This window comes from Schistocerca piceifrons, chromosome 1 (assembly GCF_021461385.2).
Source record: "Schistocerca piceifrons isolate TAMUIC-IGC-003096 chromosome 1, iqSchPice1.1, whole genome shotgun sequence".
In the NCBI taxonomy this organism is placed as follows: Eukaryota; Metazoa; Arthropoda; class Insecta; order Orthoptera; family Acrididae; genus Schistocerca; species Schistocerca piceifrons.
The window spans coordinates 417,328,463-417,400,551 of record NC_060138.1 but is presented as its reverse complement, the minus strand read 5'-3'; the positions used below and the strand labels follow the sequence as shown (position 1 = coordinate 417,400,551).

The 72,089-nt window shown below is 41.7% G+C and overlaps 1 protein-coding gene across 2 annotated transcripts; it reads left to right on the top strand.

Annotated features, from left to right (window-relative positions):
- The first annotated feature begins 15,820 nt into the window (after positions 1 to 15,820).
- LOC124794670 (glycine-rich cell wall structural protein 1.0-like) lies at positions 15,821 to 30,539 on the top strand. Of its 2 annotated transcripts, none has more exons than XM_047258215.1 (2): positions 15,821 to 15,972; positions 29,542 to 30,539. In XM_047258215.1, exons 1-2 carry the CDS (start codon positions 15,855 to 15,857, stop codon positions 30,465 to 30,467), a joined length of 1,044 nt encoding a protein of 347 aa, XP_047114171.1. In that variant the 5' UTR covers positions 15,821 to 15,854; the 3' UTR covers positions 30,468 to 30,539. The 2 variants fall into 2 exon arrangements, with proteins under 2 accessions (XP_047114171.1, XP_047114163.1); XM_047258207.1 differs by having other exon boundaries at positions 29,539 to 30,539.
- Positions 30,540 to 72,089: the final 41,550 nt, after the last annotated feature.

The window sequence follows — 72,089 nt, the reverse complement described above, 5'->3', positions numbered from 1 at the left end:
AACAAGGATTGGCAACAAGGACTGTGTTTTCAGCTGTGGTGGCTGTGAGCACTAAGGGACTTCTGAGGTCATCAGTCCCCTAGAACTTAAAACTGCTCAAACCTAACTAACCTAAGGACATCACACACATCCATGCTCGAGGCAGGATTCGAACCTGCGACCGTAGCGGACGCGCGGTTCCAGACTGTAGCGCCTAGAACCTCTCGGCCATCAGCTGTGGTCGCTCACAAAAGTTATAAAACTGCTTGAGACATGCTCACCACCTCACTGACTCGGCTCACTAGAGCATCTTACTCTCTCGTTTCGTCTCTTTCACTGAATTCATTTCTCGTCAGTGAGTATACTGGCGCCGCAATCTGCCACTACGCTACATAACAGCGTGCTCTGATTTCCCATACCTTGGAGTCAGACATTCAGAGTCCAGGCTCGCTATAAATTCTATCGGTTGGTTTGCTGGTTGATTCGGGGAAGGGGACCAGACAGCAAGGTCATCGGTCCCATCGGATTAGGGAAGAATGGGGAAAGAAATGGGGAAGGAAGTCAGTCGTGCTCTTTCACAGGAATCATCCTAGCATTTACCTGAAGCGATGCAGGGAAACCACGGGAAACCTAAATCAGGATGGCCGAACGTGATTTCTAACCGTCATCCTCCCGAAAGCGAATCCAGTATGCTAACCACTGTTCCACCTCAGGGACTGCGCACGCCTAGGGACAACGCTAGGGTCTACCGCCCATTTACGTGCGGTTAATACATTGCTAAGTGCTACGGACTATGCAGCTATTTTCAACGAATCCCTAAAAATCCCACAGCTATTTAACAAGTCCCATTATCTCCCAGCACGGCTTTCTGCAGAGTGTGTCTGGCGTTTGACATTCAAAGATTGTCCTTCTTCTTTTTTTAACACAAGTTTGGTATTACTTGGTTTTCTGCCACCTTGTCGTTCTGTTTCAAACATGTTATGAGTTGAGCGTGGCAGGGGTAAAATACAGGGAGCGAAAGGCTATTTACAATTTGGACAGAAACCAGATGGCAGTTATAAGACCGAGGGACATGAAAGGGAAGCAGTGGTTGGGAAGGCAGTGAGGGTTGTAGCCTATCCCCGATGTTATTCATTCTGTATATTGAGCAAGCAGTAAAGGAAACAAAAGAAAAATTCGGAGTAGGAATTAAAATCCATGGAAAAGAAATAAAAACTGTGAAGTTCACCGACGACATTGTAATTCTGTCAGCGACAGCAAAGGACCTGGAAGAGCAGTTGAATGGAATGGACAGTGGCTTGAAAGGAGGATAGAAGATGAACATCAACAAAAGCAAAACGAGGATAATGGAATAAATCGGGTAATGCTGCCGGAATTAGATTAGGAAATGAGACACTTAAAGTAGTAAAGGAGTTTTGCTATTTGGGGAGCAAAATAACTGATGATGGTCGAAGTAGAGACGATATAAAATGTAGACTGGCAATGGCAAGGAAAGCGTTTCTGAAGAAGAGAAAGTTGTTAACATTGAGTACAGTTTTATGTGTCAGGATGTCATTTCTGAAAGTATTTGTATGGAGCGTAGCCATATATGGAAGTGAAACATGGACGATGAATAGTTTAGACAAGAAGAGAATAGAAGCTTTCAAAATATAGTGCTACAGAAGAATGCTGAAGATTATATGGGTAGATCACATAACTAATGAGGAAGTATTGAATAGAATTGGAGAGAAGAGAAATTTGTGGCACAACTTGACTAGAAGATGGGATCGGTTGGTAGGACATGTTCTGAGGCATCAAGGGATCACCAATTTAGTATTGGAGGGCAGCGTGGAGGGTAAAAATCGTAGAGGGAGACCAAGAGATGAATACACTAAACAGATTCAGAAGGATGTAGGTTGCAGTAGGTACTGGGAAATGAAGAAGCTTGTACTGGATAGAGTAGCATGGAGAGCTGCATCAAACCAGTCTCTGCACTGAAGACCACAACAACAACATGAGCTGGAATAAGCGAACTTTTCTATCTTGTTAATCCTTTTTCTGTTTTAGCAGTTTGCCATTTGTGACCGGGATATTTACGTAAAAAATCTGATATTATGGATTAGTGTATCCCAAAAAGGGAAACCTATCTCAACTTTAATTCGTAATCAAGCATACAGCGAAATCAAGCTACAATTATGTGTAACTGTCACACCTGTCACAATACTTAAATATGGCAAGTTTCGGCAGAAACACCTGTAAAAGAAGGAGTGAGACACTGCCACAGTCATGGTACAGGAAAAAAACTCTGCAGGTAAGACATTACTTATCTGCGAGAATGGAGAGAAGTGACAGGTAGAGAAAGATTACAGGTAAGATTTACAGGCTTTCACATCTTTTCAATGGACAACATCACGCACATCCAACACAGTTCCGATATTAGTAATAGCAGCTATCGCCTGCTTATAAAATGCTCTCTGGAAGACGAATGAATGCTCTTTTATTTTTATTTTGGCTCACATCCACTGGAAAACTGGTATTTAGGCCGGGTGCTGCTAGAGGACGAGAAGCCATGAATATCCTTCTGCTAAGAAAGTATCCCAACTCTAGAATGAACTACAGTCACTTGAACTGTATGGCAAAAAGAAAAAATTTGTCAGAAGTGGAATCACTGTTAATATTACCAGTTTCTTCCTCAAGCAATATTTGTCGAAGCTCTTATTGCTTAGTATTTAGAAATCAGAGAAGGCCAATGATGTAAGATTCTTACGGAAGTCTCCATGTCCTACAAATAGTGACTGTTTGTAGCGGGTAGCTGTTCTTCAACACGATTTTCAAATTCTTTTTAAACAAAATATACATTTATCTTTCTTTCTTGTTCTTTGCTACTCAAATGAGAGACTGAACACCAGTCAAACAACACCCACCATCGTTAAAAATTTCAGAAAATTAGAAACAGAACTTGACGAGGAAAGAGTCATTTAGGTAGAAAAGGTTGTATTTGTACATATACTCAATTTTTTGTTGGTGATTTCAAGGGTTAAATCCATTACGTTTTATTTACATAGATTGTGAGTGCTTGCAATGACCAGGAGAATGTGCAAAAAAGCACTAAATTAAAAATAAAACAAAAACTGTTAATTTTTTAATCAAAATCTTATTTATTCCCAACCTGAACAAATGTCCATGTGTTTGTGATCACTGAGTTGACAAACACTATTAGCAGTTTTTTCTGCCCCCCCCCCTCCCCGATCTGCACACTCTTCTGACCTAAGTATTTCTGTCTTATTTGTCATGGATCATCGCACGTAGGCGACAGCTCTGGTGACGTCACCCACCACGAGGCGACAGTGGCTGAGTAACCACTCGACAAGCAGCTAAAATCTAGAAAGGACATTTCTGTGTACTTTCCACGTGCTTCAAGGCCTTGACTTTTTTTTTCAGTGTATAAGAACATTAGTAAGCAACATGCCTGAACTCTTTCTGAGCCCACTTTTACCAACAAATTACTAAAAAGTAGAGATATATGTGATCATAGGTGAAATCAACGCACAATAGGCAAAGAAAAGTCCTTTGGACAAAACTTTAGAGGGATATCTGCAACACAAAAAATAATAAAACCAGCATGAATTTAATTAACATAGTACCTTTCCATTAAATTTAATGTGACTTCCTTCAAAAATCTTCCAATAAAAAGTCATAGCATGACAGTCACCCAATCCAGTCATAGACGAATTTCACCTGGAGCATGTGGTTATAAAATGTCAAAGATCAAGAAAGAATTTCGAACTTAAAAAGTAATTGGCACTGCCTTGAAAAATTCAATTAAAATTACTTCATTCATAAACCTAGGAAGAAGGGAAAATACAATAAAATACACCACACACAAACACGAAAAAGACAACAGAAAAACTTCATGGTGGATTTAAAATATCTCAACGTGTTAACTGTAAGAATTGTTTGAAGTAAACAGCATTGCAATAAAAGAAATTTAGGCCAGACTAAAACCAAAAAAAGGTGTGTCTGAATCGAACATGTAAGGAAGAAACTGTGAAAACAACAAATACACAGAGAACGGATACGTCGAGGTAAAATTGAATGTTATAAACATAAAACAGTAACAACAAGAATATTGAGAATAATTAAAAATATTACAGACAATCTCAAGTTGCAGAAAACAAGATAACTTCAAAATAAGTAGCTCCTAAAACTACTACATATCCTCAAGAGTAAAGTAAACGGTTGTCAAACATCAAGAATTTATTCTGGAGCTGACAGAGAAATCGGCTTAAATAGTACTGAGAAATGCTTTCAGAATATTTAAACCAGCCACTAAGCTGTACTTCTTGAATCAGTACCTTATAATCCTAAAAGATTCGTGAAAAACTAGATAATGTGCTACCACTGTCGATGACATTAAGTATTCGCAACACAAAAAGTAGAAAAGCAAGTGGAAAAGATTATGTAAGTGCTGAACATCTGAGATTATCTAAACCAGATATGAAAGATCTAAAATTAATGAATAGATATGGTAAACACCTTTGCCGAACAAACTGGATTCAAGAAGTCAAGAAAATTTTCAGTATATCAGATTTTTTTTTTTTTTTTACTGGCATCGCATCTGAATTTATAGTTCTTCTTTTTTCTTTAACTAAAGTTGGCTTTCACTGTTATTCGATGTGACGATATACGTAACTCAGTCCCCAGCTTGGAAAGTGTTCCTTCTAGAGTTGTTGACTACAGGACTATGGTGTTAAATGAATCACCTTTGAGAATATCTGGTAAAGCGTCTGCCGCTAATAGCTTTTATAAGCTATTGCTTATTGGGGACCAATGGAAGTGTAACTTGAATCTTGTTGACTACTTAGTTATTTTCTTAACTGTCGTTCTAATGTTAGAAACTGTCTTTTTAGTGGAGATTTAACTGTATACAGTAGTGCTACATAACTAGGTAACAGCAAGAAAATCCTTACTCTTGAGGACTTGTTTATCCGCTATTGGAGTACCACAGGACCGGTCGAAATCATTCAGAGAAGGAATGTAACTGAATTTAATGACTTCTTAAAAATTTTGAAACTATAGTTGAGCTATTGAAATATATGACATTGCAGATGAGTAGGCACACCTGGTGTTTCACTGTGGCTGAAAGAAGCGATTGATAGAAGAGTGCAATTAATCAACGACATACAGAGAGGAAAAAGTGGAAACTATTCCAGGACGAGAATATGATGGACTCTGGGCAGTCCAGGAGCAGAAAGAATTCCGAAAGCGACATTATTGTAAATCATGGAAGATGTTGGGGAAAAGATTCCCAGTGGTAGATACTTAGAAATATTTACATAACAGAGATTACCGTCATTTTTTTCTTCTGTTTACCGTCTTTCTCTTAGTTGCTCTAAACTGGTAGACGTATGTACCGTCTATGCAACTAAATGAACGCAGTTTGTTTATTGCCATAAGCGAAACGCGTATATGGAAACATTTTTTTATCTCTATGTTTACTTTCTAGTTTTTAATGTTTATTTGTGTAACTGAATCTGAAAGGAATGTGCTTTGAAGACCATATTTTTTTGCGCTTGGACGGCTGAAATGATGCCGGGAGGCAGTGTACGACTAGGTGATGCAATAAACCTCCCAAACCCACCCACAAATTGGCCACTCTAGGACTGAACCAAAGTAGTCCTCTTCAGTCCGTCACATAATTGTGCAGCCATGCCATCTGGATTGAAGAACTTGTAACTCTTTGAGAGCATTTCCCGTGAAGATCATTATTACTAAAAAAAACTTAGATTTATTGTGATGCTAAAATCGCAGTACTTCCCGTCGTTCCTGTCAACGTTAAAAATCCAGTTTAGTAGAGTCGCAGCAGTCAGAGCTGGAACTCTGTAATAAATACAAAGCCAGTTCCGAGATTTCACGAGGGCGCAGCTGCCCCTCTCTTGATCCCCCATTTTCGGACTCCTATGTAGTCAAAGAATAATTATGAAAATTCCCGATAGGATGCGCATAGTGCCTCTGAACTTCTAACGCTTGTAATTACAAGCTTTGAGATACCTAATGTCGTACAAATCTTTTCCCTCAACTGTCACAATTTTTTTTTATAAGGTTCTATGGGACCAAACTGCTGAGGTCATATGTCCCTACACTTACACACTGCTTAATATAAGTTAAACTAACTTACGCTAAGGACAACACATAAATCCATGCCCGAGGGAGGACTCGAAACTCCGACGAGGGAAGCCGCGCGTACCGTGGCAAGGTGCCCTTGACCAAGCGGCGTCATAAGTTCCTATCAGTTGTAATAACGTCGCAGAAACATATTGTCTGGCCTCTTGCATCATCTTTCTTTATTTAATCCACACTTTAAATCGCCTGGTTAAGCTTTTGCAGCTTCTTTGCAGTCTATTCGTCTCTCAGAAGACACAATTCAACTATCCCATTTTTGCAGATTCATACGTCTCGAGGCTTCATTACATTCATAGTTAACATCCAAGTACCGTCACAGAGCCTCTGCTCTTTCCCTCTCTGGTTAGCCTCTTTCTTTTACACAAGTCCACCTAATGGATATCAGTATTCCTACTCAATGTCCTAGATCGCTAACGCGTGGAAGGGCTTGGCCTAAAAGGGAATAAGATCTGGTAATGGAATAAACGATGATCTGCTACATAGATACTATCACTGTATTTATCATGCACTCGTTACATTTTTTAGCGTTGAAGAGTTATACGAGGACTGATGACCGTAGATGTTAAGTCCCATAGTGCTCGGAGCCATTTGAAGTTATACGAGAAAACACGACAACAACCATGATTCGCGAAGGTCAAGAACCGTGGCGAGTGAATAAATTAATTCTTTTGTTATATATATTGGCAGAGATAATCCTTTTCGGAATTTAATTATTTACGTTTTCTTCCCATTCTCTACACATGTTTCAACGTAGCTGCAGTCTGTTCGGTGCGTGTTTCTTATTTAATGGTCTTTCATTAGAAGTACAATGTTTGTCGGGCAAAGTCTGGTGACTGTTCTTATACATTTTTAATTTACAGCGTGTCAGCTGCAAAAGTTCTTCTGTGGCTGTTTAAGTGGAGAATGAGTTGTTTAAAGTCTCCAATTTCTTCCTTTCGTATTTGACTTTAGTTTTGTGCGCATATTAGTTCTGACAGCACTATCGCTGAGTCGGTGATCTCCTAAATTATAAATACTGTCCAGCAATGACAGGATTCGTACAAGGGTATGGTTATCGTAGTGACATAAAGTTCGCATTCATCAAATTAGACAAAAAATACAGTAGCACAGCTTTAGAATCAGCATCGAAAGAATGTCTTCAAAACCGACCATTATTCTGCTCTTGGAAGCGGCGAAAACGCCTCTCCATATTCGCCGTCAATTTCTGACGAATAACATTACATCTCGGAGAATTTAAACCTTGAAGTCTCCAATTGTTGCAGAATGAGCTGATCTACAGAAGCTTCTTCAGAAGAGCTGCCGTTTCTCTCCTGAAATAAAAAATTAAACACCCTACACTCACAACATATTCACGACAATCTTGGGAACGCAATGATCAAAATGTGACAGAAATGTTCAGTGACGGGTCAAAAGCAACCTTTCAGCAATATGCCTTCTTCTGTCATCTTCTTCAAGAGTAACGGTCATATCCCGTCCTTCACAACACTTCATTTTTTACCGTCTAGGCAGTGGCCAACACACAAGCTGTCCACTTCGTCAAGACATTTACACTGAAGAAGATCCTGATCGTACTTGACCCTTTGCGAATGCTATAGCGTCTCAAGACCCCAGAAATATGGACAGTAACTTTCATCCTATGAACATAATGCACAAGGTGGTTGAGTTACAGCGGCATTGAACTGCGGTAACTGGACACTATCGCACCAAAACCCCTAACAGAACGAGAACGTGAATATCCGAGTGAAAGACGTAGTGCACTGCCTGACACTTCACCCCGATTCCAGGGGGTCCCTACAGTTAAAGTGAGGATTTAAAAAGAGCTGAAATAAAATTAAGAGGAAGAGAGAGGCCGCTAGTACTACAGCATGCAATATGCTCTCCCCTAAATCGTTGTCTGGTGATCGCACGTGGAGTACACGGTGCCTAACGTCCACAATAAGGATGAACATTCAACGACGAAACTTTCCTTGTCATCTCCAAAAGATAATGACTTTCCAACTCGTTCTTACATAAAGAGACGGTTTTAATCACTAAATACTTTCGTATGAGTAACATCGTAAGTGAGAAGTCGCTATGTGTAAGCCACGGCACCATTGAATTAGTGGACTGTTCTGTCTGGCGCCACTGGGTCGGGTGTAGTGTCGACTATCCCTCATGCGGCCCCATTGCCAATATCGATGAGGAATAGTTGGTATCTGTGGGTTGTGGCCTTAGAAGGTCTTTGCTTGCCGATATATATACGGGGTTCGCTGTTCCGAGAGCGAGGCACGAAGCTTGGGGACTGGCGGTAGCGTCGCGATGAAATGTGGTCACGAGGTCCGACCGGCCGAAGCCACGAGCTGCGCAAGGAGGGCCTGCGCAGAGCGAAGATACCGGAGGACTTCACCGGGGTCAGCATCGGCTCAAAGCAGCAGGCCGACATCCCGTCAGTTGGTTGACAACATTCGTCTCGCACGACTGCTCGTGGCCTGGCTGCTCTCTTCTACCTGTCTTTCTTCGGCACCACTCAGTAACCGCTGCGACGCACCGTGGATCCATGGAACTGATTTCTGATAAAAAGGAGTAACGTTCTGCAATCCTCGTGGTCATTTGTTTCATTGTCTACCTGCCCTCCTTATTATTTTCGGGTTTGTACCCGATCCTCAGAGTTTTACTCGGCCGGCTCTTTGGTCGTAAATATAGGCAGCAGTACTGTACTAAGACACTAGTTGTCGTACGAAAATTTGTTCTGATATTATATTGCCTTTCCTTACTGGTTTGTACCCGATCATTAATGTTCTAATTAGTCAGCTCTTTGTCGTAAACACAGCCGGAACAATTGTACTAAGGCACAGGTTGCCGTTAAATAAAAGAGGGACCTCGTGGTTAGATTTAGCTGTTGACCGGTTCAGTTCTTTGATTGTAATTGCACTTCCCAGTCATTAGTTATAATCTGAAGAACCTGTTGTACTAAGCTGTTAGTTTCTGTGTCTGAAAGACCGGACCATTATTGGTGTATTTTAGCTAGATCTTGTGGTTCCGCCAAGTGAGTTCTGTTGTAATAAGAGTTCACAAATAATGTTTTAAGACGTTCCTTCAGAGCAGTCTTAATAACTGACAATCAATTTAACTTTAGTAAAAATAAAACTGTCAGAAGGGACGACGAATTGGTTGCCGATTGAAATTAAGAGGTTCATCACCCGTGGAATCATTGTCATATTGTTTGTTGTTTTGCAATACAGCGCTTCAGATCTTTTGCAAAGATTCAAAGCTGTTTCAACTTAAGATTTAAGGTCAAAAGAATTTTGCATATTTGTTCATTTTGTTAAAGAAAATTTTATGGTTAAATGTTTCGATTATCTGTAAAACACAGTTTATATATTGTTAAATAAACAGGTTGTGTGAAAAAAAAGTTATATTTGTGGGTCCTCCCTTCCACGTTTTCCTTAATTCCAATAAGTACCACGTATAAATGTGTAACTGACTACAGAAGTTAAAATTTCACATTCCTACTAGCATCACCACTATCTCCGCATCATAAAATACAAGTTCACTGGTTGTAACCTGAACATATAAGTGAGTGTGTTTCTACAAAGGGCTTATGTAGAAGATGACCTGTAATACTTTCACTTTTTTTTTAATCCTCAGACGCAACTTTGTATTCTCTAGATACCAACACAAATTGTTCTTTAAGCGGTCAGTAGTCGAATTCCGGGCCATCCAAAGTTCAAGCTGGTGTGAAACACATTCACAAATGGTATTAGCCGGTTGATAGCCGATTCGCGACTTCAGCCTGCAAATCCTATAAACGTTGCCACGTCCATTGTAAGCAATATGCAGGAGGTCCCAGTTGTATCCAAACCGAAACCAAAGTCCACAGCGATATAACAAACACAGCGCTATAACGGCATAAAGTAGGGTGCTTCATGTAAGTATGGGAACTGCCTTCCGGACGCGGTGATCATGTATTTAAAATGGCCGAGAACCAAATGCTATGCCCTCCTGAGCAGCGCCTTCAGCAGTTCCTGCTGTCACGGGCCTCAGTGACTGATCGATTCCACCTCCATATGTACACCAGATTCCAAAGATGAGGAACTAATTATCTGCACAATGGTTACGCTTTCCGAATAAGGCGGATAAACAATTCCAGGTGCTCCCCAACCGCTAATCTCACTCTATTTCAGCAGCAAGTGAGTGCGGTCATGCGTGTGTGAGGTTTGCGTGAGTGTTTGTGTGAGTATGTTGTCTATTTCCGACGAAAATCTTCTTGGCCGAAAGCTCACTTTCTGACAGTCTTTTTGTTGTTTGTATCTGCGACTTAGCATCTCCACGATACGGTAAGTAGCAACTACCATTTTTATAATATTGTTAATACTTTATTCCTGTTTATTTTAAAATCCTGTAAAACATCCAAGTGATTTGAACTATATAATGGTTAAATATTTGCAGATTAGATCGCTCGTAAAATTAAACAATAAATAATCACTGGGATAAGAACCGCCCCAATCCATTGGTGTTCTTTCTTTGACATATAAGTCAATGAGGAAATTGTACGTTATAAGTAGGAAGGAAAAGTGACTCAATAAAAGCAGCAGAAACAGTGAAGAATCAAAATCAGTGTAACTAAACGCCGCATTGAGAAATTCACAATAAGTGAGAGAAAGACGTTTAGGATTTCTCCATAACTCAGAGAATGACCTCAAACTATGGTCAAGAATGAATTGTTGGATGGCTCTTTTGCAATTCGATCTTCCATTCAGCCGGCGCCATTATTTGAAAAACAGCCAGATGATTATCTGCCGATGTCCCGAGATTCATTACTAATAAATCTCTGAGCATACTGGAAGCGCACTGATAAACAGACTTACAATAAAGCTTCGATATACTCGTAGTGATTAAACTGAAAATCCAGCATAAAAATATTATATAGTGAGAGGATCACGTAGTATATTTTATTATTTATTTAACCTGATCTTATTAGGGCTCTCAGGCGCCATGAGATTTCCTGAGAAAGGCCTTGCAGGATAATATCGTTGTAATTAATAATTTCAAGGATAAATGTTTGTACAAGTTTCTTTTTCAGCTCAAGAGGGAATAACTTTTTACATTTTTGTAGAGCACGGAGAGATGCTGATGCCTTCTCGCACATTACAGTTACGTGCTAAGTCCAGTTTATGTTTACCTGTTTCATTGCTCCTAGACTCTTCTCTGAAGGAAAGAAGTTGGTATTTCTCCTATTTAGCGTTAAAGAGCATAGAGAATCTGGATAATTCGTGATAATGAGCCTAGAATGAGCAAACTGTACCGCTTGGTTTTTGGATTGGTTGAACATTCACCATATATCTTCAGCCATGTTGACAGTATAAACAGGTCAGTATTCATATTTCCGATAGCTGTCTGTAGGTTTGTTGGTTTTGCAGTTACACACAGCTGGAGGTCATCAGTGTATATGTGGTATTTGCCGTAGGACAAAATTGAAGACACCATTGTTCGATGAACCCTCTGCCAGGCACTTAAATGTGATTTGCATAGTATCAATGTAGATGTTATGTATATAAAGTATATTCATGAGAAAGGGGCATTCAAGGCTTTGTTAGCAACTTGGTATCTATTATATTTAACCTGTATTATACCTAGCCTTTTAAGAAGAGTTCTTATTTGATTTTTGACAGATTCTCACTAATCAGCCAAGCCTGACATATTGCATTTCATTTTCTACAGCCTTCTTTTATTTCGAATCATTCTTAAGACAACAAGCCATCATTTAAAAATTTTGCTGTACCTTTCATATTACTGTCGTTTCAGTTCTTAATTTAGTTTTCTTTTAGTCATCAGACTTCTGACTGCAGCCACGAATTCCTATCCTGTGCTAACCTCTTCATCTCAGAGTAGGACTTGCAACATACGTCCTCAGTTATTTTCTGGATGTATTCCAATCTCTCTCTGTCTTCCTCTACAGTTTTTGCCCTCTACAGCTTCCTCTAGTACCATGGAAGCCATTCCCTCATGTCTTAACAGATGTCCTATCATCCTGTCCCTTTTCCTTATCAGTGTTTTTGGCGTGTTTCTTTCCCCTCAGATTCTGCGTAGAACCTCATCATTTCTTGTCTTATGAGACCACATAATTTTCAACAATCGTCTGTAGCACCACATCTCAAATGCTTCGATTATCTTCTGTTCCAGTTCTCCTACAGTCCATGTTTCACTACCACACAATGCTGTATTCCAGACGTATATCCTCAGAAATTTCTTCCTCAAATTAAGGCCAATATTTGATATTAGTAGACTCCTCTTGGCCAAGAATGAGCTTTTTGCCACTGCTAGTCTGCTTTTGATATCCTCCTTGCTCCGTCCGTCATTAGTTATTTTACTGCCTAGGTAGCAGAATTCCTTAACTTCACCTACTTCGTGACCATGAATCCTAATGTTAAGTTTCTCGCTGTCCTCATTTCTACTACTTCTCATTACCTTCGTCTACTGTCGATTTACTTTCAGTCCATACTCTAATGAGTATTAGACTGTTCATTCCGTTCAGCAGATCCTGTAACTCTTCTTCATTTTCACTCAAGATAGCAATGTCATCAGCGAATCGTATCACTGACATTCTTTCACCTTGAATTTTAATTCCACTCCAGCACGGTTCTTTCATTTTCATCATTGCTTCCTCAATGTACAGATTGAACAGGAGGGCCGAAAGGCTACATCCTTGTCTTACACCCTTTTTAATACGAGCACTTCCTTCTTGGTCGTCCACTCTTATTATTCCCTGTTGGCTGTTGTACATATTGCATACAACCTGTGTCTCCTTACAGCTTACCCATACTTTTTTTCAGAATTTCGAACACCTTGCAACATTTTACATTGTCGAACGCTTTTTCCAGGTCGACAAATCCTATGAACGTGTCTTGGTTTTTCTTTAGTCTTGCTTCCATTATTAACCGCAACGTCAGAGCTGCCTCTCGCGTGCCTTTACCTTTCCTCAAGCCAAACTGATCGTCATCAAGTGCATCCTCAATTTTCTTTTCCGTTCTTCTGTATATTATTATTGTAAGCAACTTGGATGCATGAGCTGTTTTCTGATTGTGCGTTAATTCTCGCACTTGTCAGCTCTTTCCGTCTTCGGAATTGTGTGGATGATGCTTTTCCGAAAGTCAGACAATATGTCACCAGAGTCATACATTATCCACACCAACGTGAAGAGTCGTTTTGTTGCCACGTCTCCCAATGATTTTAGAAATTCTGATGGAATGTTAACTATCCCTTCTGCCTTATTTAATCTTAAGCCCTCCAAAGCTCTCTCAAATTCTAATACTGGATCCCCTATCTCTTTTAAATCGAGTCTTGTTTCTTCTTCTACCACATCAAACAAATCTTCCCCCATCTTGGAGGCTTTCAGTGTATTCTTTCCACCTATCCTCTCTCTCCTCTGCATTTATCAGTGGCATTCCCATTGCACTCTTAATATTATCACCCTCGCTTTTAATGACACCGAAGAATGTTTTGACTTTCTTGTTTGCTCACTCTGTCCTTCCGACAATCATTTCTTTTTCGATTTCTTCGTATTTTTCCGGCAGCCATTTCGTCTTAGCTTCCATGCACTTCTTATTTATTTCATTCGTCAGCTGAGTTTCCCGGATCAATTTTGTACTTCCTCCTTTCATCGATTAGTTGAAGTATTTCTTCTGTTATCCATGATTTCTTCGCAGTTACCTTCTTTTTACCTATGTTTTCTTTACCAACTTCTGTGATGGCCCTTTTTAGAGATGTCCATTCCTCTTCAACTGTACTGCCTAGTTCGCTATTCCTTGTTGCTGTATCTACAGCCCGTATCACCCTGCCTTTTCCTAGTATACCTCCTTCTCTTGTGATTCTTGAACAGAGTATTCGCTATTACAAGCTGAAACGTGCTACAGAACTCATTTAGTCTTTGCCCTCTCTCATTCATTGTCCCAAGCCCATATTCTCCTGTAACCTTTTCTTGTACTCCTTCCACTACAACTGCATTCCAGTCCCCATGACTATTACATTTTCATGCTATATTACCCTTTCAATATCCTCATACACTTTCTCTATCTCTTCATCGTCAGCTTGCGTCGTCGGCATTATACCTGAACTATCGTTGTCGGTGTTGGTTTGCTGTCGATTCTGATAAGAACAGTAACACACTCTGTGCCCTTCCTTCCTATTCATGACGAATCCTACTCCCTTTATACCATTTTCTGCTGCTGTTGATATTACCCTATACTCATCTGACCAGAAATCCTTGTCATCTTTCCACTTCACTTCACTGTCAACTACTACATCTAGATTGAGCTTTTGCATTTCCCTTTTAAGATTTTCTAGCTTCCCTACCACGTTCATGGTTCTGTCCTTCCACGAACGTTATCCTTTCGTTGATTATTCAATCTTTTTCTCATCCTGGAGATCCACAATCTTTTGCCAATGGAGAGATCATCATGACAGGCCCCATGTCCGGTGGATGCAAGTTACCTGTCTTTAACGCAGTGGTTTCCATTTCCTTCTGCATCCTCATGCCGTTGATCACCGCTGATTCTTCCGCCTTTGCGGGTAGTTTCCCACCCCAGGGATACGAGAGTGCCCTGAACCTCTGTCCGCTCCTCCGCCCTCGTTGACAACACGGTTGGCAGAGTGAGGGGTGACTTCTTATGCAGAAAGTCTTCGGCCGTCAACGCTGATTATCAATCAAAATTTAAGCAGGGGCGGGGTTCGAACCCGGGACTGAAGACGTTTTGATTATGAATCAAAGACGCTATCAATTTAACAATTCTTCTTTTTAAGTACTCGTTCTGAAGGTAAATAATCGTAATGGCATATGCTAAAAATACAAAGAACATCACCAAGTTTAGAAACTGCCACATGTGTCATTGGAGTGCGTTTTGTCACAGTGAACTGCCCTTACCTCATACAGTAGTAAGTAATTTATTTTTTACTCATCACGTCAAGACGAAGCAAATGTGTACTGACCAACGGATTGTAGACGGAGAGTATTTATGCAAGTATACATGACAAAGTATTGTGGAACATACAAATAAGATAAATCATCCCATCCAACTGCATAACAAAAACTAAATTTACTAAATGAAATAGAAATATTACGATTTTTCAAGCTGTTAAACAGACGATAGGTCAAGAATCGAAACAGATATGTCAGTTCTAGATTAGTTACTCTGTTGCTGTTAACTATATCACTTTCTTTCCAGAGAACCAATAATGTAAATCCATATATCAGTTTTTTCTATCTTCGTAGGTAGGTACACGTTCAGATTCATTTGCTACAGAGAGCATTATGTGACATGTACGAGAATTGCAGGTGAAATAAATATTTTAATATGCTCCATTTATAATCACAATTTTATAACAAAAGTTAATTGCAAACTGCGGATGGTGGGATTGATTGTACAGACTTAAAAAGACGGAGGACTCTACTTTTTGGGCCTGCAGCGTAGTGAAACTTGCGTAGAGGTGAAGGAAGATAAGCGATCATCTTGTAGAAATGCCAGTCGTGACCGGCTCACCACAACAATATGAGTGCCACCCGGCATTGGCAAAGAGACTTTTGTCGTCCGCTATTTTGCGCAGGCGAGGCACGTCATTTCTGGGAGCCCTGTGACGTCACAGGATGGTTCCTCGTGTGTGGCATATATAGCCGGGCGGCCGCTGGAGATGGGCGACAGTCGCATCGGCTGACCCACGGCCCAGCGCGTGGACGCGCCATGGCGAGCGCGTGGTTCTCCCTAATGCTGCTGCTGGCGGTCGGCGGGCGAGATTCCGTCGTGGCACACGAAGTGCAGGCCCACGTGCTTGCAGAAAAATTACACGCACAGCCCGTCGGTGAGTATACTTTTTAATGCTTCACTTATAGTTAACAAATACAGCGGAATTCCGAAGTATCTCTGGAGTCGTTTCACAAAAACTACGCTATAGAAATTACGTCTTAAATACTTATTTCACCCTCTGTATGTTTTCTTCCATATACACAGCGTTACCATCTGCAGTTGCTGCGTATGATATTTAGTTTAGGTTGTCAAATCCCTTGATACCGAAGCCGCCTCTTCCTTCACACTATATATTTCCTCTTTTTATTTGTTTCTAGCCGCTATTACTATCGTTACAATGCAGATATTTCTTGAGCGCTGAATTACATTTTACTTGAACTGATACTTTTGAAGTGGCTATGCCACTTTGCGTACGGTCGTGAACCCACGGTCACCCTCATCTTGTTACAGAGATCTTTGCTCGATTAGTTTTATGTTTGCAGCGCACTGAAAATAAGGTAAAACAGTGGAACTGTCTACGGCAAGCGCTGTGAATGTTGTTTCTTTTCGCTCATGATACGTGCTGTTGACAACAGTAGTACCCAGTTTACTCTCCGTCTTCAAGCTTGCGTTGAGTACTGCTCGGGTCTATCTCGGATTTCTGGCAGTGTTAGTGGCGCGTTATACGGGAAGATTTACTAATGAAGCGTTGGTTAATATGCACCTCATGTTTGGGTTCACTGAATTCAATGGAAGACCGGAAGGAAGGAGGAAAGGAAGACTAGAATTTAACGTCTCGTAGACACCGAGGATGTTAGAAACGGCCTTGGAAGACAGGCACAACGGCACAATGTTGAGCTGCTCCAGCACAGACAGCAACCACATTGCTTACAATGTTTCGTCTGAGCATTTTACCGTTACTATGTGTTGAGTGATATACTTTCTGGTTATTGTTTCTTACAGGCTTTTTCGCTGTTGTGGAGGTATTTTCACAGAAGCAATGGTGACTGCAGTAACATACCGAATGAATCATAACTGCATTATTACTTTGTAAAGAGGTGTCGGATATCGTGGGTTCCTTATAACAAAATACTCAGTCAAAGAAACACTAGCACACTGAGATGACAAAAGTCATGTTCTACCTCCTTGTATTGTGTTGAGCCTCCTTTTACAGGGTGTAGTGTAGCAACTTGTCGTGGCATGGGCTCAATAAGTCGTTGAAAGTTCCCTGCAGAAATACTGAACCACGCTGCCCCTATAGCCATTGCGTCTTAGCTTCCTTGCACTTTCTATTTATTTCATTCCTCGGCGACTACTATTTCTGTATTCCTGAATTACTCCGAACATTTTAGTACTTCCTTCTGTAATCGATCAAATTCTCTGTTACCCATGGTTTCTTCGCAGTTACATTCTTTGTACGATGTTTTTCTTTCCAACTTCTATGACGGCCCATTTTAGAGATTGAGGCGTAGCGCCGTATAACGATCCTGCCTTGGAGGCGGTTAAGTGGGAGATGTGTCTCAGAGCTGGATAGCGACATATGGTGACGCGAGACTGGACGCGCACGTAGTTTATGTATCAGCCGATAGAGGACAATATTAAATAGGTGGACTGTGATTTTAGTTTCAATTGTGCCCACTAGTGTGCACTAAAGTAATAGAATGTTTCTCATAAACTGTTTCTAGTATTTTCGTAAAGTGTTATTATGTCTTTTTGTGTATGTAAAGTGTTATAAAGGTGTTTTAGCAGTATGAATGTTGCGTGAGTGTGGTTTAAGGTTAATATGAAGATAATTGATTAACGAGTTACGTAGCAAGAGTTAGTGTGGGAACATTTCGAAGGAGTGTGGATATGAACAAAGAGGATTTTTGTAGAATAGATTTGTAAAGTAAGTTTATGGTAAAGAGAAAGTTAATTCATGTATAAATAACAATAGTAAATAACTTCATGCATAAACTTCAGCATATTAGATAATTACGTCGGTAAAAAGTGCAGTCGTTAGGTTTACTATTTTGCGATTGGTTATTGATGAAAAGCGCGGATTGACGCGGGAGATTGTTGTTTTGCTATTGGCTGTTGAGTAAACTGACCAATGGTAAAGCAATATTCTTCGTGCGCCTTTCTCTGCTGGTACAGAAGACTTAGAGTATTCTAGAGAAGGGTGGGAACCTAGCCATGAAACAGTTCGGACGTGTGTAGTAGTAGTTCCGATGGAAATGATAAGTTGCCGGATCTAGCATTGTTTCTTACATCAAAAGTGTTGTAAAGTGACGGCATAATTATTCCGATGGGTGTGTAGAAATTTCGGAATTTTTTGTGATGAGAAAAGACATATATTCCCCGTGGCGTATTGAGCAGGTCGGTGGCTAAAAACTGTGACTGCATTTGGTACCGACAGACTTAATATTTGGCGAGCATTCTAAATAAAAAACAATCAGTATTTTTGTAGCTATTACGTTTTCGGGAAATGCAACTCCATAAACTTGCTAACGTGAGTGAAAGGGATTGTGAGTGACTGTGTTAAGACTAGCACAGGCTTGGCAGTGATACTTGTTCACCTAAGTTTCAGAATATATTAATTGAGGACAAAATTTCCAACCTTTCTTTTGTGTGAAAACTTTCTCCCGAAACGTAGATTAGTGACTTAAATTGCAGCTTGGTTCACGTCGAAGTACGTAGGTTTCACTCGGCATTCCTGCTGATGATCTGCTGAGACAATGTTCACAGGTAGGTGCAGGTCCGTCGTAAAGGGACGGAAAGAACCGCGCCGCCGCAAGATGTCCAGTCCTTTTCAACTGTACTGCCTACTGAGCTCTTCCATATTCCTATATCAATAGCCTTACAGAACTTCAAGCGTATCTCATAATTCCTTAGTACTTCCACATCCCATTTCTTTGGGTATTGATTCTTCTGACTAACCTCCTACACTTTAGCCTACTCTTCATGACTACTACATTGTGATCTGAGTCGACATGTGCTCATGGGTACGCCTTACAATTCAGTGTCTGATTTCGGAATCTCAGTATAACGATGATGTAAACTGAAGACTTGCCTTATCACCCGACCTTTTCCAAGTACATCTCCTCCTCTTGTGATTCTTGAACAGAGTATTCGCTATTACTAGCTGAAATTTATTACAGAACTCCATTAGTTTCTCATTCATTGTCCCAAGCCCATATTCTCCTATAACCTTTTCTTCTACCCCTTCCCCTAGAACTGCATTCCAGTCCCCCATGACTATTATATTTACATCTCCCTTTGCGTACGGTATTACTCTTTCAGTATCCTCATATACATTCTCTATCACTTCATCTTCAGCTTTCAACGTCAGCATGTATACCTGGACTATCGTTGTCGGTGTTGTTTTGCTGTCGATTGTGATAAGAACAAAAATGGCTCTGAGCACTATGGGACTTAACTTCTGAGGTCATCAGTCCCCAAGAACTTAGAACTACTTAAACCTAACTAACTTAAGGACATCACACACATCCATGCCCGAGGCAGGATTCGAACCTGCGACCGTAGCGGTCTCGCGGTTCCACACTGCAGCGCCTAGAACCGCACGGTCACTCCGGACGGCCTGATAAGAACAACCCTATGACTTAACTATTCGCAGTAACCCACTCGCTATCCTACCTCCCTATTCATAACGAACCCTTCTCCCGTTATACCATTTTCTGCTGCTGTTGATATTACCCTACAGTCATCTGACCGGAAATCCTTGTCTTCTTTCCATTTCACTTCATTGACTCCTATGTCTAGACTGAAGCTTTGCATTTCCCTTTTCAGATTTTATGGCTTCCCTACCATGTTCTAGCTTCTGACGTTCCACGGCCCGACTCATAGAACTCCTTTCTTGGCTATCAGTCTTTTTCTCATGGTCGCCTCCCCCTTGGCAATCCCCTCCCGGAGATCCGAATGGGGAATTATTCCGAAATCTTTAGCTAATAGAGAGATCGACATGACACTTTTTCAGTTACAGCCCCCAAGTTCTGCCTATGCACGTTATGTTTCTTTAATGCAGTGGTTTCCATTCCCTTCTGCATCCTTATGCATTTGATCACTGATCATTTTTCCGCTTTTGGCACCAATTTACAACCTAAAGGCAAGAGAATGCACTGAACCTCTATCCGCACCTCCGCCTTCTTTGACAACGCCGTTGTCAGAATGAAGGTGACTCCTTATGCCGGAAATCTTCGGCCGCCAATATTGATTATTAATCAAAATTTAAGCGCTGGTGAGTTTCGAACCCTGTACGGAAAACATTCACATTACTAATCAATGACGGTACCTTTTTTTTTAAAAAAAAAAAAAAAGGTGGGGGGGGGGTGCCTTCGCGGCGCCCGAAGAGAGGGGTGGGGGCAAAGTGGGCAGGGGTCGTATCCTGCGGCCTGGCCATCATGTCCCGATCCCACCCTCCAGGAAGCAAGGAAAGCGTGGGGAACCTGGAGTAGAGGTATAATAAACGTCGTTTATTTATTTATTTTTCATTTCGTTCTTTTTTTATTTTTTATTAATTTATTTTGTCATTAATACCGCCGAGGATACCAGGAAACTGACGTCATGAGTGAAGGGAAGGGCAGCAAGACATCAGACTAATTGAAAGTATCAACGTATAGTTTTTCCGAGAAGAACATTCCGGTTACCAGTGAATATATTAGTTCTAAGTGTGGAAGATGTGGGAATCAACTCTTCATGACAGTATCACCCCAGCCCTGGGGTGCGTTAAAGGAGACGCTGCAGAGGCAAGTGGAGAGCAATTGTCTGTATTTTGGATTGCGGACAACTGCCAATGGCGTTCATTAACGAACTGCCAAAAGTCAAGGACACATTTCCCGCCATCAGCAAACAAGCAAGTGAGCTGCGTGCGCACAAATCCACCTCACAGAGTTCGTCTTCGCTTGCTGGAAGTATCCCGCGTCCGCAAGGAGGAACGGTTGAGTATGTAGCTGATGAGGAGTCGTACTGGTATTTAAGGACAACATCTATCACACCAAGAACCAGACACCTCTCACCAATCTCCACATCTGGCAGTGCTTCCCGTAGACCATGGGTGTATATATGGCACGTGTGTTTAAGACCAGAAAATGTCTTGGAAAACATACATTTTTCTTTGATTAGACTGCTAGGAGGATTTCGGAACGCCCTTTCTCACAGAGTATTTTTTTGTGTTGTTTGATACACTGATACACCAATTCTTGCATATCAAACAGGCAATACGTATTTCATTTCCAGATTCTGCCTAGAACTACAACCTCCCCCTCCCTTCACCTAAATCATCAAATTTTTCGACGTTATAGATGTAATAGAACTGTGTAGACGTATATAAATTTTAGAAGTATTCATCCTTTCTGGAACCTCCCCGAAGGATACCCTCCTCACGCCCCAACATCATTTCTGCCAATTTTTTTCTATCTGTTTTTCCTTTCATTGGCGATAATTTAGCCATCTCCCTTCCCCACCTAAAATTAAATAAAAGAAATAAATAATCGAAACCCATGACTATTCGCTTCTTGCACTTGTTTACTTTACAGCACCATTTTACAGCAAGAGATCTACGGAATTTGGATATTTTATGTATGTACAGTGTAGCAGTACGTTATCTTAGTGCATTATGTATGAATTTTTATGTTGGTTTAAAATATTCTGTTAGCCCTATTAATAATTTACTACACTACTGGCCATTAAAATTAATGCACCAAGAAGAAATGCAGATGATAAACGGGTATTCATTTGACAAATATATTATACTAGAACTGACATGTGATTACATTTTTCACGCAATTTGGGTGCATAGATCCTGAGAAATCAGTACCCAGAACAACCACCTCTGGTCGTAATAACGGCCTTGATATGCCTAGGTGTTGAGTCAAACAGAGCTTGGATGGCGTGTACAGGTACAGCTGCCCATGCAGCTTCAACACGATACCACACTTCATCAAGAGTAGTGACTGGCTTATTGTGACGAGTCAGTTGCTCGGCCATCATTGACCAGACGTTTTCAATTGATGAGAGATCTGGAGAATGTGCTGGCCAGGGCAGCAGTCGAACATTTTCTGTATCCAGAAAGGCCCGTACAGGACCTGCAACATGTGGTCGTACATTATCCTGCTGAAATGTAGGGTTTCGCAGGGATCGAATAAAGGGTAGAGCCACGGGTCGTAATACATCTGAATTGTAATGTCCACTATTGAAAGTGCCGTAAATGCGAACAAGAGGTGACCGAGACGTGTAACCAATGGCACCCCATACCATCACGCCGGGCGATACGCCAGTATGGCGATGACGAATACACGCTTCCAATGTGCGTTCACCGCGATGTCGCCAAACACGGATGTGACCATCATGATGCTGTACACAGGTTCGCCGTTGAGTACACCATCGCAGGCGCTCCTGTCTGTGATGCAGCGTCAAGGGTAACCGCAACCATGGTCTCCGAGCTGATAGTCCATGCTGCTGCAAACGTCGTCAGACTGTTCGTGCAGCTGGTTTTTGTTTTGCAAACGTCCCCATCTGTTGACTCAGGGATCGAGACGTGGCTGTACGATCCGTTACAGCCATGCTGATAAGATGCCTGTCATGTCGACTGCTAGTGAGACGTGGCCGTTGTGATCAATCACGACGTTCGGTATTACCCTCCGGAACCCACCGATTCCATATTCTGCTAACAGTCATTGGATCTCGACCAACGCGAGCAGCAATGTTGCGTTACTTTAAACCGCAATCGCGATAGGCTACAATCCGACCTTTATCAAAGTCGGAAACATGATGGTACGCATTTCTCCTCCTAACACGAGGCATCACAACAACGTTTCACCAGGCAACGCCGGTCAACTGCTGTTTGTGTATGAGAGATCGGTTGGAAACTTTCGTCATGTCAGCACGTTGTAGGTGTCACCACCGGCGCCAACCTTGTATGAATTCTCTGAAAAGCTAATCATTTGCATATCACAGCATCTTCTTCCTGTCGGTTAAATTTCGAGTCTGTAGCACGTCATCTTCGTGGTGTAGCAATTTTAATGGCCGGTAGTGTAATTTGACATTTCAGCTTATGGTCTGACTAGTATGCCCCAGGAGTAAGTCAAGCATACTTTTAGTTGTTATAACATAATAATTAATGATACAGTTGTTATGTGTCCATGACATGTGATGTACGAGCTGTGAATCCGCCAGTGCTGCAAGGTTTAAAAAGTATGGGTTTTGAATGAGCTTTTATTGTCAAAACTATAGCAATGCATCGAGATCGCATTCCCGAGTTGTACATGAGAAGACGGGCATATTTTTACATTTCTATCAAAAAAGTGAATGTTACAGTTAAACGTGTAGCATGATACATGATATATGAGCTGCGATTCCTCTACTACTACAGGGCTTAAAACTCTTATCAAGTTCGATAATTTTTGAGAACATTTATCTTGTAGAACAGCTGTTTTTATTGCTTAAATGTGCATATGCACAGTCACAACCGAAGTTAGCGTTCGTGGAGTCGTAGCGCCTGCTCCGTTTACCGCCACCATCTAGCACCATGGTGGTACGTCTGAGGATGGTCTAAAACAGACCGAAGGCGGTAACCTCATAAAAAAGAAGTTTCTTGCGATTGTTACTGTGAATGTGCATTAGTAGGTTTAAATGAGGCCATTTTCCTCAAAATTGTAGGTACTAACTCTATATGGCAGCTAATTGCAATATATTGTTGAATTAGCTGCACTCATGTGGTGTAGTCCAATTTCGTTTTCCAGTTTTGTTAGAGTACCGTATAAAAGACATAGTGAAATTCCACCTAGTGTATATCGAATCATTACTGGTCCTAATGTAACACATGACGTATGAACCGTCAAAAAAATTTTACAACCTGGAAGCATTTGTTACAACACTAATGTTTTACGTTATATACTGACTGGCATGCCTCATTAAGAAACTCGGCATAATCTTTTGTAGTAAAAAAACTTTCTGCAGTGAATTCTGATAGTATATGTTGCATGGCGTATGATGTATGAGTTTCGATCGTCTATATTTAATAAGATAGCACATGTGAGAGAAATGAACGTAAAACACCCGTGAATACTGCGCCAGTAATTTACTTAATGTTATGGACCATCCACCGATAGGATTCTAAATATCTTTCGTCATACCAAAACACCTGTGCCTATACTACGACATAGCAGCTCTCTGTATGTGTCTGCTCATTGACGTAATACTTTGCACTATTGTATTGTTTTCGTGTCGCCTACGCACAGAAATACGATGATACCTGTCTACATGTAACAGTTGTAAAATGTGGTTCAGAATGGTTCAAATGGCTCTGAGCACTATGGGACTTAACATCCTATGTCATCAGTCCCCTAGAGCTTAGAACTACTTAAACCCAACCAACCTCAGGACATCACACACATCCATGCCCGAGGCAGGATTCGAACTTGCGACCGCAGCAGTACCACGGTTCCGGACTGAAGCGCCTAGAACCGCACGGTCACCGCGGCCGGCTGTAAAATGTGGACTGAAGCGTGAAGCTTAAAATATGTAATCAACTTTGACTATGAAGTATGTGTATATACACGAGCTATTAATGTATAAACCGATGTCATCATTTTATGAACGTACTACAGATGCTTGAAAATGACCCCCGATAAAATTGCTATTTGCACAAGTAACAAACAAATTACAGCCTACTTGTACCATGTCTTCGTTCTCAAAGCTGATAATGGTGTCTGACACAAGTACAAGATATCGTGTCGTTCGCAGTGATTACTCAACACCTCCGTTCACGCCCCTTACGTCCCCTAGCAGGCCTGGTATCAACATCAAACACTAATAATGCTAATGCAGTCTGGTGGCCGTTATACCCGTCACAGAGATTCGCAGCTCTAATCATCATTTACGTACCAACCGACGGTGTGTGTATGGAGTCACATTGACATCCGACGATGTCTTCTAAGGGCTTAATGTTTTCTGTCGAGTAATGTATTTCGAAGTACATTAAAGTGAGAAAAGCCATGGGATACCTCCTAATATCGTGTCGCATCTCCTTTCGCCCGATGTAGAGCTGCAACTCGACATATCTCGTACTCAACAAGTCCACTGTAGTAATATTGAGCCATGCTGCGTCTATAGCCGTCCATAATTACGAAAGTGTTGCCGGTGAAGGACTTGTGCACGAACTGCCTCTCGACTATATTCCATAAATCTTCGATGAGATTAATGTTGGACGATGTGGGTGGCCAAACCATTGACTCGCACTGTCTAGAATGTTCTTCAAATCAATCGTGAGGAAAAGGTGCCCCAACGATATGGCGCATTGTCATCCATAAAAAATTCCATCGTTTTTAGGGAACATGATTTTCAAGAATAACTGCAATTTCTCTCCAAGAAGCCGAACATAACCACTTCCATTCAATAGTCTGACCACTTTGATCAGAGGGCCCAGTCCATTCCATGTAGACACAGCCCACGCCATTATGAAGCCAACACCAACATGCACGGTGCCTTGTTGACAGCTTGGGCTCATGGCTTCGCGAGGACTCCCTATGACCAGGCCATGGTTTACCAGTCCTGCAAGATTCAATCGATATGGACACGAGCTCATGACAGGCGATGAAGACGATGTCGTGCTGTTAGCACAGGCACTCGTGTCGGTCGTATGCCATGCCCCATTAACGTCAAATTTCACTGCACTCTCCTAACGGATACATTCGTCGTACGTCCTACATTGATTTTTGCGGCTATTTCATGCCATGTTGCTTGTCTGTTAGCACTGGCAACTCTACGCAAAAGCCACTGCTCTCGGTCGTTAAGCGAAGATCGTCTGCCTCTGTGTTGCCAATGATCAGAGACAATTCCCGAAATGTGGCAGTCTCATCACACCCTTGGACTGTGGGTCTCGGAATATTGAATTCGCTAACGAGTTCCGCGAGATAACCCGTGACCAAGGGGTGGTGTCTTTGATTAGTAATCAAACGTCATTGGTTCCGGGCTAGAATACCTCCACCGCTTAAATATTGAATAAAAATCATCAACAACGGCGGCTAAAGACTTCCGACATAAGAAGTCACCTTCACTCAGCAACGGCCTGGTCAAGGAGAGGGGAGGAGCGGATAGAGTTTCAGCGTACTCTCTTGCCGCTGGAGTGGAAAACTGCCGCTAAAGACGGAAGAATAAGCAAAGATCAACGGCATGAGAATGCAGAGTGCAATGGAAAACACTGCATTAAAGACACAGAACATCTATCCACAGGACATATGGCCTGTAATTGCAAAAGTGTCATGATGATCTCTCACTGGCAAAAGATTCCGGACTGGTCCCCATTCCGATCTCCGGAAGGGGACTGCCAAAGGGGAGGTGACCATGAGAAAAAGACTGAATAACCAACGGAAGGATAACGCTCTAAAAGTATGGCCGTGGAACGTCGGACGCTTAAAGGTGGTACGCAAGCTATAAAATTTGAAAAAGAAAAGGCTGAGACTCAGTCTAGATATAGTAGGGGTTCAGCAAAGTGAAATGGAAATAAGGCAAGGGCATCTGGTCAGATGAGTATAGGGTAATAACAACAGCAGCAGAAAATGGCAAACGGGAGTAGGATTCATCTTGAATATGAAGGTAGGGCACAGAATGTGTTATTGTGAACAATTCAGTGGCAGAATTGTTCTTATCAGAATCGACAGCAAACCAACACCGACAACGATAGTCCAGGTATACATGTCGACGCCGCAAGCTGAAGATGAAGAGATAGAGAAAATGTATGAGGATATTGAAAAGGTAATATAGCATGTAAAGGGGGATGAAAATCTAATAGTCATGGGGGACTGGAATGCAGTTGTAGGGGAATGAGTAGAAGAAAAGGTTACAGGAGAATATGGGCTTGGGACAAGGAATGAGAGAGGAGGAAGACTAATTGAGTTCTGAAATAAATTTCAGCTAGTAGTAGCGAATACTCTATTCAAGAATCACAAGAGGAGTACGTATACTTGAAAAAGGCAGGGTTATACGGTAGGATTTCAGTTACATTTGCTGCGGTCGCAGGTTCGAATCCTGCCTCGGGCATGGATGTTTGTGATGTCCTTAGGTTAGTTAGGTTTAAGTAGTTCTAAGTTCCAGGGGACTGATGACCACAGATGTTAAGTCCCATAGTGCTCAGAGCCATTTGAACCATCAGTTACATTACATCATGGTCAGGCAGAGATTCCGAAATCAGGTACTGGAATGTAAGGCCTACCCAGGTGCCCATTTAGACTCAGGTCACAATGTAGCAGTGATGAACAGTAGGCTGAAGTTTAAGAGATTAGTCAGGAAAAATAAATACGCAAAGAAGCGGGATACGGAAATGCTAAGGAATGATGAGATACACTTGAAGTTCTCTAAGGCTATAGATATAGCGATTAGGAATAGGAGAGTAGGCAGTACAGTTGAAGAGGATGGGACATCTCTAAAAAGGGCAATCACAGAAGCTGGAAAGAAAAACATAGGTACCAGGATGGTAACTGCAATGAAACCACGGGCAATGGAAGAAATACTTCAGTTGATCAATAAGGAATACAAAGACATTCAGGGAAATTCAGGAATACAGAAATGCAGGTCACTTAGCAATGAGATAAATAAGAACTGCAGGGGTGTGAAGACGAAATGGCTGCATGAAAAATGTGAAGAAATCGAAAAAGAATATGACTGTCGGAAGGACGGACTCAGCATATAAAAAATTAAAAACAACCTTCTATGAAATTAAAAGCAAGGGTGGTAACATTAGGAGTGCAATGGTAATTCCACTGTTAAAGGCAGGGAGAAAGCGGATAAGTGGAAGAAGTATATTGAAGGCCTCTGTGAGGGGAAGATTTGTCTGATAACGTGACAGAAGAAGAAACATGAGTCGATATAGAAGAGATAGAGGATTCAGTATTAAAATCAGAATTTGATAGAGCTTTAGAAGACATAAGACCGAATAAGGCAGAAGGGATAGACAACATTGCATCAGCTTTGTTTAAATCATCGGGGGAAGTGGCAACAAGACGATTATTCACGTTGGTGTGTAGAATGTATGAGATTGATGATATATCATCAGACCTTCGGGAAAAAATCATCCACAAAATTCTGAATATTGCAAAGAGTCGACATGTTGGAGAATTATCCCACAACCAGCTTAATACTTCATGCATCCAAGTTACCTAGAAGAATAACGCACAGAATAATGGTAAAGAAAATTTAGGATGTTTTAGGTGACTATCAGTAAAGGTTTTAGGGAGGCGCTTGTGATGTGGAGGTTGATAATGGAAATAACACTAAAGAAAAATCAAGACACGTTCATGGCATTTGTCGACTTGGAAAAGGTTTCGACAATGTAAAATAGTGCTAAATCTTCGAAATTCTGAGAAAAATTAGCGTAAGCTTTAGAGAAAGACGGGAAATATACAGTATGTACAAGAACCAACAGGGACAATAAGAGTGGCATACCAAGAGCGAAGTGCTCGACTTAAAAAGTTGAAGTTAAAAAGTGGAATTAAAATTCAAGGTGAAAGAATATCAGTGAATATCAGTGATAAGACTCGCTGTTGATATTTCTATCCTGAGTGAAAGCGAAGAAGAATTACAGAATCTGCTGAACGGAACGAACAGTCTAATGAGTAAAGAATATGGACTGGGAGTAAATCGAAGGAAGACGAAACTGGTGGGAAGTACCAGAAATGAGAACAGCGTGAGACGCAACATCAAAAGCGGTGATCACGAAGTAGATCAAGTTAAGGGATACTGCTACCTAAGCAACAAATTAACCCATGACGAACAGAGTAAGAAGGACAGAAAATGCAGACTAGAATTAGAAAAAAGTCCATTGCTATCCAAGAGAAGTCTAGAAGTAATAAACATACCCCCAAACTTGAGGAAGAAATTTCTGAGAATGTACGTTTGAAGAACAGCATCGTATGGTACTGAAACTTGGACTGTGGGAAAACCGGAGCAGAAGAGCATCGAAGCATTTGAGGTGTGGTGCTACAGAAGAATATTGGAAATTAGGTAAACTGGTAAGATAAGGAATGAGGAGGTTCTGCGAAGAATCGGCAAAGAAAGGTAACCACACAAGAAAACAATTTAAAAAAATAAAAAATAAAAAGTACACGATTTCCGGAATGTAAAGGCCGTTGCGTCTAGCTTCATCTACCATTTCGCTTTCCAAGTGTGTTAATTCCTTTCATGCGGCCATCATCACGTCAGAAAACGTTTGACATGAATCACGGAGTACAAATGACTGCTCCGCTACGCACTGTCATTTTACACCTTATGTACGCGATACTACCGCCATCTGATATTTGCGTATTGCCATCCCATGACTTTTGCCACATCAGTGCATGCTACCGAGCCCTTTGCACCTGTACAAGAGCAGTAGGCAATGGGTTTTCTTCCTGACTTTCATTGTACATTCGTCATTAGTCATTACAAACACTAATACTAGTACACATTGCAGAAACACCATCATGTGTATGCACATAATGTATAATATATATACTCATAACAGGTCTGAGGAAGATAACAATAAACCACCTCTACTACGACCATCCGCCTCATAACGGCAAATAAGAAGGAATGTCGTGTTTCGACAATAAAAGCTCGTCGCTACAGAGTACTGTCTAATACATGACTGTGTATTTTCGTTGTTGTCCAGCAGTGCGACTTTCGCGCGGCCTCCTGGATGGTCTGGTGGGTGCCGTGTTGAGTCCTGTGCTGGACGCCGGTGAGAACGAGTGCTCGAGCGCCCGCGGTGATAGCCTCAACATCGGCGCAACTCTGCCCCTCGGGATATCAGCCGGCATTTCCGGCTCTTCGGCTAACGCCCACACCAGACATGGATGCGGCGCCAGCGCCGGGTCCAGTTCTGGAGGCTTGAACAGTGGTAGCGCCTCTACTGCCTCTGCAGGTGGAAATGGATACAGCGCTGGTGGAAGCGGTGTAGCAGCTCAGGCAGGTCAAGGGTCAGGGGCTCACGGTGGAAATGAAGGTTATGGGCAAGGACATCGTCAGCACATCGGAGGGGAAGCCAAATCCAGTGGTTCTGCAGGAACTGGAGTGGGCTGGGAAGGTCAGAGTGAGTCACATGCCGTTAGCGGGTCCACTGGACAAAGCAGACCTAGTGTTGCCTCAAACGGACCGGGAAATGGAAACGGTTTCAGCAATAGTGGAGGGTATGTGGGAGGTTCTCCAGTCCGAGGTGAGGCAGCATCAGTGAGCGCGAGCTCATCGCAATCTGCTAGTGCCTCTTTCGGACACGGTAGTTCTGCAGCTGGTGAATATGGGCAAGGTAATTTGGGAGATGAGTTCAGTGGCTATGATGGTGGACATGTTCATACGTCTAATCAGTATGGAATAGGTAGTTCCAGTGCTGGGGGTCACGAACAAGGAACTCAGAAGGATGGACTGAACCAAGGTGAAGGTTCAGGGCTGATGGGAGGCGTCGTCAGCAGCTCATACTCGACCAGCAAAGCATCCAGCAGCGCTGGGAGTTCTGGTGGGGCGCGTCCTGGAGCCTCCCACTCCAGCTCTCGCAGTGACGCGAACTCGTCTTCACGTAGCCACTCATTTCTAATTAGTGCATAAGAAATATGCTCCTTAACAGTTACCATTGCTTTGGATCTATCGATTTCAAATAAATTTGGACCAATGGGTAAACCCTTGTTCACCATTTTCGTTCCTTTTCCAGTGAACGAGGAAATTAATAGTTTTCCAATAAGTAAGAAAGTGTTTCACAAAATAAAAGCCTTCATAGTTTGCAGACTAAAAACTACTCGATGTATTACTTATAAGTTTCCATGATATCCAAACAGAGCTTTAAAAATAGCCAGCAGGTTTTGCTAACGAGAGAGAAAAGTGCAGGAAGAAGCCTAAATTCTCATATTAAACTTTCTCTTAATCCCAAGAATATCTAAATTAATAGTACTTCAGAGAAAATAAATGAATGTGAGAATCTCTCATACGACACACAAAACTGTTTATATGACAGCAGATCAGCAATGGTTATGGGAATGTAAGCTGCAGGCTCCAGTGCTGGTGGTCGCGAACGAGAAGGTCGAGGAGACGGTCTGAACCAAGGTGTTCCGGTGTGATAGGAGGCGTCGTCAACAGCTCATCCTCGACCAGAAGAGCTTCACAGGGTACCACGTAAGTTGGTCGTAAGCTGGTGAAACATGTACATATATACATCGGTGGAACTTGGACAACACATACACTTTATATTTGTCTTTAGATATGTATTTATATTTGCTATTTGGTAGTACAGGACGTAACAAATAAATACACACTGAAACAAAGAGAAATTACACTTACATTCGAAGACAATGATGACACGGAAATGTTCGCGATTTATGATGATTCTCTGAGCGTTACAAAAGGCGGGACATGGTTCTTACTGGTGTGTGTCATCACCACGGACAGCAGGGCGTGCTCTGCAACGTGCTCGCTGGCTGGCCACAAGGTTGAGAAGGAGTTTTAGTGGTAACGTGATTGACAACCGATGGACGGTCGTTGGTGCACGCGGACGTGCCACATTATGTCTCCCTAATGCATCCCACACGTGCTCGATGGGATTTAAGTCCGGAGAACGGGCAGGCTAGTCCATTCGCCGAATATCCTCTCGTTCCAAGAGCTCCTCCACTTGCGGTGTTCGATGTTGTCGCGTATTGTCATCGATAAAGATGATGGCAGGGCCCAATGCGCCCCTGAAAAGACGCACGAGGGGAAATGGGTACAGTTTTTCGATAACGCGCTGACCGATGAATGTACAGTGTTCAAAGATTTGGAGGTCAGTACGTCCACACCTCACTACGCCTCATAAGGCAACATGTTCGACGGAGCTGGAAGTACCCTCATATGCCGAGAGTTGCGAACACTTTCGAGCATGGTCGTTTGATGGAACTGATGTAAGATTTTCCCTTGGCGACGTTGAGGACAAAGGATGTTAAAGTAAAATCAGACGTCAACTTGATTCTTTCTATTTTATCATTCATGGAGACGACAAATCGACATGATAAGCGCGTGTTAACAAACCTTGAAGGGTGATTAAACGTTAATGATGAACCCTCCGTCAAAACGTGTAACAACCGCTAAATGCGTGAGGACCTCTCATACTTTTGTCTGGAAATGTGTCTTTTCTCATGTGCACAGACGAGATGCCTACTCCAATCGAGGTATGTTTTATTTTCAGCAATTTTTGTATGCTTCTTTCAAGGTCATAGTTAATGAATAATAAACGTTTTAAAGCAAACCACTCGTAAATTTGGCAGAGGTGTTCCATAAAGGTTTATGATCAGTCGGATGTCGTCGCCATTATACCACGATATTTCTGCTGACAATCATTCATTCATCTTCAGGTGAGTTGTGACAGGAGATTATTGGTGTTTGTCGATGAGTTAGTACCAAAAATTGGTGCGTTGGCGAGAGACATACAGGTAGGTCTTCACTTCATGAGCGCCCTCTGAAGAATTTAGCGCTCTCTGTCAAATTTTTTATTTGAGGCGTGCAGTCGCATGCATCACAGTGATACTGCATGCGCGCTCTCTGTCGAATTGCGGGACCGCAGAATTAAAGTTCAGTTTATGAAATGTGCCGTTGACGATGCGTTTTAAATAGGCAAGGGAAAATACGAATGACACAAAAAATTCGTTCCTTTCAGCTCCAGAAGTTCAATGGTGAAACAACAAATCTAAGGAGAAATGAACGTCAACAAGGAACGCTTGAATCCCACTCTCGAATGGGAGGACATGACTATTCTATTATAACACTAAGGAAGTTCTGATTTCATGCCAACACTTAGCAATATTAGGTAAATCAGTATTAGAAAAATGTTTATTGATCTACTAGCTGCAGCGCTCGGCGATGCCTGAAATGTTCAATATCTGCCACACATAGAGATTGGCCGTAGTTCTCGTTGATACTCTTAGCTAAAGCAAGACGCTTGAGAAACAGCAATCGTTTCAAATCGAAAGAGATATCTGAATCACACATTCGTAAACATCAAGATCTAGGATACTGGTTCTGACTTTTGCAAGTATGCATCAATTTCAAACCAAATGTTTAGCAATAACAATTACGCCATAGATTATGCTTTGATTTCTTTTCAAATTACAATTAAAATAAGATGTGTAATGCGTAACATACTTTTCGACGTTTTGGTTACAATGTTTTTCCTACATCCGCCGAAATGTTCATTATGGGATCGTGTAAAACTTGAAGCAAATCGGCCAAGCGCTTTTAGAGATCTTTGCTAACACCCCATCCCCTTTATACATAGTGAACCGGCAAACTGCAGGGACAAGTTCTACAGGATACTGAGACGATCTCTAGTGCAAGCTCCGAATCTGGTGCATGCACCGTCAGCCGCCTCCCTCCACGTTCTTCTTTCTTAAAGGACCCATGATCACACAGACGCCCAAAGAGGGCTTTAAATGTTGTCTGATGTGACTGGGTGCATGTGAGGGTACTTGTTTTGGTATAGCCGTGCTACCTCCCGACCGTTTCCAACTGTTTCGCTGGGAAACACCGTCTCGGCTTCTTTCCGACATTACATACGGACAATTCTGCTGTTTACAGTACCCTACGGTAATCATACAGCCTGCAACGCACAAGGACCACACGGTACGTAGTCAGAAGAACTGTCATTTGTCAGCACCATCTAGCGTGGCAACGATGCAGTTCAGGACACATGTTCGGAGGACCTTTTTTTCCTTCATTACCAGCCGGGAATTCGTCCCTGCTATTTGTCGGTTTTATTTGTGTTCACCCTGTATATTACATACATGTATGTTTGAAGTCAGACTGGGAAGTCTTATGTAGTCAGTTATCTTCTTTTCGCCTTGAAGGAAAAGTCTGTGAAATTTCTTCGAGATTGGAATAAAAATATAGATTTGTATCAATTACAAACAAACAAAAGAACACTCTTCTTTACATATATGTAGATAGATGACATTCTAATTATTAAAACAGTTTGTCCTCGAGATGAATATGTTGAAAGCAAATTTAATTTTCGATGTCATTATCTGAGGAAACGTGCCATTAATATCAGTCAAACTGTGGTAGTATTCCCTCGACAGTTTAAATATGTTGCACCTCACATCTTGTAGTTTGTACTATATCTGACGGAAAAAAAGTTGTATCACCTAATCATTATTTTGTTTAAGGATTACCACCAACATTGATTTGTAGCATAAGCCCATGATAACATTCATGGGAACATTGGTGACTAGCCCCTTCTTTGTCTATGTAACTCCTTATCAAGCGTATTTTCCGACTCGTTGGAACGGCTTCAGCAAATATTTCTGCATCGATCACTTTCTGAAAATCCATGACGGTCAAATCTGTTATCAAGTTACTCTATAGCTTTATGCTTCAATTATTGGACCATATTGTTGTATCGATAGCAGTTATTTTCAGAACTTTCCAACTAAAAAATATCGTTTTATCACTAACTGTCATATGCAGATTTTGAAACTTACATTATGGTTTTACACACGGACATTTAGACGTCTCCCGAGCAAACTGGAGTCTGCTAAATCGTTCAACTGGCTTTATATTCTCCACATCACTGGCAGGCAAGGAATGTGTAAGACTGTGGGCCTTGCCTGTAACACCACTCTTTCGAGTGCACCACGAGACCTCCTCTGTTGAGCCTAGTACATCCAACTTTTTTTTCTGAATAAATTTTAGGGTACCAAGCTGCACAGACAGCTTTTCTGTGTTATGCATATCGTCCACGTGTATTCTTATTACAAGTTCACAGCACTGATACAAATTGTTAATTAGACTCTGTGAAAGACACCCAGAGCTTCGTTTGGAGTTCTTATCTATAAATTTCTTGCATTTCGCCTTTGCGTGGCTTCCACAGCCTGGATAACATTCGTTGCTGGAAGTCTCAAACAGTTCATCTCTTGTATTTTAAAATCTTCCTAAGTGATATCATTAGCTGCACTTGCATGGCATCCACATTCTTTGTGTTTAAGAAAGTTTGCTTTAGGAAGCAATGCCACATGTTTCTCTTGCACGGACAGATCTGCCATGGCGTCCTTGGTGATTGCTGTAATTTTAAATTAACTTCTATGAAACTCAGTTTTAGTATTAAATACCATTACTCTTGCCATTTTGAATACCACAAAAAGAGAAATAAATCTGCAAAAGCAAGGTCACACTCGGCAATGTACACAACTCACGAAAACAAAGAATAATAATAGGGCATCTATAAGCTGTCTTTACTGCTCTCCGCCTCTTTTTATACGTTTGTGATAACTTTCTGACAATGTGACTTCCATAACTGAAGGCAAAAAAGAAAAAAACAATTTTTTCCATGTGCCTTGTATCCTTCCTAAATTGAAAGAGGATGTGGCCCATGCAGTCTTTTATTCAAAGCACGTTCAGAACGAAACGAATGGTGGTATAGATGGGAAACCAGACATTTTTGAAATCAGAAAAAAAGGAAAGAATTCCCAGAGGTTCCTTAATAACTAATTTCTTCATGCCAATACTGTCGTTTCAGAATAACCCATAGAGTGTCCCGAATGTGCAGCTACGGCTGAGTTGCTGATTTGGGGCAGAAGCAGATCGGGGAACAAATTTTCTGAAGATATGAGAGAACGTTACGGATGAGAAGATCAAGTGATGCATAGCGGAAGAAGGCTGTCCTGAGGAGCCTCAGCCTGTTAACCCTGATGATAACATAATTTTGTACTCCTTTGTCCACACTTTAAAGCGGAACGGGTCTGACAGAAATCGGAACCGGAACCACAGGAAGAAAGGAATTTAAATTATCGGTACAGTAAGTGTTACTGCTACGCAGCCTCTAACAATGAGAAGTTCCACTAACAGCAGATAACGTTTCCGTGCCCTCGACGGTCGCGGTTGTCGCCGCAAGGTCGTTCACCTTCAGCGTCCGTGTTATTAGCGGCGTGAAGGCCCTGGAATTGCCTGTCATGCTGCAGTGATTGTGCGTTGCCTCCGAGACTGTGATTTGGCGTTTCCTATATACGTCCGCTACATGCATTCTGACGTTGGTGAGTTTCGCGACGGTTTGTTACGGCCGCCATTATACTCGTAACTTGATGTTCTTCTTTTGTACCCCGTGCTCCGTTTTTCCATCATTTTCTTGTCGACGAAGCAATTAAAGGAACGAAGAAAGTTTCAGTATAGAAATAAAGATGGAATAGGAGCAGTGCTGTGGATCTTAATTATATAAACGTCTTTGGGAGGAACCAGTAATCGTTTTCTCTCCTCCCTTCCCCCAGCTTCTTTAATGAATCGAACTCCCATGATTAGTATCAAACTATTCACCAATCACAGTGAACACTGCACATAATTTTACACATTTTACTCTTGAAACGAATCCTCCCACTAAACTTTGTCTACAACTCTTTCGGGTTCTGGATGATTGTAATTAAAGTGCGGCTACTCATTGTGGTCCAGTGTGGGCTGTAATTATCGTATGGCAGCGAAACGTGGTAGATATACTAAAGCGCTAATGCGGAACCGATTTACGCTGGAAAAAAGTAGTTCTTACTGTGGTCACCAAGTGCAATTCTGGCGCTGTGAAGGCAAGAAAGACGTGTAGTAATGTTTTCGTATGTAATGGATTAGGAATAGGATGTGGGCAGAAAAGTCAAACAAGTGAGAAAGGCATGATCTTGACTTTCTTATTAATCACCGCTAACAGAACTTGTTTAATACGAGTACCGAAGACGATGGTGAGGTGCTGCATTCTTAAAACGACTAGATAGTTTTTCACAGCAGTTCCGGTGGAATTGGAGCATCGTGTTCCTGTACACCTGCTTTCAGATCAGGTATAGACCGAAAGTGTTTGAATCTTCTTATTATGAGAGTACTGAAGGCGATCTGTTTTGATTGCTAATAACCATTAAAAAGACAAAAATCTTGATTTTTTACGGGATCTGTTCCTAACAGCTGCGTTCATTTAGATATCCCCAGAGCCAAATGGATTCAGGTCAGATGATCTTTCAGGTCATGTATCTGGAAAACCTCTGCAGATAACACGTTTGTGGAAGGTTGCATTAAGCACATCTTTCACTGGGAGAGCCACACGAGGTGTCGCACCATCTTACATGGAGACGGTGGTTTCCACACAGTTGCGCTCTTCCAAAGCAGCAATCACGTACCGTAAAAGGAGGTCTCGATAGTGTGCGGACGTCATGGTACACCAGAAAGGGCCTCTGGCTGTATTGTCTCCAAAGAAGGACGGACTAAGCGTAAAGCTGCTTGGGAATTGACATACGGCGAGTGCAATGGCTCATCGGACACAACATTAGGTTTAACGGTATCCCAAAATTCGGAAGTTCTGTGTACTCACGTTTCAAAACTGCGTCGAACCATCCCCAGATTTGGGTTTTCCGTGATTTCACTAAATCTAAAAATGGTTAAAATGGCTCTGAGCACATTGGGACTTAAATCTGAGGTCATCAGTCCATCAGTCCCCTAGACGTAGAACTACTTAAACCTAACTAACCTAAGTACATCACACACATCCATGCCCGAGGCAGGATTCGAACGTGCGACCGCAGCAGCAGCGCGGTATCGGAGTGAAGCGCCTAGAACCGCTCGGCCACAGCGGCCGTCTGCTAAATCTCTCCAGGCAAATGCAGGGATGGTTCCTTCTAAAGGGCGTGGCCGATTTCTTTCTCCATCTTTGACACAACCCGAACTTACGTTACGTCACTAATGAACTCGATGCCGACAGGAAGTTGAACGTACTCTTGCTTCCTTTTTCCTTCCTGTGTTCTCACTACACCCCTTAGTGTAAAATGTGCTTCGTCATTCCGTAGAATATTGCCCGGAGACATGTCATCAACTTCTGTCCATGCCAGAAACCGAAGAGCAAATTCAGAACGATGCTGCGGATCATGAGGCTTCAGTTGCTGCACCGTCCAGATCTTGTACTGCAGCACTGTTATTGCTGATGTTCACATGAAACTGTTTCACTAACAGTGCACGGTCTCTCTTCTTGTTAGCCGTACTGTTCACTCACGTTATGGCTTGTCAAATGAGAGCATCGCTATCACAGTCTCATACAGTGTACAGTGCTAGATTTTCACCTGATGGCCACAGTTGGAACTAATTTTCTTTGCGCTATAAATCAGTTCCGCTTTAACCCATTACCATAGCTACCAAGTTTCGCTGCCACACGATATTTACAGCCCAGATTGGAGTAGCTGCACTTTAATTGTAACCACCCGGTAGAATGTAGAGCGATATAAAAGATATTAACATACAAATTCAGTCCTAGTCGTAGTGACCACAACATTGAATGACAGATTATGTAAATTTAACCATTTAACTACCATCGGGTCTCAGAGACCCGTCCATGATGTTGAATGTTCTCTCTAGTAACTGTGACGTTTAGTTTCTTATCTATCAGTAACTGTGAGCAATATGTATAAGGACATAGCCTGTTGCACAAGGTGCTTTATGTTTTAAGTATTTTAGCGATGGCAAACCTTTTATAATGTGCTTTTTTGTCCACTTGAAACCTTGTGCTTGAGGTCAGCGTAAAATTAACATGTTTTACAACAAAATATTTTAAAACTTCAAGACGACAGCATAGTGTATTGAAACCGGTTGTCTTTAAAAAAAAGCTATCTAGGCTGTTAAATAGTTTTTAACAAGTAAAGAAAATAGTTAAGGCGGTGGTCATTGTTAGCTTTCTTCAACATGGTCGATGTAAGTGTAATGAATGCAAACATGATGTGGAAGTTACTGGCTACTAACAATAAACAGTGAAATGTCGAACTTTCATCATCAATTTGGGAAAACTTCTAGCAGGGGTAAAGAAGTCAAAGAATTCATTAGTAGTGCCAGATCCAGAGAGGTCAGTGAAACCACTAGCTAAGAAATGGAGAAGATGTGCACATTGTGTAGAGAAGAAAGACAGAAAAAGTCAAATCACATGTTATAAGTGCACCAAACCAGTAAGCTCGGAACATCCTGCTATTGTCTGTAGACCCTGACCAAATTTGCAATAAAAATAAAAACCACCAGTGAAAGTATAGAAATTATATTTTTTTAAACGTAAACTTTAAATACATAAAATTATTCCAAAAGTATACCTCAAAAGTCGTTCACATCATAAATAGTCAAAACAGTATCAATTTAAACAACTCGGGCCTGAGAGACCTCACTGGTAGGCAACACTATACAGATTTTCTCGTAAGCAGAGGATTAAAGCAATTGGATGGTGGATTATATTATGTCTTACCACGACTGCTACTCCTCCTTTACCTCTTCAATCGTTCGACCATCTCCGTATGCAGTGTAGACTTGACTGCAAATTGTTTGTTTTGGCTGTAGCCATGTTTCCGTGTTTGAGCTGTGCAACTCTACGGCAACTGTCTCTCAAAACTTACTTTATTTCGCAGATAAACTGTTCCAGTGTAAAATATTACATTGCATACCCTGATAGTGACAGATTATCAGTTGCTGTATTTGTTAAAGACGGCTGTATATTGCCTTCAGTTCGTATTTACTCCCTTCAGTTAAGTATTAAGTCGTATAGTATTTCGGCCAGAATATCATTGAAACCTACAGTTTAGTCTGTGGTTCTAGTGCTGATAGGAGTGTGGCATTTAGGAACGCTTTCCAAAAACTTCTTGGGTCAATTAACAGTCGGTTGTAGATAGTTATAACCACTCGGTTTCTAAGTTTTTGGAGCGTAGGTGTGATTATAGCCCCTAATCTTCCACGATCAGTGGGGGAATCATCAGTCTGTTGACGCATGTCATAAGTATTATACTGAATATCTCTGGGTGTATCAGCAGTTCTTTTTGTTCCCGGTGCAGCTTTTGGTACAGGATTGGTGGAAGGAGAGGAATCCAGTTTCTTTCTCATTTCTGTTAGTCTATATTCTTCGAATTTGAGGGTCGTTAGAAATAATGTTTGCAGATGTAGGGAAAGATGGCACAGCTTGACGATGTTACATTACATAGATGATTCTCGATCTTTTCAAAGCTCCATTTGTTTTATACCACTATTACAATAACTCGTTTCATAAATAGAAACACTCTATTTTTTTGGTCCCTGAATCCGTGCCACTCACCGAAATGTGCGCAAGAGATATTGGCGTTGTGGCGCTGTTCCCTAGTATGTTGAACGCCGCGTCGATAGGGGCGATACTGCCTGCGACATTGTCTAGGTTTAAGCCTATATCCTACAATCTTCTGTCATATGTTAACAAACAACATCAGTGCTGTTGATACCGGGAGTCGCATTTGGGGCCTTCTGTTCTGTGAAATCTAAAGCTTGTATTTTGTCATGGTCTACAAAATTCTTGTTCCTGACCGAACATTACAACATCCCTTGTTGCTGACAATATATTTTCTTCTGATTCATCTCCAACTGGAGGATTATTATTTCACTTTTCAAACAGTGCGTAAGATTATTAGTATAGGTGGGTAATACTTTCTCTGCCCATGGCAGCGGTGCGATGTGTGAAGGCGTAGCATACATCAGTGACGACTGCGGCCGTTGCTCGCTGATCCTTGTGTAATGATTCAGCAGTGTAGATTGATTAAATTTTGTTTTCGTGCTCTAACAAGACGAACTTCAATAATCGTGGTTTCACGATTCGCGGTGGATACTTTCATGTGAATGAATTCGTAGGTAACACCCGAGAGAAATCTTCCCAAAGACTGAGAAGTTACTTAGGCGATAATTCGACTTATGAATAAATAAATAGACAAAAATGATAACACAACTTGAAAGGAGACTTGGGCGTTGCCTAAGGACAACACAGTTTTGCAGAATAGTGGGAAAACGTAGAGGTAATAACTTACAACCGGAAAGCAAACTTTCGGTGGTTTACTAAATATATTTAAGCAAAAGCCAGACACAGATTGCAAAATAGGACGGAAAAAATAATGAAGTTAGGAAGTCTAAGGAAACTCTTTCACCGGCCGCGGTGGCCGAGCGGTTCTAGCCGCTTCAGTCCGGAACCGCGTGACTGCTACAGTCGCAGGTTCGAATCCTGCCTCGGGCATGGATGTGTGTGATGTCCTTAGGTTAGTTAGGTTTAAGTAGTTCTAAGTTCTAGGGGCTGATGACCTCAGCTGTTTTTTTTTTTTTTTTTTTTAAGTCCCATAGTGCTCAAAGCCATTTGAACCATTTGAAACTCGTTCCATGTGAAGGGGCAGGTTACAGGGACTTGTGATACGGAATTACGCGATAGCTGACTTTTAGTCGAGCCTTTTGGGAGTAGCAGATACAAAGAAACGAAAATATTATCATGACAAAAGAAAAGCTGGAGATTAGCATTAGAACAGTCGAAAAATCATGACATAATCGGTTTTCCATTAGTAGAAACAAATTTTTATGTGGTGCAGCGCCAATTATGATGTTTTCATCTTAACTACAGTGTACAGTGTAAGACTGAGCGTTGATTAGAGAGGAAAACCATAAAAAATTCAAAACAATACTCCTTCTTTCTGCTGTATTTAAGGGTTGATAAAGTTGACCAAAAATGTCAGTTTTCAATTTATTTTTTATTTGTTAGTACAACTCATGGACAATAAGTTCCCAAAGTTTCAATGTTGAAATTGCATCCGAAGTGCTGAAAATTAATTAATGGTGTGACGCGGCCTCCCTGCCACGCCCACTTTTTCAAGCAGCGCTTCAATACCAGCTCAGTGAACAACGATTCTGTGTATTACTTTCAACCAAACGTGTGCGCGATACATCTAGAAGGCCGTGATACATACTCTTTGGTTTTATAGATCATCTTTGACTCTGTTCCGTATCTTATAAACAATAACAAATTACCTGCATCGTTTATGACGAAGCAATTCTTTTTTTGCCTTGTAATACTGACGGAGATTTATACAAGTGTTTGATTCTTTCTTCATTCAGTTATGCCTCGATCACAAAGAGTGTATAAAAAACTGGATAATCTGGTCTGAATAAGTTAGTGAATGGAAGACGTGAAAAACAACGACAAACCAGCAATGAGGCTACGTCCGAAGTAAGAACATCTGCTCAAAATGTGAACTCGTCTCCAAGCAGCTCGAAGCGACACATGGTGAGGTGAATGGTGCATATTACAGTGATGAATCTCGGTACACTGGACTTAGATTAATTGTTCTTGAATTATTGACTGCAACAGTGAAATTTTTTTGTGTTTGTAAGACGTGTGGTAGTGATAACATTCAGATTATAGATGATGGTAAAAGAGTAGGCTTGGCAGCCAATCTGCATATTGTGTGCAAAAAATGCGATGCTGATAGCTCATTCAAAACTTGTAAATGTAAATACTGGTACTATGAAGCTAATATCTGGTTTACCTATGGACTGAGGTGCATTGAAGTTGGGAGAGAAGGCGGAAATTTATTGTGTGGAATAATGAAAATGCCAGCGCCATGCTTGAGATTAACACAAATTAACTGTGTACTGGAGAACATAATTTCTGACGTGTGTGAGGACAGTATGATAGCAGCTACAGTAGAAGCTATTGCAGACAATGACCCGTCAGATGAGAACGATTCTGGTCATGTTAGAACAGATCTTGTTGTGTCATGTGATGGTACATTCATGAAAAGAGGGCATACGTCTTTGTATGGTGTGTCAAGTGTCATAAGTATTGACACAGGGAAGGTACTAGATGGTCAAGTTATGAGAAAATTCTGCCATAACAGTGCACTTAGTGGAGAACTTTTGTAGAAATCTCTTGAATATTTTCTGAGAAAAAGGAACATACCTTATTTTTTGAAAATAAGACTTCAAATATCATTTGAAAAAAGCTGAATATATATAATCAAAGGATTTTATATGTAAATGTGTTACTTTCATGTAAAGCGACGTACAAAATTTCATTGCCGTAACTCCAAAACAGTGATTTGGTGCATTTTTAAATTAATGTGTTTTTTTTCCTCCCCCCATAAGGATGGTTTTTAAAAATTTATGGACGACTGAAACAATTAAGTAAGAGAAGAATATAGTTTAAATCCATTTTAAATTCTATTCCTGCACTTGTGATGTATTCAGTAACACTATTGTTTTATGTGGACAGAAATTTGAGCTCTCTGTGTTCTGGTAAAAATGCAGTACAATTTGAAATTTTCTTTGATGATCAGTGATGGCGCAGCTGAAAGCCATTCGTTTAAAGGAAATATTATTTCTCCCTCGTAGATATCACCTATCCAGACAGCCCTATAGAAAGTAAAAGACAATATGACTGTATCTCTCATGACACCTCATAACTTTTTATCAAGCTTAAATTATCAATAACTGCAAGCCCTCATGGGAAAAAGAAGGTAACATTGCATATTTGACACTCAAATTTATTTGCTTAAGTGTCGCCACACCAAAACTTACTTATTTTTAATGTTTTGTTCAGTTGTATTGATTATGGTCATGTGCAGGTGCCTTTTTCTGTGTAATTCTTAAGCAAGCTGTTTAAATGTTAAACAGAATCCAGTTTGTTCGGTTAGATTCCGTCCGTGTTGTGTGACAACGCTAGTACAAAGAAACGTGAAAAACTTGTCCGGATCTATACGTCTCTTACAATATTTCTCTGTCAATCTTTCATATAGAATCGCAGCCATAACAAAATGCCATCTCAAAATACTATAGTGAATAACTAACATTTAGCGGAATGCGAGTAGGAGCATAACAGGTAAACGACAGAAAGGACTAAAACATACAATGGCAGGCGAAATTTAAGAACGGAAGTAACCATCGCATGATTACTGCCAAGTAATATACTCGATGAAACTCGAACCATACTTAGAAACAAGTGAAAGAAATACGCAGTAATGCGAATAGAAGTGGCATATTTATTCAAAGATACTGAAGCCACTTCTGGACATTATAAAAGGCGAAACTTGGTTCTTAACAGGGTAGGAGATCACCACGAACGGCTGTGCATGCTCTACAGCATGCTCCTATGATGTCCGGAAGCTTGATAAGAACTTCTTGTGGTAAGGCGTTCCATTCCTCCACCAGCACGGTTGACAGCTGCTAGATGAAACTTACTGGCGGATCAAAACTGTGTGCCGGACCGAGACTCGAGCTCGGGACCTTTGCCATTCGCGGGCAAGTGCTCTAGGAGACAAGATACTGGCAGAACTGAAGCTGTGACGACGGGGCCTGATTCGTGCTTGGGTAGCTCAGATGGCAGAGCACTTGCCCGCGAAAGGCGAAGGACCCGAGTCCGAGTCTCGGTCCGGCACACAGTTTTAATCCGCCAGGAAGTTTCATATCAGCGCACACTCCGCTGCTGAGTGAAAATCTCTTCCAGCTGCTAGATGGTTGTTGGTGCATATGGGCGTACTGCAGTACGTCTCCCAACGTACCAGACATGCGCTCAACGGGATTTAAGTCGGGGGAATGGGCGGCGGTTCTAGGCGTTCAGTTCGGAACCGCGCGACTGCTACGGTCGCAGTTTCGAATCCTGTCTCGGGCATGGATGTGTGCGACGTCCTTAGGTTGGTTCGGTTTAAGTAATTCTAAGTTCTAGGGGACTGATGACCTCAGATGTTAAGTCCCATAGTGCTCAGAGCCATTTGAACCATTTGAATTGGCGGCCAGTCCATTCGCCGAATATCCTCTCGCTCCAAGAGTTCGATTTCGTCCTGCTTCGTTATCCATAAAAATGAAGTCAGGACCGCACCGCTGAAAGACTAACTTGGGGAATGAGTACAGTGTCACAGCAACATTGGCCGGTGACCCTACCGTGTTCAAGGATTTGAAGGTCAGTACGCCCATGCAGACTTACGCCTCTCCACACCATAATATCTGTACTACCAGTACTATCATGTTCGACCAAGTTCCAGAGACAACGAGAGGTAGTAATACGTAAGGCACCCAGGATCACTGTCGAACAAGATCATTTTGGAGGTCTAGGTGTCATGGCGTGGGTGTTCCTGGTTACATTACGTACCCAAACATAGCGACAGGTGGGTATACTGTCGAACAAGGTCGTTTTGAAGATCTGGGTGTCTTGGCGTGGGGACGTATAATGTTAGGTGGGCGTACTGATATTCATCTCTTTGACCAGGGTACACTGACCGATCAGCATTATTTTGAGACTGTACTCCTTCTCCATGCGCGTCTTTACAGGGGTGCATTAGGCCCTGACTTCATTTCTATCGATAACAGTGAGCACCAAATAGGACTGCGCAGACACAGTTGCTGCTGGAACGTGAGGATATTCGGCGCATGGACTGGCCTTTTCGTCTCCCGACTTACATCCCATCCCACACGTGTTAGATGCGTTGGGGAAACGAGCTCCTACATTCCGCAAGCACCAACGACCACCAGTAATAGTCAACCGCTGGAGGAGGCATGAAACACCTGACCACAAGAACTCCCTACCAACATTGTGGTCAGCACGGGAACGCGCTGCAGAACGTACAATGCCGTGCGTGATGATTCCACACCTTATTAAACCTTTGTCTTTTGTAATGTTCAGGAGGCCAGGAAATCGCGATGATTTCAATGTAATTACTGTCTTTGAATAATAAGTGTCATTTCTGTTCCTCTCATTTCGTATTTGTTGCAGTTACTTTCGTCCTTAAGTTATACACACCAGTGTATAATACGCAAAAGATGTGATAATGCCTGAAAACCTTAAGTGAATATTTTGAGTAACGAAATAACCAGAGAAGTAGTGAATAATATTAAGGTTAAATCAAATACATCAGAATGGTTCTTAAATTTCTGCGTGGAATTAAAACCACCTACGTATAGCGCTGACGAATAACAAATGAATAAGTAAGAGGAAGTTAGGAATCCAAGGAAAAATCATCATAAAATTATAACACATAAATAATGGTAATATAAATAATCGATTTATGAAACTTTCTGCCAAATTAAAACTTCGTGCAGAACTGCAAGTCGAAGCCGGAACCTTGCCTACAATTAATTTGATGCTGGCTTGTGGAGAAAATGATGGTCTCGTTTCCGAGTATAATTATCTTGTACGTTCATAACTGGTGGCAAGTTAGACTAAAGGTTAGATCAATGAACAAACTCTTACACTGTGTCACATTATAGCCGAAAACGAACATGACGTTGCCTGATTTGGAAAGAAGATATGACACTGCAGTTTCATATAAAAAAATTTGCTTGTATTACAGCACCTGCAGCGAATTGCCCATATTCTTTGACAGTAAGAGCTAATGAAATACCATCTTGTGCTGAAGGAGACTGGCAGGTAGTGTGGAATGCATCATATATTTGTTTGACTCCATGTTTTGAATAGTAAAAGCTCTAATGTAAGAATACGACCACTTCACAAAACCCTAATTCTGTGATGCTATGATTTCGTCTTAATTGTCTGAAGCTTCAGTCATTTAGCTGTATCATAATCATTAGTGTGCTGCTTCATTTAACGCTGAAGGTGATCCATTTTTTTGGTAAGTGGCGCTAACGTACTTAGGTATAAATAAAATGCATCACCCAAGCAGGCGGAACAAATCCAGATATCGGCGGTCACACTGAATTAGCAATAAGTGATTAAGAACTCGGAGGAATGTGCTCCAGAAGCACACTCACTTTTGTGGCTGAAAAAGTAAGCGTTACTGCCAGCTTAGCAGATTAAGAGACTCCAGAGTAATTGCAAATATAAAAGCAAGATCCAGTGTACATCACAGGCATATCATCGGCGTTCGTGAAAAGGGTTTGTCGTGTTGTCATGCACTAACTTAACTGACGTGATACCACTGCTAGAAAGATTCTTGGGTTAAAACAGTGGACGGAAGAGGAAGATATGCAGAAATAACCGTGCACTGAACTGTACTCACAGCAGAGGAACTGAGCCATCTTATTCGCGTAGCCGTAAGAGACATAAAATTTCACTGATTTGTTTCGACGCTGAAGGACTGTTAAAGGTGTGTACCTGTCTGTATACTCGGTTCGACACCGTCCTCTGGGTGCGGGACTGGCGGTACAATTTTCGGGATGGTTTCCATTGTTCAGGAACAAAGATCATATACCTTTACGTATGGCAGAGCCGTGCAGTATCTGCCTGCTTAAGTTTTTTGACTTTACTATGTAATTGAGGTGATTAAGTAAAATATTAACATACTATTCTGTTACCTGAAGACATATTCTATGAATATCACAGTGTAATTAATTTTATTTGTTAATTATTCTTATTTGTTATTTACAGTAATTAATTACAGCCGGTCGCTGTGGCCGAGCGGCTCTAGTGGCTTCAGACCGGAACCGCGCTGATACTACGGTCGCAGGTTCGAATCCTGCCTCGGGCATGGATCTGTGTGATGTCTATAGGTTAGTTAGGTTTAAGTAGTACTAAGTCTAAGGGACTGATGACCTCAGATGTTAAGTCCAATAGTGCTCAGAGCCATTTGAACCATTTTGAATTAATTACATTGAAAGCAAAACAAGCTACAATTACAGGCCTTTCATCAAGTGTCTTGTATTATCGGTCATTGCGTTGTCTGTGATAATATCAGTTGTTAATGGTACACTGTACTGATACTTATTTGTAAAATATAAAATATAAAATATTCACCTGATCCACAAATCCAGCATGTGCCCAACCTCTACACTTCGTACACAGCAACCAGTCATTCTCAAATGAATCTAAACACGTAATGCTCTTGTCAGTCTCTTATTCTGATGCGTTACTGCCGGTAAATTCCAGTTTACTTCACCGATTTGTAATTAACTCTTCATGGCAAAGCTTTGCGTGTTTGTTATATTTTGGACCCCCGACATAAGTTCAGTTATGTCCAACTCTTCTTCCAGCTTTTACTTTTCTTGGCGTTATTCTCTTCTCTTCGGTGACGATCTTTTTCTTTTCTGATTGTTGAAAACGCTTCAGCTGCTTTCCTCGCGATCTTTTTATTAAGTATATCCTTGCTGACAGTCGTTGTCATGCACTCTTCATTCCATTTTCCTCTTACTTTTTTTCTCATTTTCCGCCAGTTCAGTCTGAGAAGAAATAAGAAGAAGAAAATAGAAATTAAAAATTGAAATTACTTCTGACCGATACTGAAAGACAATCGGTCGCCGGTACTGCGTGACAGACACGCAGTAGTCTAAGGTACGTTCTTTTATAGAAATTATCATGGAACGTTTCTTAGATTTCATTCCTTAGATAACATAAATAACCGAAATATAGCGAGGAGACTTATCACTTACCTTTAAAATGTGCATCACAGACCACAAAATATCTTCCGTGGACTAAGAGGTACAGTAGCACCAGTAAAGCACTCAGAACAGACAAAGCACTGAACAGAGTAAGCAGATAACAACCTCCGGTGCACATGGATACACAAGCTTGCTTCTGTTTACCGTAGCTTCAGCCATTTGGAGGCGGAAAGGGAAACCACAGTAGTGCCTAGAGCCCGGTGCTGTAAACCGGCCGATATGCATGACTCTCCCCTAATCCTAAAAGTTTATATATGTATCCACTCAAAAAAGACTTTGTTCTCTGTAAGTTTGAAATAAGACTGAAATTACGTAACTGATACTTTGTTCTCTGTAAGCTTGAAATAAGACTGAAATTCGTAACTGATAGTAGTCTGAAACACAACTGTTAGAATGGTTATGCGCTTTTCCCTGTAACTTTTCTGACTGCGAGAATGCAAATTTAATTTTAGGCTGCGAGAATGTAAACTGTCAATAACTTTAAACCAAATCAAAACTGCGTGACTCTACGTAACCCAAAAACTGAATCTGATGCAACACTATTGATTTCAAATTGGCCCTGTCAATACAGCAAAAATTGATCAATTTTTAAAATAATGATCCTTGTCCTTAATGAATGCTATCCTTGAAATGATAAAAGTTCTTACGTTAATCTGCGCAATGGTAACGCTCTTCCAACTGCCCTCTGTTAGTACTTTAAACCCTATAGTTAGCAAACAGCTATTGTGCAGGGCTGTTGCTTAGGATACATTTCAATTAAATCGAATATGACGGAGACAATAACTTCTTGAGAAAAAAAGTTAATCAAAAATGACATGGGTCGTAGAACTGATACTGACTTTGGCTAAGTAACAAAAAGATGCTAACTTTAAAACTTGTGTTTGACTCTTTGAAAATTAATAATCCTCACAATTGACCCACTCAATAAACTGATTATACATTAAAAATTATCTTTACAAAATTATTGGATGTGAGTACTATACATTGACTCAGTCATGTGTTAGTAACAATAAAACTTCCTTTATCTTAACTGTTTCCAACTTCTGTTAATATTCCTTTTGCAGTTAGCAAACTTCATAGTATCTTTAAAATAAAAAAAAATCACTACTACCCGTAGCAAGTATGTATATACCCAACACACATCAGATACAACATGTCTTTACACTTGAGAGTCCTCCACACATCTCTCAAACTAAAGTTACTTTAAATCATCTTCCATAACATGTTTTATCAGCGATCGCTTTTGAGCAGCGATGCTACTACACAATCAATACTACTTTTGACCATCTCTGGTTCAATATAATATTTTTTTTTACAAAACTTGAATTTACGCTGTGTATATACCTTTCATAAGCCTACTGCCTCCTTCTCAAGCATTTGACAGGGTTGTTATGGCAATTGGTCACAATAACACAACAAATTCTTAGCACTACGTAAGTATAGGCTGATAATAGTTCGGAAATGTGGGAAAAAAGGCATAATTAATAAAGAAATTCAAATCTTTGTGAGCGTCTGGCTCTTTGAATAACATAAAACTATCATGGTTAATCTGCGAAGCATTTTCTTTAACCATGTAACATCTGTGATTAGGAATCATAAGTGTACAAATAGTCAGATACGATAGTTCTCATTTACACTATGAAACTTTAAAATATAGCCTAATATCTAAGAAACACACAATACTAGGAGAAACTCGCTCTTTACAAAGTACATGAAATTTAAACAACCTGAGTTATACAATACAGAGATATAGAAAAACATTTCTAAGTTTTTACAAACTTATTAAGAAATGTTGTGTTTATGTGCACTAGTATGGGAGATCAGGTGTCCATTTATAACGCTCATTTACATAGTTATGAGTAATCATAGGCACAGTTGCACAAAGCATAGTGTAGCTATATCATGAGTACAAAATATAAAGTAAAGAGTGAGAAAGGCAAGGATAAAGTCATGGCTGAGATAAAGTTACAGTTTGGATGCTCAGCAAATCGAGGATCCATACACATTGGTTCATATTTCTTCATCAGAGGACAATATTTTTAAGTCGTGTTATTTTGAATATTTGTTTGAACTTCACTAGACACGTCAAAGCAGTGCGATTTGGCAATGAACAGACCCATTGTTGTCAGCAGTTGATATGGTACCTTTTGTGTTAGCAGAAGAGCCAACACAGTGTTACGAGTGGAGGCCGAAATGCACGCGTTTTAGCTCACGCAGGCTGGCGTGAGGAGGGAAGAACTATACTGACGTGAGGTCTGGAACATGACAAGGAATGAGAATTCAGAAAGCGGACGTAATTAGTTTGATACTTAACTTTAATCCATTAATGATGAACGTCGCCCTTGACGGTACATGATTCAAAATATTATCTGTTCAGAACACATTCTTGAAGATAGTAATTATAGTAACTGAATATGGCGCCTTGCTAGGTCGTAGCAAATGACGTAGCTGAAGGCTATGCTGAACTGTCGTCTCTGCAAATGAGAGCGTATGTAGACAGTGAACCATCGCCAACAAAGTCAACTGTACAACTGGGGCGAGTGCTAGGGAGTCTCTAGACTAGACCTGCCGTGTGGCGGCGCTCGGTCTGCAATCACTGATAGTGGCAAGACGCGGGTCCGACGTATACTAACGGACCGCGGCCGATTTAAAGGCTACCACCTAGCAAGTGTGGTGTCTGGCAGTGACACCACATTCCTCCCCCGCAAATCGGCGTACGGATGTGGTATAACGCCTCCGCCCGCTATGGGGAGCACCCATGTTGCCGTATGCGAAGAGGTGGGGAACCCAACAACAGGCGAGGCTGTGCCACCCGCACCCTGTCATTCGGACCGCGGGGAGCTAGGGAACGCCTGAAAACCTCTCCAGGGTGCACGCCAACATGCGGTGTATGCACCCGTAGAGAGACAGGAGGGACCGAAGGGTCGACTTCCATCGGGCCGGGGCACCCGACGGGCGAAGACGACATATGGTCCAGAGCGAGCAAGAGTTCCATGTCGGAGGACAACTGGTCACGGGGAGCGATTGGCGGCGCCTGACCTGGGGGGGGGGGGGGGGGTGGGGGCTGGCGGCGGCTGCAGCGAGACACGTCCACTGCGGGAGTCGCCGGCGGGAGAACAGGCGGCGGCGCGTCGCCATGGGGCAAAATGGAAGGCAGCGTCGGTAACACCTGGGGCTGAGGCGAGCCAGTAGATGGGTCCAAGGGGCGCTGACCGGACGGCACAGTCGCTGAAAGCAGACGGCGAGCGGTAGATCCCATGTGACGGCAGAGGCGCAGCTGATTGAGATGCTGGCACATCTCACGAGAGGCCCACAAAACCAGATACGTACCGCGTCCGAGGCAGTGAAGAATGCGACCTTCGAGCCAACGCCGTGAACCTCGATAGTGGCGGTAGTAAACAACGTCGCCTGGGGCAAAAGCAGGTGTCTGCCGCTGCACAGGAACCTGATGTGGCGGATGTAGCAAAGACATCAAGGTTCGATGATGGCGACCGTGGAGCAACTCAGCCAGTGAGCGACCATCTAGGGGCTGAGAGCGATTCGAGGACAAAAAGAGCAATAACGCGTCCTCCCGAGAATGCGACTCTTTCAACTTCAACATCTGTGACTTGAAAGTCCTGGCCAATCGTTCACTGGCACCGTTTGACTGTGGCGAAAACGGCTTCAGATGTTGAATACCATTGGCCTTGCAGAATGACTGAAATTCTGCGGACATGAATTGTGGGCCATTGTGGTAAACAATTGTCTGTGGAAGACCTTCAATGCAAAGATAGCAGATAACGCTTGGATGGTGGCAGATGATGTCATGGAAGACAGCCAGACAACAAAAGGAAAATTACTGAAGGAATCTATCACAACCAACAATCGAGTATTCCAGAATGGACCAGCAAAATCGATGTGTAAGCGTTGCCAAGGGAAAGTGGTTTTTTGCCATGCAAAGAATTTCCGCCATGGTGCTAATTAGTGTTCGGCACACACCATGCAAGAAGAGCACATATTCATAATCGTGGCATTGATTCCGAACCAAGTACAGTGCTGACGAGCAAGTTGTTTCGTTCTCACATACCCCAATGTCCTTGGTGGAGAAGCTTTAAGACAGAGGACTGTAACGGACGTGGGACCACGACCTTGTGAGCAAAAAATCGGGGAACCAATGGGTCCCCTATCCGTGACTTTGACAAGGGCCATTGCATAGCAACAAAACGCAGAACGGTAGCGAGGACAGGGTCGGCAGTTGTGGCTGTAACTACACAACGAGAATCAATGAGAAACGATTCGACCACATGATCGGTTTCCGAATCAATGAACATGCAAGCAAGTTCGGAGGAACTGAATGCCCTATCCTCAGCAACAGGCAAACAGGACAACACATCGGCGTTTCCGTGCTTAGCAGTGGACCGATACAAGATATCATAGCGGTATTGCGAGAGGAAAATAGACCAGCAAATGAATATCTGCGCTGTATGTGGAGGTACAGGCTCGTTAGGATGAAAAAGCGATGTCAAAGGTTTGTGGTCTGTGATTATGGTAAAGTGACGACCATACAAGAAGTCATGAAACTTTGTAACACCAAATACAAGATTCAAGCTTCCTTCTCGATCTGTGAATAATTTCTTTGTGAAGACGAGAGCAATTTGGATGCAAAGTCAATAGGGCGATCGTGCGAGCCATCTTTGTGCGCAAGCACAGCACCGATCCCGAAATCCGATGCATACACCATCAACAAAAGGAGCTTCTGGGGATCGAATGGCGTAAGGCAAGTATTGGAAAGCAACGCCAATTTCAACCGGCGAAAGGTGCGTTCGCATTCCGTCGTCCAGACGAACGGAACACCTTTACGGTGCAAGCAATGAAGTGGGACGGAAATGGAAGAGGCATGCGGCAAATATCGGTGATAATAGTTGATTTTTCCCAGCACACTCTGTAGCTGCTTCAAATTCTGTGGCGAAGGCAAGTCTTGTATGGCACAGAAGTGCGTGGGACTGGGATGTATGCCTTGGGCATTGAGTACATGTCCCAGGTATGGCAAGTCACGAGCAAAAAACACACATTTGTCCTTATGTAAGGGAAGATAATTTTGTCACAAGACCTGAAATAATGTTCTGAGATTGGCTAAATGTTCTTCTTCCGTCTTTCCGGATATCACAATATCATGCAGATAGTTTGCTGCAGTAGGGACCGACGCACAACCTGTTTGTAGATATTGCTGAAACAATGCAGCGGTGGATACACACCCGAATGGCAGTCGTTTGAATTGATAGAAACCAAGATGCGTGTTAAGCACCAAAACGTACTGGGATTCTTCGTCCACCGGTATTTGCAAGTACGCATCTGCTAGGTCCAACTTCGAAAAATATGTGCCTGGGCACAGTTTGTCAAAAAGATCTTCCGGGTGGGGTAAAGGAAAAGTTGCAATCACTAGTTGTGGATTCAATGTTGCATTGAAGTCCACACAAAGTCTCAATTTTCCCGAAGATTTTGACAAAATTACTAAGGGTGATACCCAGAGAGAAGCCTGCACACATTCAATTACACCTTGGGATTCCAAATCGTGTAATGTTTTTATGATCTCAGGCGTGGGGAACATTGCGCACTCTGAAAAATTTCGGTTGCGCGTTTACTTTCAGTTCCAAATGTGCTTTATAGTTCTTAGCACAACCGAGGCCCGATGCAAAAATGTCTGCAAATTCTTGACATAGACGAGAAACACTGTCTGAAGGCACAGTCTGGTTCACTGATTGGACCTGATTTACTATAGACAAGTTAAACAACTGAAATAAATCGAAACCAAACATGTTCACTGCAGAAGAAGAACGAAGGACATAAAATGACACAAGTTTTGTTTGTCCTTCATATGTTGCAAGAAGGCTGCACTGTCCTAACACAGAGTAGCTAGTTAACTTAACATTTGTGGCATGCAATGGAGGTGTGTCCAGCAGTTTGTAAGTGTCTTGATTGATCGGTGAAACTGGAGCTCCGGTGTTGAGCTGCAATGGTATCACTGTGCCATTAATGTCCAAGTCTACAAAAAGTTTATCGTCCTGCTGACGACAAGAGCGACTGTCTCGTGCAACGTGAACTGACACTGGAACTAAAACACTTGCGACTTGACGGGAGTTCTGGCAATGTCAACACAAACTATTTGTGGGACGAGCACAGTCACTGTTAGAGAGAGTGGCACTGGGCGGAGTGGAATGAACGACATGAATTTCCATGGGCGAAGGTTCGTGAGGCTGAGTATCCTGGGTTCGATTCCGATTCCGGCGCGAAGCAAAAGTCCTGGAATTGTTTTGAGTTTCTGATCTGAGCTTTTCCTGCCAAACACTCTAAACATGTCCTTTTTTATTACAGCAGAAGCAAATAGCTTTGCGTGACGGGCATTTCTCACGCGAATGTTTAGTAGCGCACTGCGGGCATGATTTGAGCACTGCATTTGCTTGCCAGCGTGGCACACGTGGCTGAGAGCCTGGCGGCAGCGGCGCGGCCGGGCGCGAGGGCTGTTTACTGCTTCGTGCAGCTCGCCCGGCGGGCCGGTTAGCCTGACACATGGCTGGCGAAGTTTCAAATGATTCCTGAGCAAAGTCAAGTGTGTCCTGCCGATCCAATATGTCCATCACTTGTTGAAGGGAGGGATTGACTAGTTTCAAAATCTGTTCCGTTATACGAACATCAGAAACGTTCTGTGCAATCGTATCACGTGCCATAGTATCTGAATATGGGAGTCCACACTGACACTCAAAAGCACAATCGCTTGTAAGGCCTTGCAAGGTTGCAACCCACTCCCGATTAGTCTGACGTGCCGTACGTTTTGTACGAAAGAAGGTATACAGTTTCGCAACTATACTGACTGATTGTTTGAAATATGCATCTAATGCAGACAAAATTTCTTCGTAGGGCAGAGTTGCTACGTCATGTCGGGGAAATAATTTGACTATCACGCGGTAGGTTTGCACACCGACGAACGACAAAAGAAAAGGCTGCCGCTCGTTACCTTGAATTTTGTAGGCGGCGAGATGGAATCCAAATTGGCGTGACCACTCCGTCCAGCTTTCCAGTGCAGCATCAAAAGGTCTGAAGGTCGGTGCAACTGCGTGTTGTGGCTGCATTAGCGGTGGAGCGGCGGCTGCCGCATCGTTTTGCATTGCACGTTGACCCTGGACGAGCTGTCCAAGGGCATCCAGTAACACCTGTATCTGTTGATTCTGTAAGCGATAAAATTCGGATAATACATCTGGAGATTGTGGCGAAGCCATTACACAATGAAGTCAGGGCAGATATATGTCGGTATAGTTAAGAACACTGTTTTTACTCCTCGTCGCCAAATTTTGTGATAGCAGAAGGGCCAACACCGTGTTACGAGTGGAGGCCGAAATGTACGCTTTTTACCTCACGCAGGCTGGCGTGAGGAGGGAAGAACTATACTGACGTGAGGTCTGCAACATGACAAGGAATGAGAATTCAGGGAGCGGACGTAATTAGTTTGATACATAACTTTAATCGATTAATGATGAACGTCGCTCTTGACGGTACATTATTCACAATATTATCTTTTCAGAACACATTCTTGAAGATAGTAATTATAGTAACTTAATATGACGCCTTGCTAGGTTGTAACAAATGACGTAGCTGAAGGCTGTGCTAAACTGTCGTCTCTGCAAATGAGAGCGTATGTAGACAGTGAACCATCGCTAGAAAAGTCGACTGTACAACTGGGACGAGTGCTAGGGAGTCTCTCTGGACTAGACCTGCCGTGTGGCGGCGCTCGGTCTGCAATAACTGATAGTGGCGACACGCGGGTCCGACGTATACTAACGGACCGCGGCCGATTTAGAGGCTACCACCTAGCAAGTGTGGTGTCTGGCGGTGACACCACAGTACCCATGTCCACTCAGCCAGTTATATATTAAGTGCTGCCTACTACAGTAGTGAGCGCAATGAATTGTGTCACTACAGTTCTCTCATTTGTAGTGTATTGATGTCGACATCAGTAAGCTTGCATATATTTATACTGTTGCAGACAAGTAAACAACTGTCCCGCAAAATTAAATTGACATTCTTGCAGTCCAAAAAGTTCGGTACAAGGCAAAGTGCATAAGCGACGAGATAAAATACATGCTCACATGCCACACCCATCCAAACAATTGTGTTTCAGACTACTGCCAGGTAAGTAATTTCAATCTTATTTAAAACGTACATGTTACAAGGTGGCTTGTAAAAATATTCAAAACCCGATATCCGTCAGGCAATAAATAATTACCAGCTTTGGTGCAAACAATTAAAAATAGATTTTTTTCAGCTAAATGTTCATGTTTTGTGAAGTATCTGATTTATAGTATGAAATTCATAATAGCCAGATACGTTTTGATTGATGTTGCAATTTCAGCAGTGTGCTCTGCATTACGTTCACATCACGGGGCTTAAAGTTAAGTATGTTTTGTACCTACATTAACACTGGGTACAGCCACCAAATGAAATAATATAATAATTACTACAGTCTCATTAAATTACCATTTGCCATTCATCCCGTAAATGCGGAATACTCTCGACATACTCAAATAACTGCATCGCGAACGCTTTTTCCCGTCGTAATTGCATAACTTAGAGAAAAGTCAGAGAAAATTGTAATGACTCGGGAAAATTTCAAAACAATGGACAATGAATTGCCTGCTTGTGTTCTGTATACATTGCTAAGCCAAAACTGCGACCATCTGCTTAATACATCGTTGGTCCATCTTTGGAGGGCAATACAGCACCGATTCTCCGTCGTATAAGACAAATGATTGGTAGATTCCCGGAGACACGTGGCACCGGATGTCTGCACACAAGTCACGTAACTCCCGAAAATTATGGGCCAATGCTTAGTGAGCGCGGAGCTGGAGCCCGAGACATCCATCGGGTTCAGATCAGGCTAATTTCATGGCCACGACATGAGTTCACTATTGTGCTGTTCGAACCACTATAGTAGCATTATGCCCTTGCGACGTGGAGAGTTATCCTGTTGGAAGATACAAGCACGAATGGATGCCGGTGGTTCACAGCAATATTCACGTTGTCCACAGCTGTTACGTTGTTTTCGGTTACAAATATAGTTCCCCTCGAAGTTAAGGTGAATTCCCCCCATAGCGCAACTCCAACGCCCCTCCCATCCCCCTCCGCCCATGCCCACGGATGTCACACGGCGCATGTTATGAACAGTGGTTCTCATGGATGACGTACTGTTGTAACAAGAAATGTAATCTAGGTAACACGTTTCCGTTGATACACGGTACAATCTCAATGATCCTGAGCCCACTGCAGTCGTCACTGACGACGTCTTAACACTTAGGGGTAGTTTGCTGAGGAGGCCCATGTTTGTCCATGTGTGCTGAAGGGTGTGCTCCAAAATACGCGTGCCTGTACCAGCATTGCGCTGTGTCGTTACGTGCTGCCTTTCATCACCCTTCAACCACTTTCCATAAATGCTCACGACAGTAGCACGCAGGCAGTCGACAGTACCCCGAGATGCTCGGTTACAAGCTCTAGCCCATAGTAATTAGCTATTAATCACAGGCACTTACTTCCCCAATTCCCCATTTGCGGAACTTTTCGTGCCTATAGTGATTCCCTATTCCAGCTCAACTGGTTGCCATTCAGTCTCGTGGTGCGTAGTGGTAATAATAATGTTTTGACTCCATGATTGTATATTGAGGTGACAAAAATCGTGGGATACACCCTAATATCGTGTCGGGCCTCCTTTTTCCCGGCGTAATGCAGCAACTCGACGTGGCATGGACTCAACAAGTCGTTGAATGTCCCCTGCAGAAATTCTCAGCCATGCTACCTCCATAGCGAATTGCGAAAGTGTTGCCGCTGCAGGATTTTGTACACGAATTGATCTTTCTATTGCGTCCCATAAACCTTCATCGGGACTCATATCGGGCAATCTGGGTGGCCAAATCCGCTCAAATTGTCCAGAACGTTCTTCAAACCTATCGCGAAGAACGGTGGCGCTTTGCCATCCATAAGAATTACATCGTGTTTGGGAACATGATGTCCATGAATTCCTACAAATGGTCTCTAAGTAGCCGAACATAAACCTTTTCAGTCAATAATCGCTTCAGTTTTATCCGATAATCCAGAGCATTCCATGTAAACACAGCCAACGCCATTATGGAGCCACCACTAGCTTGCCCAGTGCCTTGTTGACAACTTGCGTCCATGGCTTTGTGGGGTCTGCGCCACATTTGAACCCTACCATCAGCTCTTACCCGCTGAAAATGGGGCTCATCTGACCAGGCAATGTTTTCCAGTCGTCCAGGGTACAACCGATATGATCACGTACCCAGGAGAGGCACTGCAGGTGATGTCATTCTGCCGCCATAGCCCATAAAGGCGAAATTTCGCCGCACTGTTCAAACAGATACGTTCGCATGCGTCCCACAATGCTTTCTGCGGTTATTTCACGGAGCTTCCATTGTCTGTTAGCACTGACTATGCAAACGCCACTGCTCTCCTGGATCACCTAAGTACAAACGACAGTACCCCAATGCGCTGCCATTTATACCTTGTGTATGCAATAATGTACATGTGCGTATTACTATCCCATGACTTCTGTCATCACAGTCTGTGTATAACCGAGCGTGTGCTGAAAAGTAATGCCTTCGAACTTTTTATGTGAAAACTATTGAAGCTTTTTTTAAAAAAAACGTTATTATCGTTCTACATCTTTCTTCTTCATGTCTAAATATTATCAGCTCTCTGCCGCTAGAGGGCTCCGAATGGTACTCTGCAACATGACGGTGTGTAAAGTAACTACGTCGGTGTGTGACGAACAGCCCGCTGTCATCGAATTACGATTTCAAGGAGTTCGTCCAAACATGGAGCACTCTCTCCTTCAGCATGACAATGGCAGACCACACACGAGCTCTGCAACAATGTCACTGTCATCGAGCATTCTCCAGACAGTCCCGACTTGGCCCAACCGATTTTCATTCGTTTTCAGGACACCTTCGAGGACTTCACTAAGATGGTGACAAAGCGGTGCAAAAAGATTTGAAGTTGTGGCTTTGTCGATGAAGTCAAACATTCTGCAGTGAACGTATCAACGAACTGCTCTCTCGTTGGGAGACAAGTGTTCATCGACAAGGAGACAATGTTGAGAAACAAATATGTAGGCGTGAAGAATAAAAATGTATAGTGTTAATAATGAAACTTCCTTGCAGATTAAAACTTTGTGCCCGACCGAGACTCGAACTCGGGACCTTTGCCTTTCGTGGGCAAGTGCTCTACCATCTGAGCTACCGAAGCACGACTCACGCCCGGTCTCACAGCTTTACAGAAGCTCTCCTGCGAACCTTGCGGAACTAGCACTCTGAAAGAAAGGATACTGCGGAGACATCCCCCAGGCGCCTGTAATCACGAGGACGGCAAAGTATGCTCTTCAACGGGCCCGCAAGCCTAGTCACAATGTTGGCAAGGAGCTGTTGTGGTAGAGCGTTCCATTTCTCCACCGGTGCGGCTAAGAACCGCTGCACGGTCTTTGGTGCATGTGGACGTGCTACAGTATGTCTCTCCAAGCATATCACGCTTGCGCGGTGGGATTTAAGTCGGGGGAACGAAAAGGCCAGCCCATTCGTCGAATATCCTCCCGTTCAAAGAGCTCCTACAACTGCGCTGTTTGCTAAGGTCGAGCATTTTCATCCATAAAAATGAAGTGAGGTTCGAATGCACCCCTGAAAAGACGTAAAATGGGAAAGGAGTGCAGTGTCACAATGAGAATGACCCGTCAGAGTGCCGTGTTACAAAGGTCTGGAGGTCAATACGCCAATGAAATATTACCTCTTCCCACGCCATAACTCTTGGACCACTACATGGTTTTGTTCGACAATGCTGGACACACTCATATGGCAAGAGGTGCACTCAGGAACATTGTCCAACAGAATCTTTTAGGCTGTCCACGTGTTATGGTAACACCTCAGAGCTTCGTCCTGCACTAATTCGTTTGATACACTCAGTGCAGCATTCCAAGCCTTTCACTGCCACATGTTGCATGTGCCCATTGGATGTGGCCTCTCCGCTACCATATAAATGAGTTGCACGTATGGAAATCACCTCATCATAGGTTGCTACCAACCATGTGGGGAGAGAGGAGTGGAGTGGGGTGACCCTGTTGACAACACCATTAACACTACCGACCTCTACCAGCGGCTCTACTGACGACAGCCACAGCAGGCTGCAGCTATCACCAACTACACAAACTCCACAAAGGTTTGCCCTAGACAACTCCAGCGTTACAGACACCATCCACGCTAGGTGTCAGTATAGGAGCCCAGAGTCAGCTGCTTTTTCCATAAAACTCACAATAAGCAGGAATGCCTTTCGTAATACTCCTGTTCCTATACACAAATCTGAATGCTTCCAGCCATACGTGCCATTTTCAGGACGAGAACTATTGCATACTGGTGCGATTGTGATGCTTAAGATACTGACCCCAAAGAGGTTGTTGGTGCATGGCAGCTGCAATGCAGACACAAAAACATTGTCTATTGAAATTTATCTCCCTATCTGTCGGTAAAGAGGGGAGTCCTGTTTCCGGGCGCAGCAATCCTTAGGAACGAAGGAAGGTTCGTTTAATGTCTCGCTGACGTCGATGTTAGTATCAGTTCATTCGTAGGTAGACGCAGAAAAAAAACATAGGTGACCACATTGTAGTGCTACAACGATGAAAATTAATATTACGACGATGTCAAACCTTATTTTCATGATTTAAAGAAGTATTCATGATATTAAAAATGCAATTATAATTTTATTATTTTCATTTTTGTGCTCAGTGTATCGAAGACTTTCTAGTGCACGGAATAAATTAGCATTGTTTGTACTACGAAACTATATATGATTGTTAAGGGTTAAGCATGTAACAATTCGATGTAAGACATTTTGTTGAGTCTGAATTTTGTTCTCGTACTGGTCGGTAGAGAAGGAAAAGTTCCTTAATCGATGTGAAGCTATAAAGGCTGTAAAAAGGAGAGAGAGAGAAGGTAAATACAAGTTATTCAAAACAAATATCTCTAAAGTGTAACGTCTTGTGATTTCCTATAACTAAAAATTGCAAGGTCTAATCTGAGCCTGTCCTGAATAACAGCGAAGAACATTTATGTTATCATGTATTTTCTTCGTTTGATCACGGTTGTGATTCCCATGTTTCTTTTTGTTACGCGACGTGTTATGAATATTTTCATTATACGCGCAAAAGTGCACATAGCTTTAATCGAACCTGCGTCTTTCGGAAACGATAACTTTTAATCAGTACAATTACGCGAATACCGTCTAAATGGCAACCGTGATCGCAAAAGTGTTTCCTGGACCAAATAATTCTTATAAAATGTGTATTCTCCAAAGCGAGCAGCATTGCACTATCGCTGACTCACAACAATCGAAAGAGTAAAAACAGTGCTTAAATAAAATTGCCACCTTTTAATAATTATTATTATCCCATTAAATAAATAAGTAGCAATTCAGTGGCTATCCAATCAACAAACAGAGAGGGGGCAATTCGGCGGCAACCCATTAACAGGACTAGGTTGTATGTGTGTGCTAATGTGTTGTTGTTGTTGTGGTCTTCAGTCCTGAGACTGGTTTGATGCAGCTCTCCATGCTACTCTATCCTGTGCAAGCTTTTTCATCTCCCAGTACCTACTGCAACCTACATCCTTCTTAATCTGCTTAGTGTATTCATCTCTTGGTCTCCCCCTACGATTTTTACCCTCCACGCTGCCCTCCAATACTAAATTGGTGATCCCTTGATGCCTCAGAACGTGTCCTACCAACCGATCCCTTCTTCTGGTCAAGTTGTGCCACAAACTTCTCTTCTCCCCAATCCTATTCAATACTTCCTCATTAGTTATGTGATCTACCCATCTAATCTTCAGCATTCTTCTGTAGCACCACATTTCGAAAGCTTCTATTCTCTTCTTGTCCAAACTATTTATCGTCCATGTTTCACTTCCATACATGGCTACACTCCATACGAATACTTTCAGAAATGACTTCCTGACACTTAAATCAATACTGGATGTTAACAAATTTCTCTTCTTCAGAAACGCTTTCCTTGCCATTGCCAGCCTACATTTTATATCCTCTCTACTTCGACCATCATCAGTTATTTTGCTCCCCAAATAGCAAAACTCCTTTACTACTTTAAGTGCCTCATTTCCTAATCTAATTCCCACAGCATCACCCGACTTAATTAGACTACATTCCATTATCCTTGTTTTGCTTTTGTTGATGTTCATCTTATACCCTCCTTTCAAGGCACTGTCCATTCCATTCAACTGCTCTTCCAAGTCCTTTGCTGTCTCTGACAGAATTACAATGTCATCGGCGAACCTCAAAGTTTTTATTTCTTCTCCATGAATTTTAATACCTACTCCGAATTTTTCTTTTGTTTCCTTTACTGCTTGCTCAATATACAGATTGAACAACATCGGGGAGAGGCTACAACCCTGTCTTACTCCCTTCCCAACCACTGCTTCCCTTTCATGTCCCTCGACTCTTATAACTGCCATCTGGTTTCTGTACAAATTGTAAATAGCCTTTCGCTCCCTGTATTTTACCCCTGCCACCTTTAGAATTTGAAAGAGAGTATTCCAGTCAACATTGTCAAAAGCTTTCTCTAAGTCTACAAATGCTAGAAACGTAGGTTTGCCTTTCCTTAATCTTTCTTCTAAGATAAGTCGTAAGGTCAGTATTGCCTCACGTGTTCCAGTGTTTCTACGGAATCCAAACTGATCTTCCCCGAGGTTGGCTTCTACTAGTTTTTCCATTCGTCTGTAAAGAATTCGTGTTAGTATTTTGCAGCTGTGACTTATTAAGCTGATAGTTCGGTAATTTTCACATCTGTCAACACCTGCTTTCTTTGGGATTGGAATTATTATATTCTTCTTGAAGTCTGTGGGTATTTCGCCTGCTTTATACATCTTGCTCACCAGATGGTAGAGTTTTGTCAGGACTGGCTCTCCCAAGGCCGTCAGTAGTTCTAATGGAATGGTGTCTACACCCGGGGCCTTGTTTCGACTCAGGTCTTTCAGTGCTCTGTCAAACTCTTCACGCAGTATCTTATCTCCCACTTCATCTTCATCTACATCCTCTTCCATTTCCATAATATTGTCCTCAAGTACATCGCCCTTGTATAGACCCTCTATATACTCCTTCCACCTTTCTGCTTTCCCTTCTTTGCTTAGAACTGGGTTTCCATCTGAGCTCTTGATATTCATACAAGTCGTTCTCTTATCTCCAAAGGTCTCTTTAATTTTCCTGTAGGCGGTATCTATCTTACCCCTAGTGAGATAGGCCTCTACATCCTTACATTTGTCCTCTAGCCATCCCTGCTTAGCCATTTTGCCCTTCCTGTCGATCTCATTTTTGAGACGTTTGTATTCCTTTTTGCCTGTTTCACTTACTGCATTTTTATATTTTCTCCTTTCATCAATTAAATTCAATATTTCTTCTGTTACCCAAGGATTTCTACTAGCCCTCGTCTTTTTACCTACTTGATCCTCTGCTGCCTTCACTACTTCATCCCTCAAAGCTACCCATTCTTCTTCTACTGTATTTATTTCCCCCATTCCTGTCAATTGCTCCCTTATGCTCTCCCTGAATCTCTGTACAACCTCTGGTTCTTTTAGTTTATCCAGGTCCCATCTCCTTAAATTCCCACCTTTTTGCGGTTTCTTCAGTTTTAATCTACAGGTCATAACCAATAGATTGTGGTCAGAGTCCACATCTGCCCCTGGAAATGTCTTACAATTTAAAACCTGGTTCCTAAATCTCTGTCTTACCATTATATAATCTATCTGATACCTTTTAGTATCTCCAGGATTCTTCCATGTATACAACCTTCTTTCATGATTCTTAAACCAAGTGTTAGTTATGATTATGTTGTGCTCTGTGCAAAATTCTACCAGGCCGCTTCCTCTTTCATTTCTGTCCCCCAATCCATATTCACCTACTATGTTTCCTTCTCTCCCTTTTCCTACTCTCGAATTCCAGTCACCCATGACTATTAAATTTTCGTCTCCCTTCACAATCTGAATAATTTCTTTTATTTCATCATACATTTCTCCAATTTCTTCGTCATCTGCAGAGCTAGTTGGCATATAAACTTGTACTACTGTAGTAGGTGTGGGCTTCGTATCTATCGTGGCCACAATAATGCGTTCACTATGCTGTTTGTAGTAGCTTACCCGCATTCCTATTTTCCTATTCATTATTAAACCTACTCCTGCATTACCCCTATTTGATTTTGTGTTTATAACCCTGTAGTCACCTGACCAGAAGTCTTGTTCCTCCTGCCACCGAACTTCACTAATTCCCACTATATCTAACTTCAACCTATCCATTTCCCTTTTTAAATTTTCTAACCTACCTGCCCGATTAAGGGATCTGACATTCCACGCTCCGATCCGTAGAACGCCAGTTTTCTTTCTCCTGATAACGACATCCTCTTGAGTAGTCCCCGCCCGGAGATCCGAATGGGGGACTATTTTACCTCCGGAATATTTTACCCAAGAGGACGCCATCATCATTTAATCATACAGTAAAGCTGCATGCCCTCGGGAAAAATTACGGCTGTAGTTTCCTCTTGCTTTCAGCCGTTCGCAGTACCAGCACAGCATGGCCGTTTTCGTTATTGTTACAAGGCCAGATCAGTCAATCATCCAGACTGTTGCCCTTGCAACTACTGAAAAGGCTGCTGCCCCTCTTCAGGAACCACACGTTTGTCTGGCCTTTTCAACGGATACCCCTCCGTTGTGGTTGCACCTACGGTACGGCTATCTGTATCGCTGAGGCACGCAAGCCTCCCCACCAACGGCAAGGTCCATAGTTCGTGGAGGGGGGGGGGGGGGGGTGCGGGTGTCCTAATGTGGTTTTTGAAACTATTTATGTCATGCTGTAATGTGCGGAAATCGACTCCTCTTAGGAAACTATAAGAGTCAATTATATTTAAATAACTGCGAGAAGGATCAGTAAAATACAGCATCAAGTGTTTTCAGTAGAGGTTAACTGAACGAGATTGGAACTGAATTTTAATCAAATGAAAGTGAACATTTATGGTACTGATTCCAATCTGTTGCAGTGTAGTAATTATTTTATGTTTTGTGTGACGGAATAATTGATGTGTTGCGTGTGACGTTTTCCCGATTAGACTTGCACCCAAAATTTTTCAAACATGGTGAAAAAAGTGCGACGTGTAAGAAACGCTACACAGCAGGAAGTAACTGTAGAACATTCACAGGAGGAAGGAATAACTAGTGATGTAGAAATTGATAATATTTTTTCAGATCAGACAGAGGATATAGAACAGGACACTAATATTAAAGTCAGTGATCCATCTGCTGTAGAGCACTCAGGCAGAATACAGACGGTAGTTCAAGTGCATACTGAAGCAGAACCACAAGAAACACCAGTTACAGTCGATTTACCACCGGTAGAGCCAACACAAACAGTAATGGATCCATTTTCTCTCTTAATGATGAAAACTGGACAAATGTTTAAAATACAGGAACAATCACAGATACAGCGTGAACAAGAAACTGCTGAACAGCTTGCAACTGAGATTAATAGTAATTTAGATAAACGTATTAGCAGAGTAGATGAACGGATTAGGACCTTGGGTGAACGCATCAGTCAATTAGACGAGCGTACGCAGTTAAGCTTTTCACAGTTCTCAAAAGAGATAGATCAAAAGCTTGAAAACCGGTTAAAAGAACACGATCGCCAGCTGCGACAGCAAATACTGTAGATGCCCAGTTGTCTGCTATACAGAACAACATTGCAACTATGCAACAAACATACCATGACTTACCACGGAATGTAAAGCAAGTAACCCAGGATGTGGACAAATTACAAGAAACACACACTTCTTTGGAGGCAGAATTACGCAACATAAGTACACGTATAGAAAACCTTACGGTTGATAATCAAAACGTAATAGAACAAAAATGCAAAGAACAAGAAGAACGCGTTGTGACCACATTCAACACATGGCTAAATGACAAAGACAAACAAATTAGTGCTGTTATACATAAGGAATTACCTGTGGTGTTACAACGAGCAGGAACACAACTGATACATGAAAACGACACAAAGATACATGAACTCCAGACTGAATTACAAAACGTGCAGAAAGTGCTTAATGAAACACGTATGCAAACATCTCATAACAGTTCACCGGAGTGTGTTAGTATCACAGAAACACACGCTGATCATTATGAAACGCCTTTAACTGAAAATAGGGGGCAGACGGGCAATAATTTCAATCCAACACGTGGAGTAACATCCGTTTATCAAGACCAGACACAATCATTGGTGACTCAGGATGCTTTAGTGAAGAATTCACAGTTTCAGAAGTTTACCAATGATAAGAACGGACCTCATTCAATTGTGTTTATCAAAGGGATCCGCGGAATAATGCCAAAAAGTTGGAACGAAAGGGAGAAAATTGACTTCACCATTACCCATATTCAAGGTGAGCCAGTGTTGTTCGTGACACAGAAAGCTGAACAATGCAGCTTCTTCGATGAATTTGAACAAGCTTTTCTAAACAAGTATTGGTCGCGTGGGGTACAAGAACGATTAAGAAAAGAAGTTTATAGTCCTGAGCCATTTAATAGAAAAGGCGGTACTTTGCGGAAATATTTCGAAAAGTATCTGGACAAAGTGAAATATTTATCCACACCAATTCCTGAGTGTGATGTTTTAAAGATATTAAAGGAGAAGTTGCCGCGTGATCTAAAGCAGAAATTGTTTCACATTCCTGAAGACAACATGGAACATTTTCTATCTGTACTGGACTCTTTAGATTTGGTTATTGAAGAGGACAGACACCATTATGGGAATAAGTCGTCGAATAATGGTAATGGTAATGGCAACGGGCGAAACCACAAGAACAATAGTAATAGAAACACCTACTATGGGAATCAAAATCATTGGAATAGTCCGAATTATTCAGGATGGCAGAACCACAATATGAACACAAATGGACAGTACGGTAATGCATCGAATCACAATTATCATCCACAGAACAATAGTGGACAAAACCATAACGGAAACTTTTCGAAGAAACGGAAACGAGATTTTAGAGCTAACGCCAATTACAATAACGGTAATTTTTCAAATAATCAGCAAAACATGCAACCACCACATAACTGGTCAACACAGAATTATGCACAACAGGAATGGCAGCAGCCTAGGCCACCGCAATATCACAACAACAATCATGTACAACCCCCGTACAATACAAATATGTCAAATAACATGCAGCAGCATATGAATGCGCAGCCATGGCAACCATCGAATCAAAATATCAAGATAATTGAGGTAAGTGAACCGCAACCATCAACCAGTACCAATCAGTCAAACTAGATGCGACGACATTCTGCTCCCGTGTGTCAGTCGCAGGGTGTCTAGGGGGCACTTGCACGAATGATGTTAGTAATAACGAGCAACCAAGCGTGCAGACAACCAGCTGTAGTAACAATGAGAATGTGTGTCGCATAGAATCAGCAGCGATCGGGTCGAACGACGCAAAAGATGCAGTGTGTAGGAATAATTCTGTTGATGTTGCTCAGCAACGTAGTTCAACTATGCAGATGTTAAGATATAATGACGGAGACGATATACGAGAGGAATTATGTCAAGATTTTCGGAAGAAGTGTAATTTGTTTGAACGGGAAGTTGTACAAGCAGCTATAGTTTGTGATATTTATGGTATTCAAACTACGTTGATTTTAGATGCTGGAGCATCTGTTTCTGTGCTGAATGAATCGTTCTTTCTTCACTTAAAGAAGATTAGAAAGATTCCAGTTTTTCCAGTCACTAACTGGCGAGTTACAGGAGCCATTAGTCAGAAAGCCCAACTAGTTCGGGAACAGACACGGATTTGTATTAATTTTGGAATGGGAGCCAAAGAGTGCACCTTCCTTATTGTAAAGAATTTAGCCGTGAACTGTCTCCTCGGATTAGATATTTTGCGAGAGACGGAAACTATAATCGATCTCGCAAAGGGTGAATGCAGCATGTGATTCGGTGACACGAGAGTTAGGTTAGACTTGGTAAAGACCAAAGAATTGCATGGCAAATATTGTGAAATTTTAAAGATAGAACTGATTCGCGCACATTTATGGCGGCTTCAAGATAGTTTCAATTGCAGTACATTCCCGGTCATGGAAGATGTGAAGGACGGGGAGAATATCCACCTCTCTGAAATAGTAGAAAAAGTACAACAATACTCTGGTCTTGACAGTCTGCAACAAAAGCAATTATTAGACACACTCACTAATTATCGTAAAGTATTTTTGAAAAAAACCTGGACTAATTAAAGGTTACGTGTACGACATGCAAGTGTTTCCCCATGAAATTTACTGTCATCAAACGTACTCAATACCCAGTGCGAAAAGGGAAGCAGTAACAAAAGAAATTAGACGAATGCTGGAATGGGAAATTATTGAGACCTCGTTATCACCATATAGTAACACACTTTTACCGGTAATGAAATCCGATGGAAGCGTACGGTTGGTTCTCGACGCTCGCCGGATTAATCAAATTATTATGCCTGTCAGGACGCGGCCTGAGAATCTAGAAGAACTATTACAGAAGTTCCATGGGATAAAGTATCTATCAAGCCTCGACCTCCGCGCGTCATACTGGCAGGTGGTCTTAACGCCAAGATCTAGGAAATATACAGCATTTATATAGAGGAAGAAGCTATTAATTCAGAGTATTACCATTCGGATTGAATGTCAGTGCCGGAGTCTTTATTAATGCGCCTGACACTGTCCTAGGCCCGGATTTGTTAGAGCAAGTTACTGTCTATGTGGACGATTTATTGATTGCTTCACCAACGTGGGACGAGCATATAAAACTAATTAACTTGGTGTTACACAAATTTGAACTTGCAGGTGTTACGGTTAACCTTAAGAAGTCCAAGTTTGGAAAGACGGAGATAAAGTTTCTAGGACATATAGTATCATCAGAAGGAATCTTCCCGGATAGTACGAAACTCGAGGCTATCAGAAATTGTCCATATCCGGCCAACAAAAAACAATTAAAGGCATATATGGGTCTTGTACCCTTTTTCCGAAAGTTCGTGCCTAATCAATGGCTTAACAGCGAACATCTATTGGGGCTTCTGAAAAAGAATGCGCCGTGGGTGTGGACTGACCAGTGTGCACATGATTTCGACACGATCAAGCATTGCTTGTAAAGTGCTGAAATCTTGCACCATCCAGATCTCAGTAAGGATTTTTGCATAACCTCAGATGCTTCATGTACTGGGTTAGGTGCGTGTTTATTTCAAACAGAAACAGTAGACGGACACGGGCAAATAAAAATAATATCTTTCGCAAGTCGTGTATTATCGGAATGCGAACGCGCATATTCCACTACAGAGCTTGAAGCATTGGCAGTGGTATGGGCGTTTCGTAAATTTCATTATTATGTTTATGGTAGACACGTTCGGGTATACTGTGATCATAAGGCTTTGAGTTTCCTGCTCACCTGTAAACTTCACCAAGCACGTTTGGCAAGATGGACATTAGCGTTGCAGGAGTATGATTTCCAGATTATTTACATCAAAGGAAATAATAATATTGTGGCAGATGCTTTGTCTCGGCTACCCCAAGGTTTACCTCAATTTAGTGAACACACAGAGCAAGCATCGGAATTTAAAGTGTTACTAATGGCGGACAATGTTAATCGTAAATATTTTCTAGACATGTGTAAAAATATGGCACAAAAACAGGATATAGATAATATTTGGCACGAGATCAAGGATCAACTGAGGACGGATCCTACTTCGAAATTGCATAAATATTACATGTTACATCAGGATGTGTTATTCTTTAGAAGACATGAGGATTCACGAAACTGGCTAGTATGCATTCCGCAGCAATGTGAGCAAAAGTTAATAATATATACACATAATGTTTGGGGTTGTTTCGGTTCAAGGAAGTGCCTGGCGAAACTAAGAATGTATTGTCATTTTAATGACATGTGTTCCGCGAGTTTAATCGCTTTGTGAGAACGTACTGCTCAGCTAAACAAACTAAGTGGGTAGAATACATAGAGCCCTTTGAAAGTGTTGTAAACTACATACCACAATTATCGACAGGTTTTACTCCAGCAGAACTCACATTAAAAACAAAAGAGAACAATAGTTGGGTCAACCCACTTCCAAAACTAAATACCCGAACCGGAAGACTGGGAGGACAAAGTTAGACAAGCATTGGTCACACTACACGAGAACGCACAGAAACGGCAAGAATCTCACAACCGGAGACTACAGAATACTCAACAATTTAACGAGGGACATATGGTGTTAGTAAGGAATTATCCGAAGTCGTCATTATTAAAGAGAAAAATAAAGAAATGGTTTCCGTTATATTCAGGACCACATAAAAATAGTTATTTCTTGGTCTATCCCAACTCAAATAGACAGAAAGAGTATACAATCACAAAGACTTGAAAAGATATGTATCTTAAGTCCAGTAGATGACCTTTTACGTGTGTCGTAATGACGTGAAGTTAAACATCAAAGACTCAAGTACTGTGCGAGTAGGCTAAGTGACAATTATTAATTAATGGACTAGTGTATATGTATTTCATGGACACACTCCGATGTGGCGTGTGGGAGAATAGGAACATACAACATCGGAAGCATCAGTACTGCTTGGAGGAAGAGACTCTCAGAATACCAATTAGTTGTAAGAAAATTTCAGCTCCAGTTCGACGGAGAAGAGGACGCCGAGCTGCAGCAAGGAGAAGAAGAATTGCTTCAAGATGATTCCACCCTAAGACACTTAATCAAACATAATACAAACTTGTTGGGATTTAGTAAACTTTCAGGAACTTATGCGTGTGAAACTACGAACAGTGAACAGAACTGCATATTTCACACAACAGTATGATATAGTGACTTTAGAAAATATACGTTTCATTTTGTTGATTGTTAACTAATTTGAACTCAATAGGGTGAGCAGGTTATGTTCTTTTTTTTTCTTTCAGACTGTGTACAGGATACACTTACAACATGTAAAGTTTACGCGAGTTACATATTATCCCATTAAATAAATAAATAGCAATTCAGTGGCTATCCAATCAATAAACAGGGAGGGCAATTCAACATCCAAGGAACCAATCTGGCAGTTAGCTGAAATTCTCAGGGAATTTACGTAATTTATAGCATCATATGTCATAGCAGCAAAGTATAACAATCTATACCGCACACATAAAGGTTAAAGTAGTAAATTTCCGAAATTCAAAAGTGAATTAAGATATCTTGCTGGTAACTCATTCTACGAGTATAAACTATCTCATGATGTAGAAACGTGGTTACTAATATAATTAAAAGTTTTGTAGTATGTAGTTATCTGTAATCCTTTGATTATTTTGAATTAGCGGCCTTTATGGTGAATAATTAAGACATTAAATATAACATATACACAAAATAGAGTTTATTCTGTTATATTTAACGACAGTTAAAAGGTAACACAGCCTCAAATACCAACTTATATTACGTAGCTCTCCCTGTTTACGTTTACCTTGACGATTTCCACACATACATAGCTTCTTTCTCACGGTGTAACCTGTAAAGCCCGTTGACTGCGTGAATACACAGAAATAAAGCAATAAATGTAGTTTTAGAAGGTCTTGCTCTTACATATACGTAGAAAATCATACGTCACATGCATTATTCATAATACTGAGGCTATATGGGCAATAGAAAGAAACTGTAGACATGAGAACTGGAATGAAGTGTCCTTTCGTATTGTGATAAAAAGTTGTACATTGCGTCAGTACCACGAAGAAAATATTTAAAAAATCAGTTCTTCTGGTATTTCTATCAATTAATAGTGCAAAGTTAAACCACAACTGTACAGTACATAGAAGATACCTTTTGAACGTGTGGAGATTGTGGCAGAGACATAATAGAGGAGCTGACGACTCCACAACTTGTCTGTAAGACGTCAAAAGGAATTGCCACAATCACTGATTAAAATCGTAAACGAAGAGGTTTAGTGGTTAAGACAC

Excerpts from the sequence above, each read along its gene's own strand:
- LOC124794670 (XM_047258207.1), top strand. The coding sequence starts at position 15,855 with ATGGCGAGCGCGTGGTTCTCCCTAATGCTGCTGCTGGCGGTCGGCGGG. Across the intron at positions 15,973-29,538 it reads ATTACACGCACAGCCCGTCG|CAGTGCGACTTTCGCGCGGC; the intron begins GTGAGTATACTT and ends GTTGTTGTCCAG.